This window comes from Corvus cornix, chromosome Z (assembly GCF_000738735.6).
Source record: "Corvus cornix cornix isolate S_Up_H32 chromosome Z, ASM73873v5, whole genome shotgun sequence".
NCBI lineage: Eukaryota > Metazoa > Chordata > Aves > Passeriformes > Corvidae > Corvus > Corvus cornix.
This window is the reverse complement of record NC_046357.1, coordinates 34,724,832-34,796,920: the sequence shown is the minus strand read 5'-3', so window position 1 is coordinate 34,796,920 and position 72,089 is coordinate 34,724,832. Positions and strand designations below refer to the sequence as shown.

The 72,089-nt window shown below is 38.1% G+C and overlaps 1 long non-coding RNA gene across 1 annotated transcript; it reads left to right on the top strand.

Moving 5' to 3' along the window:
* Positions 1-12,712: 12,712 nt before the first annotated feature.
* On the top strand, positions 12,713-65,954 carry LOC109144640. Its single transcript, XR_002045518.3, has 4 exons — positions 12,713-13,114; positions 29,496-29,611; positions 57,558-57,622; positions 65,375-65,954. It is a non-coding gene; the product is annotated as an uncharacterized LOC109144640 (long non-coding RNA).
* Positions 65,955-72,089: the final 6,135 nt, after the last annotated feature.

Sequence of the window (72,089 nt, the reverse complement as noted above, 5' to 3'; positions counted from 1 at the left end):
TACCGATAAAGAAATCATAATGACAAGATAAAACATTAAATCCAGAGAAATTCATAGTAGTTGGGGGACAATCCAGTAGATCACCTGGTCTGTGTTGTTACCAGTCTGTGTAGATTACGATGTTCCCCACCCCCGCTGAGTTCTTAAAATCATAGAAAGATGAGATGCAAATCAGGAACAAAGAAAAGTTCGTGAAGTCAGTCTCTTGGTTGCAGTGGTTGGAGGAGTTCATTAGATGGTCCAGAACTTCCTTTCACTTTCATTCGTGCTCTTATTCCAGCGTTCTCTTTAGTTAAGTTCAGCATTTTCAATATTCTTGCCCAACATGTCAAGTGTTAGAAAATTTTACAATAACCCAAACAAAGATATATGTACTACATAATAGTCTTGTTGCTTCACGGGGATCAAAGATGTAATGAAACTCAATTGTTTCTACCTATTCAGCACATTACTCCAGTTGGGAATTTTATGCCTTACCCTGAGGAGGCAGGAAGAGGTATAAAATACTGATTCCATAATCATATGAAAATTCAAGTTACTTTTTAGGGTGGAATCTTTTCTATCCACAACCAGAGTGAAGACACCAAGCATTCTAAAGCAATACTTGCAGAAAACTAAAAAACATATACAAGTCAAAACAATTAAAAACTATCAATTATTTAGTACCTTAACAATACTAAATCATGATTTTTAATACTGTGTGAACCAACTTGAGTAGAAACAGTTGTCCATCATTCCAAAGACCCTTACAGGAAAAAACAGTTCAGCATTTGTACATATTGTTAGATCGAATTTTGCAAATTTGGAATAGAATCCATAAACCAGCCATTAAATGTCAGAACTACAATAATTACACTGATGAAGTTTCTCATGACCACGTTTAATTTGGAATCCATGGGGTTATGCAATTAAAATATATCTTCCCGTTGATATTTTTTTGTATTTCGTGAAAGATTTCGTGAAAGATTTCTTTCTGATCAGTCTGTATTCACAGAGCCTGATCTATGTATATAAGGCAACTGCTGTTGATAACTGTGCCAAAAGCAAATCCAAAAGCCATTTGTTTTTGTTTAATTACCTTTGAAAGGTTTGGTAATTCTTTTTGCAAGGCACTGATTGTATTACCAAGCTTTGCTGATTTGTGGGAGATTTGGGTTGTCTTTCTTTCCCAAGAGGAACATCGCTCCAGCTGAGGAAGACTACTAGAAAAATATGGTGTTGGGAATTCTCATCATTTGAAGACTTTCATGAAGTGAGTGGAAAAATCCAGCTTGGAAACACAATGCGGGTGTGTTTATCAGTGTCACAACTTGCATTAGCTTTAGGTGTGAATTTCCCTTCCAAGGGTCAGGTAGTATTTGTTCTAGGAGTGTTGTATTAGAGTGGCCCATAGGAAAATTGACATTGTTTTCTTTCTGACTTTTATAATCATTAGTTGTAAGTTTTGTTGGGATGGGCTGACTAATCCAGGCGTGAACAGCCATGCTAGATTACTGAAATCATTAACCTCTAAACAATGAATATAAACAATGTTATAATTATTATTTTGGCTACAGCAGATTCATAGTTACTATGCTGTGTTGCTTCCTCTGTATATGGAGTTGTCTTTTATTTTTTTATAGGAGTCCAGGAGTCTCCATTAGTAGTCTTCACAGCTGTGCAGATAGTGGACAGTCCCTTCCCACTGCTGCTTGGAGTCGCCTCCTTGACTTACATCCAGGTATACTCCTACTCACTCTTCCGTCTAGTGAGCTTCTACTTAAATATACAAAGTTATTAGAGAAACTAAAACAAGAGAATTTATGAATTATGCACTAAATTGATGCCAGTGTTGCGGATCAATTTTTTCTATCCAATTTTGTCAGCTGATAACAGCTTGTTTCAAATAAGTTAGGAAACTTGGTCATTTGCATGAGCTTTGACCCATTCCTATTGTGGATTTGTTGGGACTGAGCTTGAGGACTTTGCGTCAAACATCATACTCGGTGAAGGGTGGTTGTACCTTGGAGGCAAGTAATATCCAGTATTATATCTGAGCTAACCTTGAGATGGAGATACACATCAGTATCAAATCTGAGGAGAGTGGCTTCATCCCAGCTGCTGGTTCAACAGAAAGACAGTCCACTTTTATCTCCCTTGGTTGACAGCTGCTCTGCAGGCTTATCAGATAAAAGTACAACTAAGTTCCCTTCTCTAGAAGGATTTCAACAGGGTGTGGCTGTGGTGTCTCCACTCCGCTCCACTCCACCCTCCATTTAATCCCTCTTTAGCCTGTGTTCCATGTAGGAAGCTGGGCATGCTGACTGCATTTCTATCCAGGAAGTAGCAACCTCATTTTCCCCTTTACCATAAACTGGGGGGAAGGGGTGTAGGGCATCCTGATCAGAATCTCCGGCTGTTAAAAGGTAATTTTACCCCCAGTCCTTTTCCCACAAAGATGCATCACAATAAGAGGCATTCAGAGGTTCCAAGATGCTGGTCCCATATTTTGCTGAGTGGGAATAGTAAACAAGAACCGCACTGTAGAATCCCAGAAGAAAAGGGGTTGATGTGTGAGTCTCAAACACCAGTCGCTGGATGATTGTGGAACCATTGTTGGTAATAACTGACAAGGATTGTTAGCACTAACCAAAGATTGTTGGTAATAACCAAGAATTGTTAGTAATAACATGCTGTGGGAAAGAGCAAGATGTGGTTAGAGAAGGGGCCATGCAGAGGTAGGGCAGCAATTTTCCAGGACAAATGTTTTTCTTCTAGTTCCTGGAGATAAGAACAACATAGTCCAGAACAAGCTCAGAAATGAGGCCAAGAAGTGGGCATGGACTGTAGGAGGGATCAGGACCTCCAAAGCCCTTCAACCCATGTGCAGAAATGTCTAAAAGAAAGAATTGGCCATGATAACTAAATGTCATAGAAATTTCTTCTTTCCTTCCTTTCTTTCTTTCTCGCTCTCTTTCTCTCTCTATCTTTCTTCCTCATTCTCTCTCCTTCTCTCTCTTTTACTCTCTTTCTCTTTTTCCCCTTCTCTCTCGTTCTCCCCTCTCCTCTCTCTCTTCCTGTCTTTCTCTTTAATTAGTCTCTTTCTTTCTCACTTCCTTTTAATCTTCTACCTTTTATTCAAAACACTCTGCCGTGTGCTTACATAATAAATCAGGAACTAACATACCTATTTCCATGCCAAGTGTGTTATTTACTAATAAAACTTCTTTTATTACTCTGGTTTTACAGACCCTCTGGCTTTTGTCCTTTCTTTCAACCACAAGCATTTGCAAATCTTGGGTGCTCTCTTTCCCTTAAGGGTAGTGCGTCACACACACTGCAGGCATCCTGTTACGCTTTGTTTTTTCAGTTACTCTTGTTTGTGAAATGTTTGAGAGTTTCACATGCAAGACATTGCTCAAAGATTGTCCTTGAGGATCACCAGGTTCTTCCATTTCCTGGCCGTCCTTAATGGTCAAAATGGAATACAATCCCTACAGATAGTACAGGAGATAGAAATAGCTTTGCCACCACATTAGCCTGTTTCTCAGGGAGCTAGTATTTCTGATCATTATTACTTCAATACTACTCTCATAAGGAATCTCTTTGTTAAACATAAAGCCTCTTCAGGGCTGCCACAGGAAATCACTAAAACAGTACATTGGTCCTATTCTAGAAAGAGCACTGTAACACCAGAGGAAATATTTAAAGGAAGTTAAAGCTGTTGTAAGAGACTCTGCTTTCTGGAATTTCTCACAAAATTTAGAATCAGCTTACATTTTTAACGGGTGTGCTGCCCAACCCTAACCATGCATGATGCCTCAAATGACTAAAGAACAAAAAGAGATAGAAAAAAACAGAAAAAAACCACTCTAGAGACAGGCACAGTCGCACCCAAAGAGCAAAAGTAAATTAAAATTTAAAAACTGAAAAAGGTGAAGCAGTTTCTCACATTTAGTGTGTAGTAGCCAGCTAGCAATGCTCTATTTGTGCAAAGTAGACCAAATTCAAAGAATTGAAAATGTGTTTGGCAATCCCAGTAGAACATTCATTTGTCTGCAGCATAAACCCACAATTTTGTACAATTTAGTATGTCTAGCAAGCATCTTGGCTCAGGAGCAGCCTAGAAATAAACTAGACAGTTGATATTACAGAACAGGATTGAAGCGCATTAGCAGAGCTGTGTGGGAGTTGTGTATAAAGCATCTGCTTGCATTTTGACTTGCTCAAACCAATGCCATTTACCTTTGCTAAACTGGCCACAAAATTCCTGCATAACAACTGGAGCAAGGGAGGTGAAAGAAGGAAAAGTGCCTTGTATATGAACTTCCAAATGCAGAACAGTATTTTGCAGCCAGCAAAAATTAATGGCTACTTTTTGTCTACTCTGAGCCAAAAATTCATAACATTCACAACCATAAAGATGCCCAAGGAAAAAGAGTTTTACAAACAAGTGGGAACCTTATCAAACATCGGCAAACTCAGAAACTTGCAACGAAAATCTATTCTGTTGTTATTAACTCCTCTTCCCTAGACAGGGTGGTAACAGTACTTCACAAACTGCTTCAGTGCCGGTCCCTTCCACATGGCACAGTCCTTCAAGAGCAGAGTTCTCCAGTTTGGGTCCCTCACCATGCTGGTCTTCAAACTGCCTCACCATGGTCCAGGGGCTGGAGGGGTGTAGCGATTGAGGCACAGACCCACACCAGCAGGGAATTTGAATTGTTTATTCAAAGAAACGAGCTGGTTTTATACACTTTTTCAAGGCACAGTATTTGCTTACATGGCAATTCTCACTATGTGACCTATCCCATGTTGCCACATCAGCAACACACTTCCTCCTATGGGATGATCACTCGCTGTTCATCTGTCCCTCAGCTCCCGGCAGGCTCCTCTGTGTAGGGCTCTGCCATGTGACACCTCCTTCCCCCAGGGTCTGGTGGAGACAAGCCTCTCTGTGCTGCCCTGTGCTTCTTTGTGCCACCTTGTGCCTGTGCAGGCACGTTCCACAGCTTGCAACCCAATTCTATCTTATCTCTCCCCACATAGGAGAACCTCTGCTCCAGAACCTGGAGCACCTCCTCCCACTCCTTCTTCACTGGTGTCTGCAGGACTGTTGCTCATATATATTCCTCTCTTCTGGATACTGTTCCCCAGCAGGGCCTTTTTTTTTCCTCTTCTTAACCACATAGTCCCACAGATGCTACCACCATTGCTGATGACCTGAGCTGTGACTGTTATCAGGTCAGTCTGAGTCAGGAGTTACCTGGCGGTGTCTCTGTTAGACACAGCAGAAACTTCTGGCATCTTCTCACAGAAGCCATCCAAGTAGCCTCTCTGCTTCCAAAACTTTGTCATGTATGCAGAACCAATACAGCACTTCAACAATTAATAGAGTCAGACTGTATGATTTTATAATCAATACCAGATGAAAACAGCACACTAGAAGTAAAACTGAAGTTGCTCTGAGGAGGCAACTTTTTTTACTTACAAATTCAGTGAACACTGATTGACTGTGTTATTTTTAAAAAGATCAATATTGTTATTGGAGAAGAGAGAAAGACAAAATAGTTATCCATTTGAACAAGTCAATAAAAGTAGAAATGCTTAAAATATTCCTCAAGAGGAATAATTACATTGAGAGGATTTCATTGGTGTGGAGATTATCTTGAAGTAAATTTCAGCATCAGAAGTCAATAACTACCCAGACTGTTTTATCCTTATTTTGCCATTTTTCCACTAGAGACATATTTCTGTGGTAAAGACAGGATAAGGTAAATAACTAAAATCTGCCACAGTATTTTGAATAGGAAAACTAATTCTAATTGCTTTTTTTTTATGGTGGTGGTATTTGCTTATGTTATACCCTGCTTTGACAGTCAACAGAAGGGATGAATTGTCATGTCAACAAAAAGCTCTTGTTCTGTCCTGTATTCAGCCATGAAATATGTTGTTCAATATCACCTATTAAATATTGAGTGCATGTTTATAGTGTTCAGACAGTTTCAAAACCTGAGAAGACTCAGTCCTACAACAAAACAGAGTTAAGAGAATTGGTCTCCTACTTGATTTTTCGTTTGATAAAAACCTGTTGGGTTAACTTTCATATCTAACACTTGGCTTTATTTTAAGTGGTTTTTTTGTATTAGGAAGGATTAGAATACTTCATAGCTTTTAGTTTGTGTCTTACAAAAAATATAATAGGAATTGGGATAGACAAAAACAATAAAGGAAATTACGGCTGAAGGAAAGCAAGATTTTTTTTCTTATCAGCAAACTGGATATTGTGGTGGTTTACTGTATATATCTAAATGATATCTTTTGTTCGGTCCTGTTTTTTGGTCTCAAAGTCTTTGGCTACTTGTATCACAACATATATTCATAATAAAGGCAGAAAGAGTATATATTTAAAAAAACAGTGAGATACTCTGAAATGTTAATATTGCGCTGCCTTATGATTAGAAATACATTTAATAAGCATGCATGTTTATAATGCTATAAACTATACTGTATACTACACTACTATACTACATCACTACTATACAACTATTTCTAAACTACTTAAAGAAATCTTTCATCCGTGGATTTGGAAGCTGCCATATGTTCCTGAAACAATGAAAAGTTGTTTCTTTACCCAGGGGTGGAACTGCTTTTAAATGCAAAAACGAGACTAGAAATTTTAAGAACTAGAAGTCGGTACATCCAATACAAACAGATGAGAATTATGTGTTTATTTGTCCATAAAAGATACTTAAGTGAGTTTAAGTGGCTTCATATACTAGGATGAGTTTTTCTATGAGTCAGCAAGACTAACAGTAACAATGTAGCTTCTTTTGTAGATGTTGACCAAAATAATAACTATTTTTGAGACACACTTAAAAATAAATGCATCCCTTCCCACACTAAGAAAATAGTGTTGATACTGGTATTTAACATCATTTCACTAATCTGACTAAACTAAAAGTTGTGTGTCTTTTTGTTAATCTGTGGGAGTTTTCATACTTTTCAAGACCCACAGTCTGATATTTGAAGTACTCCAAAAAGTCCTTGGAATAATGTGAGATTCTGTAGACTGGAGCCTGCCAGTAAGAGGATGTTTACTCCCCCTGCACCCATACATTAGATTTTACTAAAAGCATTTAAGTTTTAGAAAATTATTGTTAAATGTTCAATTATTTCCATGCCAAGTTTATTTCATTCCAAATTCAGGTGTACATGTCTCAGTTCTTATTTTTAAAGACATTAATATCGGCGGAATTCAAATATAACTAGTTTGGGCTAAATGCTCAATAATCATTATCCTGCCCTTACTTTTCTATAGATGGGGATATTCAGTCTCTGAATGATGCACCTCAACTCAGCACTGATGCCTGTAGCTTTAAAACATGCTCCAGCAAATGTCCTCTGAAGATTTTCACACTCTTCTCATTTAGTATCTTTTTTTAGCAGCTCACTAGTGTCAAGATCACTTTTTTTCTTTAAAATCTATTCTTTGCCCACAGTGACAACTTATTTTTATGGAGCTGAAGGGCAAAAAGATAAGTAATCAGACTATCTTTGCAGATACAGTTTTAAAGGAAAGACACTACAAAATTATTTTTTAACAATTGCTGCTGCAAAACCTAGAAACCACGTGATCTATATGTGGTCCTCTTTTATACCAAATCTCTACAGAGAAATTCTTAAAATGATTCAGTTGATATAGGTGTCTTAAAACCTACCATATTTACCTGTGTGAATTCGAGGATGACCCCTAAATAAACAAGGAAGTATCTCATAGAAGCAGATGAGTTGTTTTCTCCCTAAGAAACAGAGCCTTCTGTACCAAAATTTAATTTACCAAGGAAGTATTTGGAGAATTATCACACCAATCCATCTATACATCTTCTCTGATTGATAGAAGGACAGTCAATTAGAAAAGGATAATTCATAGCATCCTTCACCAATTCTTTGTCTAAATTATCCCTTGGAGTATTTACCTTCCCTCTTTTTCTGTAACCTGTAAAGGCAGTTAGAGAGGAGAGGGCAAAAATGTTGTCTACTTTGACTAAATCTATTGCTGCTGGATGGTAGGACAGTAAGTTAAAACTCTTCCTTTTCTCTCCCCATTCCTAATTGCTATCATCTGTTTGCACATACCCTTGCCCAGCTTGTTTTGTATCACTCAAATACAGCTGCATGAAATCTGGTAGCTTATTTTTAGCTAGTACCTTCCAGAATGCAGATGATGTTTTTTTAGAGAGGTGAAGGATCCACTACTGCTTATTTCAGGGTTTAATCGTTTTCACTGTTCAAAATCTATTTCTTGGTTTCATTCCAGTTTCTGCCTCTGGGTTTTTTAATGTCTTTCTCTGCCTGGAAAATTGCAAAGTACTTAAGCAATTGGCTTTTTCTCTCTGTGAAAGTACTTATAAACTGCAGTCAAGTCACTTCTCAGGTTTTTCTCTCAAATGTAGAGTGTGAACTCTTTATGTATCTCTGTGATAAACATTACTTCTGCCTCTTGGAAGTGACTCTTTTTTGCACTTTGCCCAATTCCATATGTCAAATTTTAAAATGTGAGTGTACAAACCCTACATACTTGTTTTGATAATGCTTAATTTGTATGCAACAGAAAAGGTCACTTATCTTTTTTAACTTACTCTGTAGAAGCAGATGATAAGGTCACAAATCAGGGTCAAAGGGAGGTTTAAAATCAGGTATTCAATTTCTGTGATCCCTTAATGTGTATTATTTCTTTACTATACCAGCTTAAGCACTTATGTATGCTAAATTTCACAGAATATCTTGTTTCCAGTATTTTGATGGAGGGAAGTACACCCCAAAACAGATCATCACCAGTTTTCTCTTACAGATCCCCATTTATAAGACCAGTACCTTAAAAACAAATGGTGAATTATTGCTTGGAAAAACTAACAAAGATAAAAAAAATCCACGCTATAAGAAATTTAACCACAAACTGTACTTTATGCAGAATATACAGCTCTTTCTGTCTTATGTGCAAGGGGCTCTATTCTTGTTAAAAACAAAAAAGTCACATTTTATTCCAGCAAAATAAAGCAGAACTAGAGTTAACTTACAGCTAATGTAATTTGGCTAACATTTTTATGATATCAGTTGCTGTCAATTATATATTCTCACAGTGTAGTTGAAACAATTTGGATAGAATAAATTACTAGTTATTCTGAAACTATCTCCTCATAGCATAGTACTCTAAATGTGCTATAATTGCCTCTGATATCTCTCTGACAGGTTTTGGTATTTCATACTCATTGAATGAACAAAGCATGTACTCTATCCAGCAGGGTGCATTAAGAATAAAATGAAATCTGGCACTGACATGCCACTTCCATTGATATTCATGAAGGAAAATGTAGTTTAGCAGCTCAGTCCAAGACTCCTCAAAGTGAATGGGAAGAGTCACACCAACATCTATGACAGCTGAATCACAGAGGCCCAGCAGAGGCAAGCTACCTATGACACATGAAAATGAGACGGCAAGCCCAGCACCCATACTGGATGAAAAATAACAAGACTGTTCTTAATCGTGTTAATCTGTCTTGCAGTAAATATCTAATGGCCTTCTGCTTAAGTTCAAATAAATAACCAAGTCCTCTAATAAATTATTCAGCCATTTCTCTGCTGCCTGTTATGTACCAGACACATTTCTTTGACTGTCAGCACACATACCCCATTAGCATTCTTGTAGCAACTTTTTATTTTTGAATGAGAACAAAGTCCATTTAATTTCTCCTTTTATTTTTTCTTTTTATGAATTTATTTTTTTTTATTGCTGTGGTAACATCCAATGTCACTGAAACCGAAATAGCAACAGAAGCTTATGCTACCAAATGAATGGGATTTTAATGAATGTTTCTGACATATAAAATGATACCAAGTACCAGAAATAATTTCTTTTTACCTTTTGGACTGCATATTTACACTAAATTTTATGGATTTTGGAACAGTTTAAATTTTGGAAGAAATATATTTCAAACCTCAAAGGTGTTTTGAGTGTCTCAGTTGTCTTTATTTCTGTATGTGTCTATATTTCATGGTTTCCAACAAGAGTTTGCACCAAGAATTTTCAATATTTAGACAGGTGTCTATTCTACTTCTTGGGCATGACTCCTATAAACACACTGGGACACACCTTTCAAGCTACTTCCAAGACTGTAACATATTAATTCATAAGAATTTCTCCAGTGCTTTCCCTAAATTATTACTCAAGTTATTACTTTAATGGAATTGACAGAATTAAAGAATGGCCTGTGTTGAAAAGCACCTTAGAGACTATCTAGTTCCAACCCCCCTGCCATGGACAGGGACACCTTCCACTACATCAGGTTACTCAAAGCCCCATCCAACTTGGCCTTGAAGACTGGCAGGATTGGAGCATCCATAACTTCTCTGGGCAACCTTTTCCAGTGCCTCACCACTCTCACAGTAAAGAAATTCTTCCTAATATCTAATCTAAACCTGCCCTCTAAACCTGTCCTATTACTACATGGTCTTTTAAGTAGTGTCTCTCTGTCTTTCTTGTAGGCTCCCTTCAGGTACCAGAAGGCTGCAGTTAGGTACACCCTGATGCTCTTATTCAGGCTGAACAGTCCCAATTCTCTCAGATGTTCCTCACAGGAAAGGTGCTTCATCCCTCTAAATTCATCTTGATGGCCTTCATCTAGACTCTCTCCAACAGGTCCATGTCCTTCCTGTGATGGATCCCAGAGCTGGATTCAGCCGGATTATCTGTAGAGTAAAAGTTGCATGTGCACTTAGGTTATGAATCCAGGTCCAGTTATTTGGTTTAATTTCCCTACATGTAATGAAAATTTTCCATTTAATTTAATTTAACTGAGACTTGATTTAATCTTCCTGAATAGCACTAATTCTCTTCCTCATTTTTATGAGGAATTTGTTGCCTTTGATTTACTTCAAGTTGGCGTGAACTTCCTGACCTGTTACTGTCAAGAAGCACAGCTTACACCTGTCATTTCAGTGAGTGACTCGTCGAAAAGCTTCATACTGGCAACAAAGTAGTTTTAGGCTTGCCAGAAGTGTAGTATTTTCAACTGTGTTTATAAAGTAAACACTTTTGAGATAATCTAGGATGCTTCAATATGTGACCATCTGGTTGTAAAATTAGGGAAAAAAGCTTCAACATTGCTTAGTATAATCCATTTTCCAAAACTGCTAACATTTTTATTGCCATTTAAAGCTAGGGATAATAAAATTGACACAATTATTCTAGTGCAAATTTTTAGAAACTGGGGGAAAATATGCTTTTTCTATAAATACAAATATCTTCTTTAAATCAGGGTTCATTTCTTCATACTGCATGGAACTTACAAACCAGCCAATTAACCTATCTTTGCCTCTACTTACACACCAATTTTTGATAAGTGTAATCACTATACAAGTTATTAAATAGAGTAATCACTATACAAGTTATTAAATAGGTAATTAATCATGAAACAAACTATTCTATTGGCAAGATCAATTCATACTTCATACTCTTTTGAAGATCTGAATACAGGGTTTAATTTCTTTCCTTGCTTTTCCCTGCATATTGCAGAGTACTAGTTTTAGAGATGGTATAATGCTTTCTATTAATACTATATGTGTAATTCCTCTGAGATAAATATCTACTAAAGTAAAAAGTCTTTATGAAATCCTACTGACAGTCAGTTTGAAGGCAAGTTCTTAGGAAATAGTTCAGAAACTTCGTTTTCAAAACCTTTAGCAATACATTTCCTTAGTGTTAGGTTATTGACTGATACTAGAAAATAAATTACTCCAAAGCAATCTTTTTCCTAGACAATGTTGGTTTTGTAAAATCAGAATGGTCTACAGCAAGGCCCATTTAGTTTTGACAAAAGATATAATTCTTTGCCAAGACAAGAAAGGCCATTTAAGTTATTCTAACCTGTAATATTCTCCACTATCCAAGCATTGCAAATCAGTTCAATACATCTAGATTTACATTTTTCATTAAATCTCCCCTCTTCTCAAATGGCAGCGAACTTGCATGATCTCAAAGGAGATACCTTACAGCTCATACATCATAGTATTTGTATTTCCTCCACCAACCATAGTAGACAGAAGTCAAAACTAGTTTCAGAGCCTCAGTAATTCAGCCAAGCAAATTAACAACTTGCAAAAATGCAGTTCACATGCAATCAACTTGAAATCAAGTTATGTTAATCATTTTAAACCAAATTTTAGGTTAGAAACAGGTCTGAGTGAAATTATTATTGAAAGTTTTGTTCTCAGAAGAACCTTTTTATATAAACCAAAAGTAAGTCTACTTATCCTTAAGGAATATACATTCTGAATTTATTTCAGTTCAAACAGATGCCCAAAAATCTTCAGGAAGAATAATATTAGTTATAACTTCATAACCCTTGGCATGTTTTAGATGCTTTGGAAAAGGAAACATGTATTTTGTGTTACAAAATGTGTTGTGTTGGAACTCTGGGTTTAGAGAATTTAGGTTTCTGGGATATTATATATACATGTGTAACAATATGGAGGATTTTGGGTGGGGATTAGCTCTTCTTCTCCTTCTTCTTCACAAATCTGAGTGTTCTTTTATTGGGTTAAAAAACCCACACTGCAGACCATGAATAGATAGTTATTGGATTATAAATAAAAACAAGTTTTATAATTGGGTGATTTGGACCTTAAACAGACTTGAAAGTTAGAACTCGGAGCCATTTTCCACTGTGTTACCTTGGAGGCACATCCCGTGCAGCTGTGCTATAGATAAGAAAATAATAAACGTCTAAGTCTGAAGAACAATCTAGCGTCCTCTGCCCTTCAATCCAAACGGAGTAAAAGAACCCACGATTCAGAGAGACAAAAATGAAAACACAGAGAAAACTAATAATTGGTGACCCGTGTGAGGACTCAGAGTTTGAACCTCCCTGAAGAAAACGAGAAAAGAAGAAAAAGCAGCTTCGAGCTGGGAAAAGGAAGAAGACTATTCCCCGGGGAAAAAAGAAAAAAAAAAAAAAAAAAAAAAAAAGAGAAACAGGATCTCGGACCCTAGAGGCTGGTGGAAGGAACCAGGACCGTACTTCTGAACAGTTACGGAGCAGAGGGAACTGAGGAAAACTTCTGACGTCACTGTCAGGTATGGACTTTATGCTTCAGGATTAATCCTAGAGTCATAATGGGAAATGTTATGTCAAAATCGCAGAGAGATGCTTTTAGTAAGTTAATAAGCAGCCTCCCGTGGAAATGGTCCAGCTGCTAAGCTTCTTCCTAATTGCAGAGTGGTATATGAAGTAATTGCATGCAAAAGTCAGATGGAACAGCGCAGCGAGACGCCTGCAGCTTCTCACAGCGACGCGGCTTGTGCGCAGCCTCTGCTGCCTGCACGGGAGGGAGAGGGGCCCCGCCTGCTTCCCTCTCAGGCGGCGGGAGCTAAAACTCAAACGGAACAGAAGGCTATTTGTAACAGATCACGAGCTGCCCAAAATGCTAAACACCCAGAGCAGCAGATACGGCAAAAGCGAAGCAGATAACGGAGGGGGTGCAGGGAAGCCCGGGTTCGTCCCTGGTCGATTCGCGAACCGTGGCACAGACCGACCCAGGGCTGGGGCAGTTAAAACAACAAAAGCCGTCCCAGACACGCCAGAGAAAACTAATTGTGTTTTACGGGGCATGAGCAAGGAATATGTTCTGTCATGCATTCTGAAATCCAGAAACATGTTTGCCATTCTGTCTCATACATGTAATTTCCTTCAGTTTAAGGTTTTCCTGCACACAAACACAGTGACCTGTCATTTATTTCTCCATGCAGAAGTAAATAACCTACAGAGAACATAACATGCAGAGTAGCCACAGTGTGGAAATTGAGCAGCAAATATAGGGGAAAACCAGGCTCAGTGCCACATATATGCAGAGAAGCCACACACAGAGAGGAAATACGTGACACCAAAGAGCAGAAATATCTCCTTGAAAAATGTGGCTCAGCTGACTAAAACCTGTCCCTTAATAACCTGCTATAACCATGGGAGCTCTAAGGTTGTACTTTAATGTTCTGTGTATCTATTACAGTGTTATTTTACAACTGTGAAGTAGATTTTTAGAGCAAATATATAACATTCTGCTAAGGCTTTTAACCTTAGCCTGTTCCAGCTATACCTTTGCACCCCAGAATTCACCAAATTGTCCAGATTTCATCTACCTCTATGGAAGGATTTTAAAAATAAGCCTTTCAGCTTTATCCCTTGAAAAATGGAAAAATATTTGGAAAAAATATTAAAAAGAATCTCTGGATTTTCTCACCCACTTTAAAAAAAAAAAAAAGGAATGATAACTTTTATTCTTTACTATGTTTTCCAAATTTTTCAGTTCTGACACAGAGTTCTTACAAAAACTGTTGCCTTGTCAAGACCCTGGGACAAAGACAAGAGAAGTGTACACTATATAACACTGTTTCCCATTAATGTGCTGTTTTGTGGGCGATCTGCATTCCCTCTGCTTAAAAAGGCAAAACCATCACACTCAGCCTGTGAGAGTTCTAGAATCTGCAAAAGATAAATAATGAAATCAGGAAAGACAATTGTTGAGGAAACGTTAGCAGATGTATTTTTGTTAGTCTTCAGCAGGCCTAGGCTTTTGCTTTATTCATGTCATAAAACATAGCATAGACCTCCTTTACAGCACAGCACTGATCACTGTGTTGATTGTCAACATATGAGGTATTATTTCATGTCTATCCTACAGTTTTGACAGGGATACCTGAGAAAACCAATGACAAAATACAAGCTGTGCCTGAGAGACTACCATTTGGAATGGGCAATAGTTTGTCTGAAGCAGAGGTTATCAATAACCATTTCCATTTCCCAACGCAACAGATTCCCTACAATACTATGATTCAGGCTGTCATGAGAAGGTTAATTTAAACCAAAAGCAGTTACAAAGGCAAAAATATCAAAAAACCCACAAGTGTTAGTCTTTAGTAGCACATCCCAAGAGAATGAGAAAGAAGAATAACAAACAATATAACTAGTGCAAATTCAGTTGGCTGAACCATATTTGATTTGCATTGAACCTGGCAGCAGCAAAGGCAGGTAAGAAAGCTTTCTTCTTCCCCCTTAAAACCTTTCTTTAAAAGTCTACACCGAGTGTGATACAGCCTGAGGCTAAATACCAGCATGTAGAGAAATGGATGACAGCTCTGTTCATTTCAGTTTTTCAAACTTCATCTCAAAGCTCTCATTCAGTATGTGTTGAAAGCAGAAAAAACCACAGCAACTATAATTCTAAGACTTGCAGGAAAGCATGCATACATAATGTGCAAGCCTTCAGCATTTTCTATGTATTGTTCTGGTTTGATGTGCTCACAGAACTTGAATTGAAGGGGAAAGCATATGTACATTTCAGCCCATAAACAGACAAGAAAAGGAGCGTCATGCACATCATCCAAAGTAATAAGGCAAAACAGTCTTTTCCAATCACTGTTGGCAGATACGTGTATATGCAGGAATGCATGCAGACTCATACTGTCAGTGAAATTAAAACTGACAAATGATAACTTTGCACTGTATGATGTTTTGCAAATTTGATAAACCCACAGCAGGACCTAGAAACTCTTAATCTTTGCATTTAACTTTAAATAAGTAATTGCCTTTTATTAAACTATGAGAAGCAGGGACTTAAATTTCAGCTAAAACCTTGACATTTCATGTTGATCTTTGTTCCAAACTACCAATGTAAAAATCCAATGCGAGTGTCAGTTACAAATAGATGCAATACAGATAGGAACCTGAGAATGTCCTCTAGATACAGGTTATGGTATACTTACTGGACTGGTTCACAGTTCAGAATACATATACCTTAAATAACACAATAAATGTTTACCAAATCCAAATCTAAATTTAAGGTTTGGAAACAGTTTGTAAATGTTTGCAATGACAGTATTCTTCACATTTCTTTTAATTACAGTATTCTTCAAATTTATTTTTTAAAAAATTGACTGTTCACAGAGCTTCCATATATGATTCATGTTCCTGTTCTCAGGTATGTTTGGAAGAAAGGACACATCCTTTTATTGGCTGCCATTTCTGCAGGATTCATGAAAAGGCCTTTTACTAAACTTAGAAGTAAGGGCATCCATTGTCCCTTTGAGACATTCTTTCAAAAATGGAAATCTTTTCGAATGCTTATAATGCACGAGTCCAGTTAAAGAAGAGGTAACTGCTATCTCACAGGTTAGATTGTTAACAATAGCTTCCTTTATTAAGAAGTAAACTACCATCTAGCTCTGGGTTTGGGGTTTTGAGACCAATATTGGGCAATGCTTAGGAGCTGTTAAAGACATCCTGATTATTCTCTTTGAACCATATTGGTAGTACTTTTATATTACCGCAGTCCTACGCCCTAGGGTATATCACCGTGTCCCGCAGCTGTAGGGAGGAGGAGAGAAGATCCAGCAGGCAGGAATTGTGCAGCAGATTGATTTATTTAATTATTTTACAAACTCTTTTATAGACTTTTTTCTTCATAGTCTAATTGGACAAAAGGATCAAGCCAACCCTCTGGGTGATTGGCTAAAATCCTAAAACATCCATTGTCAAAATATTTTTCTACTGTACCATAAACAAGACTTTTCAAGGTTGCAGGTGGTTGTTCAGATGTGTGGTTGTTTACATAACTCTGCTACCTCTTCTGTAAGAGAGAAAAGTCTCTCACAGGCTTAGAAAACAGCAAGAAAATCCTTGCTAGCAGCATTTTTGTATCCACACTTTTATAGTTATTAATACAAAATAGGGACAGCAGTGAAAACTTCTAAGGCCTCTAGGTGAAGCACAAGAGCATAAGAAAACATTTTTAACTCTTGGGCGATATCTGGAGCTTTAGATTATAATGTTTTTGACATTTCCTTCTCAGTTCATCATATTCCAACTTTGTATATGGTATTTCTTTTACCCTCATTTGATCTTTCTTAGTCTTCATAGATATTCTGCATTCTTGTGCTTGCACCTACTTGCTACCACACTGAAAGTAAGTTCTCAATGTGAAGAGGCCAGCACAAAGCACTGCACTCTTGGGGTTCCTCCCCCCTGGCATGGGGTCCTGGGAGAGGGGCACTGGGAGGGAGGCATGGGGTTTCCCTAGCCCCTGGTCAGCCTCCTTCCCCATTGGTTGTTTTGTGTTCCCCTGCCCAGCAAGGACCCTCTGGTCCCATGATTGCCACAGTTCTTCAGAAGTCACCGGCCATGCGGCTGAAAATAAACATCTCTCTGAAATATCTACCAAGAATTGGTCCTTATATTTCTTTTCCACGGGCCTCACTGTATATACGTGTTGTAGGAACCCACACTACAACACTGCATTGGTTTTTTGATCAGTGTTGATTTTTTTCTTAACGATGGGTACTCTCAGCTGTCTTGTTTATTATATTTTGTTTGCAACTGAACCACTCTCTGAGAACGCATATCTGGCCTGGTCATCAAAGGTTTTAAGGGTGCAGCAATTTATGCTTTTTACTTAATAATTCACCTGATGCTTAAGAGGTCAATGTAAATTACCAAAGGCCTGTAATTTAAACATTTGCTGGCTTTCTGCTTCACAAGTTTGATGGACATCTTAATGGTATGACTAAGATTGTTGAGGAACATAACAATCACCCTTTATAAAGAGCTCACAGCTGCAAACACTCTCACAATAAGCTTCAAATTACAGTTGTGTTGTCTGAAACTAGATTTGTATTTTCTGTCAGATATACTTAATACCTGCAGAATGCTTCTGCTGCATGTGTCATTAACTTCACCTGAAATGTAACGATCCATCCCTTGTAAAATTACATCAAATGGGCTGACACTTTTCTGAAATGAACTCCTGATATTGCAAAGGCTGTGCTTTATTGAAGCTTTTCTTTAGGTTTTCTACTGAGAAATCTGTGAGAAACTGTTGACAGTTTCACATGAAATTATTTGCACAGACAATGACAAATTCTTGATTAAACAATCTGGCAACGAATTTTCATTAAATTGAAAAGCTATTAAATTATATAGACTTACTTTACTTTAGCACTCAGGCTGCAATCTACATTTAATAGTTGCTAAGCATTCTTCTGATGTCTAAACTATTTCTAGACAGAAACAAAATGGATTTTGTAATAAAAGTAGAATTAAAGAAAATAAAGTAATAGGAATCTATTAATTTTTATTCACTTTATTTTGTACCATCTGTATGCTAAGGACTTTGTAAATGGTATAGTAAACAAGTGCACATATGGACAGGAATATATGCCAAAAAAATTCTCCAACAAACTGAGAAGTTAAAGTAAAACGATAGGTAGATAGATATCTTTTTTCTATTAACAGATGACTTCTATTACTGGCATGTTTACTGGATTTTTGGGATTTGGGATGTTTGTTTTTAAATTAATATAATCCTTTATTTCATCCACTTAGTAAGGTTTTAATTTTGTCCCAAGACTTCAAAGAGACCAGAAAGCTATACAAAAACCCCTGCCACTTTTGGAAAGGACTTGTAAAGACTGTTAGCTGCATTAGTAATTATATTTTACCATGCTTTGCAAGTTATGAATTATAGGGATAGGCACTTTATCTGTACTCTGCTAGCACTACCTTCTGGAGTGTCTAACTGATCCTAGCATTATTCAGCATACATATGATGGGAAGCTTTTCCTTACTCTCAATGCACAGTGCAGCCAGGTTTAAATAGCACAGAAAATTATTCCCACCTCAAATAAGAACTGAAGACAGCAAGGCATTAGCAATTTCAGGGTGTTGTTGGAGTAACATCCACAGGTCATGCCCAAATGAGGTGACAAAACTGCCTTTCCGTCTAGCGTCATCCTGTGCTGAGGTTTCTGTTAAGGGATGAAGAACCTCAGTGCAAAGGGCTGGACCATGGGGGTGGTCAGAGTGTCTGATCACTACTGCTTGAAAGTCAAAATGCCCATGCCCTAAAGTCTTGCTGGCCTTAGAATCTTGTATCAGTACTATCAAATATGCAAATCAATATTCAAGAAGTATCTACCTCTTGTGAGGTGTATATCAATTTGGCCTCTGATATCTGGGTTGGAAAATAATAAGTCTTGCAGGTAACATTCAAGCTAAACCTACTGGAAGCTGCTTTAACTCAGGCAAAGACATATATAGAGTCCCTGCCTACCTCAGAGCACAAGAGATCTCAGGTAATAGGAGATTTTGCCTCCTTTATTTTGCTGAGAGCTCTATGGAGCATTTTCAGCCAACCCTGAAAGCTTCTTCAAGTTTCACCAGTAGAAACATGCTTTTGCCTTCTTAGATGTGGGGTGCATGCTGGTAGCAATAGAAATAAAAAGTAAAATAAAAATTCCTTCTGTTTTCTATTTTTTTTATATGACTAACTGCTGAAACATGGAGTGGAAAACTGGGACTGCATGGGTGAGAGCCCTGTCCCTGATCCTTCCGACGTCAATACCTCTTGTGCCAGAGCATGAGTTCAGCCTCCAGGCAAATCATTTACATCTGTGAAAGACACTTGTACCTGAAGTCAAAACACTCATGGCAATTCCTGAGGAGATATAAATAAGTTCAAGGGGCATCTACAGAGCAATAACAGTGTGTTTAGGCTCAAAGAAATATTGATAGCTGCAGACTCTTTCCGAGTCCCACGAGGCAGTACTCAGGCCCTCAATCCACTCCACGGAGCTATCACAGTAGCACTAAGCACTGTTGCTGTGAAGGCAGTTAGCCATAAAATCAATATTTTCTACTACCAGAAAAAATCTTGCCCATCTTTCGCATGTGCAGCTGCTCTTTCTCCTGCTGATTTGCAAGCAGGGAACAGGTATGTTGAAGCAAGTACTGGCAAACCTCGACCCAATCTTCAGCTTGTTATACAGAGGCACTAAGGCAGAAGAACTAGGATGTTATTTTTCAGCCAGTGAAGGACAGGCACATGAATTTTCTCTTTCTCTCTCTTACATGTCAGAAAAAAAATGGGAAACCAACAAGTTTGATGCATTTCCTTTGTGATTTAGTAAATCTCCAGGTTGTTCCTGAGGCAATACTGTGATGTACTATTTTTCCTTCAAGGGAAAGGGAAACTCACAGCAGAACCCCCCTGCTTAAATGACATTTCAGAAACACTTTTTTCAGTTAGCATAGCTCCCAGCAGAAAATACCAGCTTCCTATTTCAAGAGAAATACCCGAATGAATTCGGTCTAAGAAATACATTTTAAACTGTGTAAGTCAAGCCCAGGAGAAATAAAGAGGGGAAAACACATAGCATGATCAGTAAGTTTGTGTTCTAGTATAACCACAAACTACAACATTTATTCAGTGCTGGTGGCAACATCAGTGCAGCTGGCATGAGACAGGTTGCTGAATCTCTGCTAGTAAAGCTGCGTCAGTCCTGTTCATATATATGTTACTCAAGAATTTATTGTCCTCAGGAAACTACAGCAAAATACAATCCAGAAATTATGAGGGAAAAGGACAACATTTAAAGAGCAAATGTCGAATATTGAGACACACATATTGTTGTGTATGTTGGAAAGAAAAAAATAACTGATTTTTCTCACAATTATCATCTGGTTGCAAAGAAAACAAGAAGAAACTCATATATTGTTGATTTAGAAGACAAGATAAAGATGACTGCATATTTGGGTTCTCAGTAGAACTCAGGTGAATGGCTGGCAGAGGCAAAAGTTAAAAAGAAAGGAGTTATGAAAATGCTTGACTCTATTACCTTATTAGGTCTCCTTCACCTTGCGTAGTTAAATGTTTTGCCCTTGAGTCTTAATGTGTCATTGGGCAGCATTTTTTTTTTCCTGCTGTTTTCTGTAACCCTCCTCCAATCTGGCTGTCTGGTTACAACTCTATATGTATATTTTTCTAAGCAGAAAATTCCTTCATGCTAACACACCATGTCATAGAGTTGACACAAAGCACAAGGTTCGCAAGGAGAGGTTAGCAAGATGGGTTCTATTTGCTGAAGTTAAATTGTTCATGCTCCAATGTACCAACAAGTCTCAGTAGCAGGCCGTAAAAAGTTCTTTCAGATGACACTCAGTATATTTTGCCAAGAAATTACAGTTGAAACATATTAAACAGCTGCCCCATATCCAATGTTTCTCTCATTCTATTAATTTGAAGTGTTATTTCCTCCATCAGAGCAATTATAAATAACACTTGGCAGCAAAGTGCCCCATATTTCTATTTGCCATGACCTATTGATATACCATGCGATGTTAAGCTTTTACTCACCCAGTTTTTCTGCCTAGAGCTCTTGAGCTGATATCCTAGCAGACAGCTTTCCTTTACAAAAGCAAAAAAAGGGTTTCAGAAACAGCAATATTTCCGTAAGATGGAATAAGAAATCTAAAAAGCTGAAGTATGTTTTATGTTGTGACATACAATTTTTTATCAGTCAACAGGATCATGACACTGAGAAAAATTTGTAAGAAGTTTAGCTTTTGGGCATTTTTAGATACTATTTAATATCTCAGCAACTCTCTGGGCAAATTAGAATACAGCCTTTCTTAAATCACCATGAAAAAACTTCAAATGTTACAAGAGATGGTATGGTCTTGGCCTACCTGTCAACCTGTGTCTTGATTACAGTGAATTTTATCATTCTCAATTTCATTTTAATGCCAAAGCAGAACTTTAATTACCCAAATAAAAAGGTGAATGAGGGAAGAAAGGACAAGAATGTGAGTGGCTAATAAAATAATTGGGATAAAAAAGGTATGGGTTAATTAGGGATTTAACTTCCATGAGTTAAAAAGCACTGCTTAAACACTCATATAGAAAGCCCAATCTGTATCTCACTGAGGTCTACAGACGAAAAATCCTCTTCAGCTTTAAAGGACTTTGGATCAGCCCCATAAATGTTAATTTTGCTTTACATAAGTCTGTGGACTAAGGCTTTCCTTCCTTTCAGGGGAAAGCTGATCCACTAACGGTGTCTGGCAGCTTTGAGATAGTGTGGGTTTTTGCGTGCGCCTGCTTGCCCCAGGCCAGTTCTATATTTATACACCTTCTCCTGAAATGCCTCACTGTCTCATAGGAATTACCAAAAGGAGGCACAGCATGCCTCCACCCTCAATTATGAAAAGCTTCTTTTTCTAAATGGCATTTATCATCCTTTATAACAGTCTTTCATCTGGCCAAGCACACATAGTGCTTTATAGGAGACAAAGTCTAGGCAGTAATGTGGGCACTCAGGAGGTAGCAGAGCATCAGAAATCTAAATATTTCTCTGAGAAGATCTCTGTAGTATCCCCAGTTCAAACCATTTCCTAAAAACCTAGCACAGAAATGATCTGATACAGAAAGAATTTGATCTTTTCATGTCATGCTTGAAAAAAAGCCTGAAAGAATAAAATCTAGTAATCTAATTATCTCTCAATAAACATGGGTTGTCATCACATTGTCTTTCTTCTCCTAAAATCCTTACTTCTCTAGAGGGTGATAGGACTTTTCCAAGAGAGAAAAACCAGAAGAGAACACAAATTTGATTAAAATGTGATTCACAGATATCCAAGCAGACCTGGGATTATTATTTTTCACTTTATTTAAATTTCTCCCCCTTTCCCACAAAAGTATAAACACAAAACATGGAGGACTGTCTCTGTTTGAAGGTACACCTACAGGCACACACACACACACACACACACACAAATCCATCGATCGATCAATCTCAGATGTTTCCTTGTATACCTCTATCTACCCAATCCTATCTATTTCTTCCCATAAGCTTCACTCCAATTTTCTTCTGTCCTTGTGCTCCTCCACAGGATTCACTCCTCAGGTGAAGAGAAAATAAGCAAGTTCTAAGCCTTGGCTCATCCTTCTCTTTGCTAAAATTTACATCATAAAATCCTCATGGAGTGTTTAAACAGGCTCAGACAGTCACAGCTCAATTTTCAACTGAAAGAAATGAATATTTTTCCCAGATCTCATCTTCTACAGAGGTGTTTAATAACCTAACTCTAACCTGTAGTGAAAAGTAAGGAAGCATTGCCTTTTTCTCAAATTCTTTAATTAATCCCCTCTTAATCTAACCAGCTGCTGGTTCCTCTTTGTCTGTTCTTCAAAAAAACAAACTTTCTCTAGAATCAACTTTCTTCTTAACAAAAGCATAATGTCTTTCCCTTCAATTTTCCTTTTGACTACTCCAGTAAAGATCTAAAATCCTGAGTAGGCTGACAACTGCAGGGGAGTCACTTTTGCAAATGCCTGTACACCTGATGCAAAGAGTGGTTTGTATGTGCAGTTTAACTTAACTTGTTTTCCACTCTTCAGAACAACCTTTTTCATACCTGTAGGTAGTCTTCAGGCAATAGTCATTCAAATAAACCATGTCAGCAAGCAAGTTTTGCTTTTGATTTTGTATTTTACTGTAATTATATGATACTCATCTATTCTCATAGTGCAGTACTTGATGAGGGCTGCTTAAAGCTCTGCATTTCCATTTCCACAATTTTTTTTTACTTTCGCTGTCAACTAGAATACAGAGATTAAAAAGTTCAAACCACATATCATCAAGCTTCTAAAAATGAAAATCTTCAGTACATTTATTTTAGCTACATATACTGATCTTTTTAATGTTGCATCTTACTAAGCAAGATCTCATCTTTGACCTTACTGTATTTTTCTTTCCTAAAGTACCAATAACAACACAAATAGGTAGTGGTCATCACAATGAATATTCTGACTAGCTGCCACATGTAGAGTCAAGGAAAACAAAAACTTTCCCTCAACATCATAGTTCCTTGACCCTAACTAATACCTTTAAATTTTAAAAGAAATCAATCATGGTAAGTTTAGAATCTCATTCTGTGCACTTCAGCACAGCTGTCGGGGTATGCTTCCTGTACCAGTCTGCCTCCCCCAGTGTGGTGAGCTATTGACCAGAGCAGACTCTCTCTCAGCTGATCAGATTTCCTTCCTTGTATGCCAAAAATACTCTGAGCCTCCTGAATCCCTTTCTAGCATAACTGATGGAACCCAGGCAGAATTAGAGTTACTTCAAAATGAAATGTATCTTATACCTTTTTAAACTACATGAAAACATGACACAGAGAGACTTGTAATCAGATTCAGGGAAAAGTGGAGAAGTCAAACTCATGATTCACCCATTTGAATTTCTCAACATGGGTAATAAATGAGGCATTTCTGGAGCAACTGAATAATTTGTACATTTTCACAGTAGATCAGACTCATATAGCAGAAGCTGGTTTTGTAATTTTGACACATTGAGGGAAATTCAGTGACTTAGTGTTCAGTGATTTTCATTTCCACCTTGATGGCATCCTGTTGGAATACAGGCTGGCAAATCTTATAAAATAAGCCATCTAGAAACACTTGCTACCTAAAGAATTTTACTGTCTCACACTATCAGTGATTCTTTAGTTATATTTCTTGTGCAAACCTGAGTCTCACAGTAAGCTACAAAGGAATTTTTATACAGTTTTAAAAGCTCACATTAACTTTGTACCTAAAGTCACTTTAATCACTGATACATCCTTATGCCAGTAAAGGAGAGAATGAAAGAAGTTAACACTTTCATTTTCTAAGTAGAAGAACACCATAACCTTTAAATTAGAATAATAAATATCAGTATTAATTTATACAGACTGTTACCCAAGGAAGGATAATGCAAATACATTGATAATATAATAAAAGAGGTTAATTGCTTTGCTTCCTTCTGCACACAAAAACCAAGAGGATGTGACTGAACAAATTACTTATACCTTAAGCTGGAAAAGAAGTTCCTTTATATGTTTCAAGACAAAAAAATAAGAAAGTGTGACTTAAAAATAAACAAACGAACAGAACACAAACATTTTCTTCCCTGGTGGATGTTTAAAAGGAGATTGTTGAGTAACAAAGTCACTGGAAGGATTTGCATTGATATGAGCTGCAGAGAAGATCCTGAATATTAAAGAGGAACCGGAACAGCAAGAGTTCCTAACATGGCTGACTGACAGAATTTCTTTATGTCTGTACAGAGGTAAGTTCAAACATAATGCCTTTAGGAAGAGAACTCTCCACTGTGTGACCTGTTTCACAGAATGGCATCAGAAAGCAGTTAATTCATTCGGAAGGGTAGGTATTAATCTACTTTAGGAAATAAAAATGAGCAGTTGAAAGCATAGTATAGTCAGGTTGATTTTCTTCTCTTACCTGTTTTTCATTTTTTTTGAGATCTTATGTTTTACCACAGCAATCATTCTCCACCAGTTTCAAATCTGAAGTGTAGATAATTAGTCATTGCATATACTTTTCTCTTCCTAACTTGCCTTAGACAAAACTAGCTGTTGTGAGGGTTCTTCTCAGGCCCTCCTCCAGAAAACTAGGCTGCATAACAACATGAGGTCAACTTGGAACCTACACATACCAGTGTTTATTAATGATGCACCTGAAACCATTTGAGAGGGTATTTGCCCAAAGCATGGCAACTGAAGTGGCCAAAAAATCAGCATATTAAGTGGTCGTGGAAAAACTACAAAGAGCCTTTTGCAGTAAAAGAGTGAGCCTAAAGAGAGGTCTAGGAGAAGCACGAGGGCAGCAGTGGCAGCAGGGATGGTGCTGCAGGAGCAGATGCCATCAGAGCTCAGTTTGACACCACACAAGTCACCCAGGGGTGTCCTGGCCTCTGCCCTCCCAGGGGTGCCACGAGCAGCCTCTCCTCCTGTCTGCCTGGTCCAGGTGCTGGGGCAGGAAGAAGGACCCGTGCTGGGGTGCTGGCTGGGAGCTCTCAGGGCAGCTCCACCCCAGGGGGGTCTGCAGCCGGGGATCTCAGGAGGGACGAGCCTCCATCACCTGGGGGCTTCTCCAGAGGGGCTGCAGGGTATTGCACTTCCTGGGATTAGTGACAGAGGGGTGCTCAGAGACTGGGGATGTTTATCAGCATTTTCTGAAGGGGTCACAATGTATGGTTTATGATTTGCATCACTGACACTGATATCTCTATAGCTCATCGATTGCCAGTTAATTACATGTCATTAATAAATCAATAAACCACTTCAATCCCGATTCAGTTTAACAACATCAAATTAAAATCTTTCCACTGTGAAAGCTCATCATTTAGGGACAAGAAATTGATTCCCTAATGTTTTATAATGTTACATTTTCAGATGTATTGTAGAGATTTATTCCAGAAGAACAGAGTCTTTATAGCCAACAAAGTTTTGTCAGTTTATACCACTGCAATTCAGAACATGGTGCCAGATGCCTGTGGCTTTGAAACTTCTAATGAATGTTACCTTCAATACTTTGGAAAGGGGCTCAACTAACTCTATAATGAGAGTATCAGAGTTAAAGCAACAGGTATGACAGTAGAGAGATTTCTCTTGCTGGCTTTTTTTATTCACTTTTGGCCAGATCCTTTGCCAATTTTTTCCCCTTTTTTTTCTTTTACTGTGTCTATCTAATTTTAGAAACAGAAAGTGAAGTACGCGTTTAAGCAGATTGTGTTTGCCCTTTTCAGAATTTTTTATTCCTTAATTTCCATGAACTCTCCAGATTACATAGCTCTTGATCTTTTGCAGTCACTTGAACAGCAGGTGGGAAAACCAGCTAATCTTAGAGACGTATTTTAGAAACTGCACACAGATAAATATGTTCTTTAGACATGATTATTTTATATAATTAAAGCAGTGCTACATAAGAGGTCTTAATAAAAAATAATGTCATAAAAATCCCCACTTGCATATACATACAGAGGGAGGGGGTTTAGCTAAAAAATGCGAGAGGAAAAATATTTTATTGAAAGGACAAAAGTTTATTAATTAAATCCTACATATTCTCAGGATTTCTACAACAAAGTTACTGTCTCACTTTATACATAGCAAACTATATGATGAAATCTCAATTAGCAGACGTGCCCAAGTGTCTCTGTTCTGTCACATAAGAATATTTTAATGTTTTTTGTATTAAAACATTTGAATCATACTTGAAGTTAAGCCTAGGGGTCTATTATGAAATCATTTTTCAGGGAGAATAAGTGGGTCTGATTCCAGATATTTAATTTTTTTTAAAATCCATTTTATAAATCATTTGTTTTCAGTCCTATGGTTTTTTCTTTCATGAAGGAATGCAGTGAATAGTTTATATATTGTGAGCCTGGATAGTTTCTGAATCACAGAAAATGCAGACATCATAAAAACTGACAGAAAGCAATTTGAAAAAATAATTGGCTCGAACCAGACTGAAATATCCCTCAGGAACAGTCATGTCCCTTGCCTTAGGGCTCATGTAAATATGAGGGGGGCATTCATTAAGTGTCTCTCAAGAACAGGATTGAAAGTTTTCTTCATATGTTTGTGTTTCATGTAGGTACAGGTACACAGGTACAGGCAAACACCAGCATGGTAACACCCAGAGCTGAAAGCCACATGGCTGTTTTGTTCCAGATAAATGCACACTAGCTCCTTTAATGAAGCCACATGTCTTCCACAAAAAAAGCCAACTGGTAAATAATTTGTCATGCACAAATGGTACCAACTTGCAGGATGTTCTCTTGGTATGTCATATTCAACATGCACCCATCCAAGCACAGGTAGATATGCCCCTTTATTTAAAACAAGTAAACAAATTAACAACTAAATTTAAAAGTTAGTCTGATACATCATTGTGCTGAGTTGTGGTTTTGGGTCTTGGTTTGGATTTTGTTATTTTTTATTTTAATGCTTTCTCGATTAAAGAAAAAAAAAATTTAAAAGTTGATTCTCAGTCCTCAGCCTCTCAAAGCATAGTGAAAGAAATCCTTACAGCTTGCATGTTAAGTCTGATGCAAGGTTCACCTATGTGTATACAAATAGGGATGTTCGTCAGCAATTCCAGAAACATCCCTTTCTCACTAGTACTGTAGAAGTATGATATAAGGAAAATACAGATTCCCTGCAATTAAACTAAATTTAAATGTACTGAATGCATAACTAGCAGCCATCAATAAGCTACACTGATGAATCTAAACAGAACCAAAATTTCAGGCTGCAGCTCTGCCTGGGAAATCAGATACAAAATGTAATAGCCAGAGTTTCTTAAGAAATCTTATGTCAATATTAGTGTACAAACACGGGGAATCTGAAGTATTCTGTTAAATTCTGAGGATTGACCAGGAATGTGAATGTGACAGTTGACACTGATGTTCAAAGTATATTGCAATAAGCTGAATTTGCCCAAGCGTTCCATTTTAGCCCCATGCCAATGCACCACTTCTGTTACAGTCTGAAAGAAGAGTTATAGAGCAAGCAAAGAATCATCTGCTGACAAAAATGACAAAAAGAAATAAGACATTTCACAAATTATCTACATATTTTCAAATTCTTACAGACATTAAATCTTAAATTCAATCTCATTTTAGTGTATTTTCATGCAATTATGCTATAAAATACTCTCTCCACTAGTGCTACATCATATTGTGGTTTTAAAAGATGAAGCCCTGGTTTGATAGTGTTTCAAGAACTGAATATGCAGAAAAATGCTTGGCTAAAGAAAGACAATATGTTGTTATATGTCAAACATTAAAGTATTTTTTGCTTTCTTCCCTGCTGTATCACTGGTATCAGAGATACCATTTCTTATGTCCCATCCACTTGAAACTCTACAGAACCTTGTTAGCCTACACTCTTTCTTTTGAAGTAGGAGACTTTTTATTTGTGGATACCATTAAAACACTGAAGTGTAAATAAGTGACTTCTGTCTCAGAAAGCATTTTGAAAATTTTTTCTGAGATATTTTCATGGAAATGATGAATCCCTTTCGTCCCCAGACTGTGAGAATATGTACCTTCAGAACCAGAACATGTCAAACACCTCTGAAGGGCTGGGACTCACTTCAGAAATCTGGTGAGGGATTCTGGCATTTCAAACTGCTTTCTCCAGTTGAACAGTTTTTCTAATCATAAAATTAAACAAAACTTTGCAAAGTCTGCAAAATTGCTGGTTTTGATAAAAACACATTTTTGAGAGATTTTTTGAGACATACAATAAATAATGATCATAATTTATTTTAAACACTGCCATTTTATTAGTATATCAGTAAGTATGGGAAATTTATGAGTTCTGAGAAGGCCAGTTATTTAATGGCATTTCTAGCTAGCTAAATACTGTATAAAAAGTTGTCTCTTCTCTATTATAAAAATGTGCAGCTAGGTTCTAGAAAATCAAACAGTGGACAAAATTTTAAAGTTGCAAAAAAAAAATTGAGACATTACGTAGACACTAACCTCCATGAGTACTTGGAATTTCTTTGTTTGTTTGTTTGTTTGTTTCTTGTTAATAAGAAGATTGACTGGAAAAGGAAGACAACTGTAAGGAACAATTTGGTGACAGCTTTGAGGCCACCTGGTGCAGGTATGCCTGGCACATACTACCAGATGATACACCAGGAGCTAAAAGATGTTGTGTATACCCATAGTCCAAATACATTGCTGAAAGTGTTAAGTATCTGTAGGCTCAGCAAAACTATAATAACCATCTGGTCTCCCTTTTTCTTTTCTTTTCTTTTTTTTTTTTTATATCAAGCAGCCTGCAATTTCTCCTACAAGAGCTCTTTTCTGTTGTTATGGAGAGATGCTTCTTGTCTCACACTCCAGTGTGGCTGTAATTGCATTCCAGCAGTATTGAGAGCTATGGGCACAAGGGTATGTACATTTCTCTATTTATTTGTTTAGCTGTTTCTACCAAAGTCACATTTCTACCACTTTGTTAAAGGTCAGGTTTCAATACAAGGGCTCTACTATCCTACGGTCCATCACAGTAAATAATAAAGCAGATAAACAAGTCAAAATGCCTGCAATATAAATGTACAAACATTGATTTCCATTTTCTTGTCCTAAACACACACCTTCTTGTGATCCTTTGCTGCATTCTTTCATTATACATGTTCTGTTATGTCAACCTTCTGGCCAGCAACACAGTAAAAAATCCAAAGTTTTCAGTTAGTCAGTTACTCTACATAATTTTAATGTCTCTATTTTAAAATACATTTTTTCAAGTAAGCTGTACACTAATGTTTTCAACAATTTAGGCTGAAGCTCTCCTTTAAAAGAAATTATTTTAGACTGAGTGATTTTTCTCTACTAAATATGTTTACCATCATAAACTTTCCTCGGCCTAGAATGAAAGAATAATCAGATTGCCGACATTTCATTTCCTAGGTTATTTTACCATGTTCCCTGTTGTAGTTGTCTAAATACTGCTATAAAGATTATGCACAGCAGTGTAAGTAAGCAAGCCCTTCTGGCCTTGCTTACTTACAGAGTCAAACAAGAAAACATACTTATACTAGCTACACTGATGTGGTGACTATGTCAGCAGACGAGAAAAGGGCTACAGATATCATTTATCTGGACTTCTGTAAAGCCTTTGTCACAATTCCCCACAACAGCCTTCTCTCTAAACTGGGGAGAGGTGAATTTGATGGGTATACTGATGGAAAAGGAATTGGTTGTACAGTTGTGTCCAGAGAGTAGTGTCAATGGCTAAGAGTCCCAATGGACATCAATGACAAGTGGTGTCCCTCAGGGGCCTGTACTGGAACCAGTGTTACTCAATATCTCCAGAAATGACACAGACATCAGGATCAAGTGCACCCTCAACAGCTCTTCAGAAAACACAAGCTGAGTGATGCAGTTGACACACCTGAAGGATGGGATGCCATCCAGAGGGACGTGGAAAGCTTGACAAACAGGTCTATGGGAATCTCATGGGGTTTAATAAGACCAAGTTCAAGGTGCTGCACCTGGGTCAGAACAACCTCCAGTACCAACACAGGCTGGGGATGAACAGATGGAGAGCAGCCCTGGGGAGAAGGACTTGGGGGTGCTGGTGGGTGAGAGGCTGGACATGACCCAGCCATGGGCACTCACAGCCCAGAGAGCCAAACGTGTCCTGGGGTGCATCCAAAGCAGTGTGGGCAGCAGGGGAGGGAGGGGATTCTGCCCCTCTGCTCTGCTCTGGTGAGACCCCACCTGGAACACTGCATCCAGCTCTGGGGTCCCAGCACAGGAAGGACGGGGACCTGTAGGAGTGAGTCCAGAGGAGGGCAACCAAGTTGATTAGAGGGATGGAGCACCTCTCCTATGAGGAAAGTCTGAGACAATTGGGATTGGTCATCCTTTAAGAGAAGATTTTGGGGTGACCTAATTGTGGCCTTCCAGTACCTGAAGGGAGCCTACAAGAAAGATGCAGAGAAAGATGCAGGCTCACAAGAGCCTGTAGTGACAGGACAAGACGGAATGGATTCAAACAGAAAAATAATAGGTTTAGGTTAGAAATCAGAAAGCAATTCTTTACTGTGAGAGTGGCGAGGCAATGGAAGTGGTTGCCTGGAAAAGCTGTGGATGCCCTGTCCCTGGAAATGTTCCAGGTCAGGCTTGGGGGCACCTGCTCTAGTAAAAGATGTCTGTGTCCATGGCACTGAGATTGGAACTAGATGATCTTTAAAGTCCCTTGAAACCCAAACCATGCCATGATTCTATGATTCTCCCTATCCCAATCCCTGGGAAAAGTTCTCTTTGCCTAAAGACATAGTAAGCATTCCTGTCTTCTGAAAGGTCAGAATTCAACTTCTGACCACACAGAAACAAATGTGCAATCTTGGATTTTTGTTTTTGCAAATACACAGAAGTTTTTCTGAGTCATACAGTATTACATACTGAAGAATTTGCTTCTGAGTTTTGAAAACCTATACTTTGTCAACTTGTACAAAAGGTAATATAAGAAAAGGCACATAAATCAGCTCCTTTTCTTGTTGAAACTCCATTCTAAGAAATACAAAGTCTCTACATGTTTCAAAAAAAATGCTTAGATAGAGACTCTTGTGCCATCTCAACTTTTAGAGAAGCATATACCTACCGTGTTAGATCATGCTCAAGGAAAGAGGAAATTCTTGTTGTGCAAAACCAAGGCATATCTCTCATTTTAGACAGCAAAACTAACTGTTTGTCAGAGGGACTGACATTCAGATGTGATAAGTAGTTTTTGTACAGCATAGACATCCAGTGTCTACCAGCCACTGAGGAGACAAAATGTTATATGAGTATCATACAAACATCTACTGAATTTCAAAATCAGAGAGGATTAATTAAGAAAAACAACAAATAAACAAATAAAGAAACAAACAAATACCCCCCTCCAAAAAACCCCACATGCCTAACATTTTCAATGTGTTTGAAAAAATATTCGAAGACAGTCTTTTCTATAATGTTTCAACATCTCCCTTTTAATCAGAAAAAGTATCTTTACAAATCTTTTTTGAAATGGAAAGGAACTGAGCTACTAATTCTGGAGGCCCATAAATATTCTAATTGAATTTTAGAATTGCCCAACCCAAAACAAAGACCAGTATGATGGGGGTTTAGGAAAAAGGCAATTGTTTCTTTAAATATATTTTATCTTCCACACTGGTATATTAATTCTGTCCCTTGCTTAGTAACGACCCACAGATTTTTTTAATAATAAACTCATATGTGGACTATTCCAAACAATGGAGAAAAGAAGCACAAACATTTTTAAACATTCCGAAAACAAGCCCAAGACTTCTTGCTGTTCATTTTCTCTACTTCTGCTAATCCAGGTTTTGCAGAGAACTAAATATTACCTGTAGATTTACTTGACCTTTGGAACAATAGGTCTCTTAAGTTCTTCAGTTGTAGCAGGCATCTCAGTGTGAGGGAAAAAAGGTCATACTTGCAACATTACTGAGAACTAAATGGATATAATTATGTAATTTACAGACCTGGTATGCAGATTTTACTTCATGCCAGCCAAACCTAGATCCAGTTGAACTCCTAACAGTGTTCAGAAAACATGATTAAATATCTGATTTTCCTTTCTCAAGTACCTCAGAAATGTTGGTTTCTATGAAAACTATAAATTTCGTAAGACTGCATAAAACAGAACAACGCTGATTCTGTTGGCCACGACGAAAAAAAATAATTCTTTAATGTAGGCTCTTCCTTTAAGATACAGTTTATTATCCATGGGAAAAAGATGACAGGATAATAGTCCGCATAGTAGGAATGCCTATTTGCACTCCAAACATACACTAGAAGACCACTAGACAGCTTGTCTCCAATAATAACCAAGGCTTTTGTTAAGTATCTGCTATTCACTTCCAAAGTAGTTCTGATCCATGAATTAAGCCTATGGGTCTTAAAAAGACAAGTCATTATGTGACAAGTAGGAAAAACTTTAGAAGATAGTGTTGCTATTTCAGGGTGAAAGTACTCACTGTAATCAGTTCGTGACTCTTTCAGTTTGTCAGAATAAAAGGTTTTTCAGCTAGCACTTGGATTTATTCATACAACTGAAGAAAAAAAATTAATGTAAGCTTAGTCTCTTCTCTCTTATAGATTGTTTCAAGCACTTCCAGGAAAACTGAAGTAGTCCTAGCTTTCCCTCTCGCCTTTGCCATTCCATGTTTAGCTTCTCTTTGGGAAAAAAAATAAATAAGCCATTGGTTTAAGAATATTACTTCAAAATATGAAAAAAAAGCAGTAAATTTTTTGTCAGCAGAGATAGCAACTTTTGCGTGGATGCATTAACCCACTGAGTCTTAACAACTTGGGAACATCCTAACCTCCCCCTGTGGATGTTGGCAACTTACGTTCTGACTGACTTTGCACAGCTCTAGGATAGCAACAAAATTATGTTTCTATGTATCTATATATTTCAGAAATTGTTTTGCTCATATGGCAGTCCATACACTGTAATTAACAAATGAAACTGAAAAAGAGGAAACCCAGACTCCTTGATGGTATATGATTTTGTGGTTTCATGAATTAGTGTGTTTTATTTATTTGTCTTGATTAATTTTCATCAAAACATTGTTAACTCAGATAGTCTGAACAGGATGTGACTCAGTGTACCTGAGAAAAAATGTTAATTGTGTTTTGGTTTAATTACTTAGAACTTCTATATTTTTAGTGGTATTTTGAGATACCCTTGAGCTCCCTAAGACCTTGTTATAAACAAAACATTGCATTTTAAGTATATATTAAAAGCCAAAAAATTAAAGAAGGGAAATTTAAAATTTCCTTTTTTAGAAGAGAGTAACTGCTGTTGAAGTCAGCAACTTACTGATCTTTGAATGAAACAGAAGATTGCTGGAATATTACTAACTCTGCAGCTGTACTGCTTCAAAGGTCATTCCATTTGCTTTCAGCTGCACCTAGCGCTTAAGCAAAAGAGCATGAGAAAACAATAATGAAGGTCTAAATGACCCAAAAGCAAGTTAATTTTGAAGTTTGCTACAGCTGAGCCCATTGTCAGAGATCACAGAATCACAGAATGAGTTAAGCTGGAAAAGACCTCTGAGATCATAGGGTCTAACCTTTGACCAAACACCACCTTGTCAGCTAGACAATGGTACTAAGTGCCCCATCCAGTCTTTCCTTAAACACCTTCAGAGATTGTGATTCCACCACATCCCTGGGCAGCCTGTTCCAATGCCCACTCACCCTTTCTGAGAAAAAATATTCCCAAAGTCCAACCTGAACCTCCCCTGGTGCAGGTTTAGACTGTATCCTTTTGTCCTGTCATTGGTTGCCTGTGAGAAGAGACTGACCCTCACCTGGCTACACTGTTCTTTCAGGTGGTTATACAGTGATGAGGTCTCCCCTGAGCCTCCTTTTCTCTGGGCTAAACAACCCCAACTTCCTCAGCTGCTCCTCATAAGACTTACCCCCTAGACTCTTCCCCAGTTCTCTCTCCCTTCTCTGGACACGCTCCAGCACCTCAATGTCTTTCTTGTAGTGAGGGGCCTAGAACTGGATGCAGCACTCAAGGAGTGGCCTCACCACTGCTGAGTACAGAGAGACAATCACTGCCCTGGTCTTGCTGGCCACACTATTGATGATACAGGATGACATTGGCCTTCCAGACCACCTGGGCACACCTGGCTCTTGTTCAGCTGCTGTTGACCAGAATCGCCTGATCCTTTTCCACAAAAAAACTTTCCTGCCACTCTGCTCCCAGCCTGTAAAGCTGCTTGGGGTTGTTGCGACCCAGGAGCAGGACCTGGCACTTGGCTTTGTTGAACCTCATCTAATTGGTCTCAGCCCATCAATCCAGCCTGTCCAGATCCCTCTGCAGAGCCTTCCTACCCTCCAGAAGATCAACACTCCTGACCAACATGATGTCATCTGCAAACTGACTGAGGGGGCACTTCAACCTTTCTGAATAAAATTCAAACTGAACAAATAAAATACCCATCCAGTTTATACCACTGCTCAGGCTGGTTAGTGATACTTTATGTATAACAACATTCTTGTGATTCCAATTTTTATTATTGCATATAGTGCAAAAGGGATTAATATTATAAAGGATACCACACTAACTGATGCCACAATAAATGCAAATGTACTTGGGCAGCTGCCAGTACCAGCAAGCATCATTCAGGGCAAAAGACTATCAAATGAACACAAGGTGAAGGGTTTATGTTTTCAATATATTTCAAAATCAATTACAGGGAGCTAATTATTATATGGTGCTTTGAGGTTTGCTCTTGAAAAATGCAAATTCCTCTTAGGACCTAATAAGTAGCAAATAGTACAATACCTACTTTAGGTACACAGTGTAGGAGCATTAGCAAGGCAGACTGCAATAAAATCAGGATCTTGACTTTTATTAGCTATTTTAATGCAAGGAAAATATAGAGAGTATTTAAGGTTCTGCTAATGCAGTAACACTTTATTGTTTTTATTATTGATGATGACAGTGATGACATTAACATGATGACCTCTTTACCCAGTGAGGCTGTATTTTTGCTACTGTCACTACAATAAATAAATCATTGTTTAAAGCCAAAAATGGATCTTGAGCACAAATTTTTCTGCCAGTTCTAACCTCTTGATAAGTACATACACATGTGAAGTACAAGTTTTAAAAAATATATTTTAATCATAGATATATTTGTGTTCATGTTCTATGTTTTTTTGTTATTCATAATCTAGAGGATAATATCCATCAGGTAGCTGAGAACTTAAAAGAACAATTTTGGCAGCAATTAAGTATCTAGAAGCAAGATAATCCTCAAAGTTTTTTTCAGCTAAGTTGAACAGTCTCCTTCTTTTCAACATTGAAATCTCCGCAGCACATTTATCCAATCTGTAAGTCTGCATGTCTCACAGGTGAGGACAGTTCTGAATTTATTTCACACTCAAGAATCATCCTTATTCATAAATCTGCCTTTGCTGAACCCTTGACATGTCAGGGACAAACCCCTTACCAGCTATGTCTTCCTTTAGAAACAGATCAGTGAAAGGGTGGCAATGGAAAGTGTTGATGATGCTCAATTTCTAATAGTGAGGAGCACTGCATTTAAAGGTAATATAAAATGACTTGCAAAACAGTGTCAGCGTACAAACACATAATTTTCGTCTTTTGCTGAAAGCCAGGTCCCTCTTTCACAGAAAGTCCCCCTTTTGCACTTTGAGCACAGTTCCTTATCTTCAGCAAGTGATGCGGACAGCATCTGGGGCTATTGCACTCTCTCTCTAGAGAGGCTTTAAATCCCATATCTGGAAAATAACTAATTTCCTGAGCTCTGTAATGCAAGCCTATCATATAATAGAAAAGAACATATCCCCTCTTTTCAGACCATTGGGTTTTTGAATGCAAGTTTGAACATGAAAAGGATTTCAGGTTCTTGATGTGGAATAGATAAAGATCTATAACACTCCGTTGCTCCACACTTTTCCTGTTGGCTGTCTTCAGTCAGAAAAATGCCAACAGCTCTGAATTTGCTTAGCAGGTTATTTCAAAATCCATTGGAGTATGCCTAATACACTTGGCATTTTTCTACAGAGAGCTTTAGTGCTTCACTGCAGACCTTCATGATAGGAACTTCAAAGTTCACCTCTTCTACATCTGCTGTTTCTGCAACTTACTGTGCAAATTGCTTAAGATTACATGGGAAATATGAAGCTCAAGTGGATATTTAAACACTGATTCTCAAACCAGTCCTTTAACCATAAGCCAGTTCTACCCATGTAAAGATACAGATTGAAAAATACAAAGATGGAACTAGTCTACATCAGTCAGTTTTTGCTTTGAGCACAGGTAGAAAACAATTATATTTTCCATGTAGCTATCACTCACATACCTAGAAATAATAGCATACAAAACAAAAGTCTTAAAACACTGCAATGATTCTTTTTAATGATAAGTAAATAAAAATATCTCTAGTTTCATAAACTGATACTAGGGACCAGGATTTAGCATGTAGAGTCCCCACATGTCAGCTGGAGTTGAACAGGCACAAGAGAAAAAAGAGTAATTAAAGGCTACTGACTGATGAGATATAACAATGCTTCCTGCACTGTAGTCCAGGGAGCACAATCAGCAATCTGTGGAGCCAGTTCTGCCATACCAAGGAGGCATCTGTCAATCTCCAAACAGAGATGTTACGCAGCAATAGTCAGGTCACAGTTCTGTCCTACATCCCAGAGCATTTCTTCAATTAGCTAAACAACATAAGTCAGGCACAAGCACTGTACTAAAAGCTTCATGGTTGCATCCTTACTTGCTTCAGTTGAGCTTGCTTCAGTGCTTGTTCTGACAGATGCAGAGCTCAACAGTTAAAATGAGAATCAGACAGGAGGTTCAGGACGAAAAAGATATTTTCAGTTGCCCAGCGTTTACTATCAGACAAGCTGGAAGAACACACCTTGCACCTCTACTCCACAAAACATGCTAGTTGGAGCCCAAGTCACTGCTCCTTCCTCTTCATAGCCAAGTCTAAGAGCCAAATACGTGGTATCACCTCAGAAGGGTCCATCAGTTCTGTACAGGGAGTGGGCAAGGAAGCAGGCAGTACACAAAGAAACACCTCTTACAAGCCTGGAAGGCTACACGGAGGCCCCTTGCACTCCAGGACTGCACAGTTCATCAGTGAGTGAGAGGACTGCCATCAAGTTTCCAGGGAAGCAGGAATGGAAGTGAGTAAAAATTTACCTGCCCCAAGTCCTCCCACAAATTTTCTGACTCACAGGTCAGCCCAACACCCATACAGACACACCAGCGTGTTTTGCAGCTCCCTACCTCAACAATATCTCTTTATGGCAAGAAGAATGGAAAACACCTCTTCCTCTGACTATGGCAGCAAAATTTTAATTTCACCACTCACTTTTCTGATGCAAGATGTGATCAAGTGTTTGCAAAGCATTCTACTCGTATACTTCACCATTTAAATTGCACAGAAACTGAAAGCAAATTTGCCGAATGAGATGGCAACCTGAAAGCAGTTGGAGATTCACTGCTATTTTGAGGATACAAAACAAGATCCCATTTCTCAATACATCAGAAATTTTCCAATATTTGGACTTAGAGTTGTCAGCGATTGAGGCACGGACCCAGACCGGCAGGGAATCTGAATCATTTATTCAAAGGAGTGAGTTGGTTTTATACACTTTTCCAAGGCACAGTATTTCCTTATAGGGTGTTGCCACATCAGCAACACACTTTCTCAGTGTCCTCCTATGGATGATCACTCGCTGTTCACCCATCCATCAGCTCCCGGCAGGCTCCTCTCCGCAGGGCTCTGCCCTGTGACACCTCCTCCCCCAGGGTCCGGAGGAGACAAGCCTCTCTGTGCCACCATGTGCTCCTTTGTGCTGACATCTGCCTCTGCAGGCAGGTTTTACAGCTCACAACCCAATTCTACCTTGTAATTCCCCATAATTCCCCCTTTTCTCTTTTATACAAATAAGAATAAGACAGTGATTAAACAGATAGAACTTTGAGAAACAACTTAAAGTTGTCTTAAACTTTTACCATCACTCAGACTCTGCAGTGGCTGGGAGGTCCTGTTTCACAGTGAGGACTTAGAAAGTCTTTCTTAGGCAAGACTTTCAAGTTTATTTTGAAAGAGGGTCCAGCTTTTCTAAGATCAAATTAGCAAGTCCAAGTGACTTGATTACACTTTTAGAGCAGAAACACCTGAGTCTGATGGTATAATTCCCTAGTCAGCCAGGGTTAGGGCTTGGCCAGAGCCTTAAGCTTTGACTGGGAGGGTTTCTCTAAAATACTTACAAAATTGCCTAAAAATTCTATTAATATCTTGTGACCATTCTGAATGCAATTAAAACATTAAGAACATATAAACTTCTTTGCAGTCTTTCACAGGGGGCACAACCCACCCTGCACCCCCCATTTTCTGTTCTAACAATATGTAACATGAACATCTTTCAACTTAATAAATTCAGGAAAATGTGGAACATAACATGCAGTTTTCTTACTATACACAGTAAAATAATACATCTAATACAACAACAAGTGCACCCTGAGTAAAAATAAGCAAGGTAATATCATCAAATGCTTAAATACTTCACCGTTTTACAGAATATACATAAAACCAGGCCTTGGAAAATTACAATTATAATAACATTAACTCTCTAAGTGGTTTCAAAAGGTTTCAAAAAGTAACAAGCCTAATTCTTGCTTAAAAAAATAGCTTACAAATTATAATTATTATCCATCACAAAAAGAAAACAGAACAATGCAGGGGGGTCACAAGGTGGTGTGGTAAAAAAGCAATCTTTGAGATAGGGTCTAGAATTGTGGCAACATTTTGAATAATAAAAACAGAAGAGTTCTATGGACCAGCTGCAGGAACAACATACTTAGTCCGCAGCCACTTCTGCACAAGCTGGTGCAAATGCTGCAGCCCTCCCTCCCCCACGGAAGGGGCCATCGGTCCACTCAGTCCTTTTCTTCAGCACAGGATCAGCTTCCGAGGGTCCGCAGGGAACAGGAGCCTGGCTGTAGAGGGTCCAGGGGCCGGCAGAGGTCTGCCAGCCCGTCTCATTACTTCTCACATGCAGAGAGCCACTCACGGCCCCTGCCATGTGCTGAGCAGAGCCATGGCCCCGCCAGCTCCCAGCGCCGCTGATCTCGCCCGCCCATGGCATGGGGGCGGCCGCCAGGTGCGGCCACAGCTCTGCCATGTGCTCACCACCGCTTTCTGGCTCCACCATGGGCTCACCAGGGCGGTGCTCTCGCTAGCGCCACACCACCGTAGCCCCGCATGCTCGCCCACTGCTGCTGCACTCTCGCAGCGGGCAAACAGAGAGGAAACATGCTACCAGGACAGAACCGCCGGCTCCAGCCACTCGCCAAGACCTGGCTCCAGCTCATGCCGCATGGCGCAGGGCAGCGCGAGCTCTTCTACGATACCATCTGGTTCCCCTCCAGGGTCAAATGGGTCAAGGGACGAGGGGCCATTTTCTGGTTCTCTTCTTACAAACCCAACAGACTTACGGTCGCTCGCTGCCGGTGCAGAAGGGCTCGGCACAGCTGCTGCAGTGACACAAGCAGCTTTCTTTGTCTGGTCTCTGGGTGCCACATGTGCCATGAGCTCCTTACACACAGCCCTCCACGGACACAAAAGCTCTGTCAGCACTGTGTCACCACATGTAACTCGGTCCCACAATGCATCTAAAGCGTCCCATGTCTGAGGATCAAAAATACTGGTACTCTCTAAAGTTGAGTCACAGTTCTTTGTCCAGAACAAGAGTCTATTCAAATCTGTAGACTGAACTTTCCTGCTGTGTTTCTTTAAAATCCATTTTAACATCTCTGTGGTGTTCTGTTCTGGGGATACACCATCCCCCATCATTCCCTGTAGCTCACCTACAACTTGCAGGGATTAATCGCTGGCCAGCTTTCCTGCTACTTTCAGCATCACTTCAAATCCCATGGGCTCACTGATGGACGCACAGTTAGGTGTGTAATAAATTCCTCACACAGGGACACCGTTTGTCAGCGATTGAATCATGGACCCAGACCAGCAGGGAATCTGAATCGTTTATTCAAAGGAATTATCTGGTTTTATACACTTTTCTAAGGCACAGTATTTCCTTATAGGGTGTGACCTATCCCGTGTTACCGCATCAGCAACACACTTCTTTCTATGGGGTGGTCACTCACTGTCCACCCGTCCATCAGCTCCCGGCAGGCTCCTCTCCGTAGGGCTCTGCCCTGTGACACCTCCTCCCCCAGGATCTGGAGGAGACAAGTCTCTCTGTGCCACCATGTGCTCCTTTGTGCTGCTATCTGCCTCTGCAGGCAGGTTTTACAGCTCACAACCCAATTCTACCTTATTTCTCCCCATAACAGTTACTTAACAGCAAGAAGATGGTGTCTGTTTTTAATGGGAGTTCATCTTTGAAATATTACAAAAAAGGAAAGTGAATCTAATAGCCCAGTTGACCCTAACTTTAGGTCTGAACTTTGAAACCTACATTTAAAGATTTGCTTTTAGGCCCATTTACCTGAGTGTTGTTTTTCCCTTAAAACAAGTGATAAACACGTGTACATGTATGTCTTGGTCCAGAATGTATATATCTCTATAAATACCTACCTAGAGTGAGAGTCACTGAATGTTTTAGGGCACGGAGGGTTGCACATGGGTGTTTGTGCCTGCATGAAAGGCCCATGTTTGAGGCCCAGTGTTGGGAACAAGTGATGGGCTGCAAAAGAATCCATGTCTGACTATTCCTCCAGAGAACATCAGAGATCTGATTTGTGTTGATTATTTCTTCCATTTTTCTCCTTGCCATACAGTAAAACTTTCACCTGTTCTCACCACTATCTCTGATCTTTGGATTTCACCGGTTATCTTGTTGGTTGATAGAAAGATGTGACAGCCCAACCTTCACAGGTTTCTTGGTCACTCTTGAAGTTCCATCCTGCAGATAGGATCTCTGGAAGAGTGTTCTTTGAAAAGATATCCAAAGAAGGTCAGCCTACTAGAGAACATTATTTAAGATTAAAATAGTTGTGAATACATTTCTCTGTGCTGCAGTACTCTTCACTAGATAAGTGGCCAAAGCAAAGAACCATCTTTTCTTTGCTGATGTTTGAAATTCACAGAGGAAGCAAGTAGATAGATAAAGGTAATCTTCACCTTTCAGGGAAAAGAAAAAGTACTTTAAGAAGCATTTTTTTGAGAAAAAGAGTTTAAAAGTTTTTCATTATTCTATGTGCACAGGTGTTCTTTGGTTAAATCTGTTTTTAAATTCATAGTTTATGTTGGTTCCACCTGGATCAAAGGTTAATAACTATCAGGATCTTGCTCTTACATCACTTAGGACTCCGCATACATATACAAAGATAGAAAGGTCACTTCTTAAGTTGATGCTTTCTTCTTAGCATTAGGATATCAGAGTCTCTCATCTGTATGGGCACAGCATTCGCCCTATTAATTAACACGGTTAAGGATGACTTGTCAAGGTGGTTACAAGCTCCCTATCTCATTACTTAGCAGCCCCATTCTCTAAAGAATAATAATTATCTCCTATTTACTATACGTTTTACAACTATTGAACATGGCTTTCAAAAAGACATTTAAAAAGAGCATTATTTTCAGCTTATATCTTGTAAACAAGTGATGAAAAAAAATTCTGAAACTGCTTACCATGTTGAAGTCCAAAAAACCAATTATTGTCAGATCTGATCTGACATGTAGTAACTTACCATGTCAGCAGCAAATCATGTGGAATTGGTTTATATCCATGTATAATTACGTACCTGCCAAGTTCAGGATAAATTTCATATATTCATTTTCTACAAGGCAACCACCCTTCTTATTAGCTCCTGATAGTTTATTCCCTGCAGTCTGCCCTTAAGGGTACTATGTAAACAGTCCTTTTTTTGTTGTTGTTAGGTTTTGGGGTTTTTTGTTCCCACTAATTCAAATCCAAACACACTGTCTTTTGTGGACATACAGTAGGAAAATATGGAAATGGTATAAATGATATCCAACATTTGATTTATACATCTAGCCCCACAGACTTTCTTATGGGTGCAAATGGCAGTGAAGCAAAAAGGAGAGTAGTGGTTAATGGCTGAAAGCCCAGATGGAGTTTCTTAGGGGTTCATATGGGGACCCATAGTGTTTAATACCTTGATTGATGAGCTAGAGAGACAGCAGGATTTAGTGCACACTCAGGAAGTTTGCAGAAGATACCAAGCTGAGTGGTGTGATTGACATGTCTCAGGGGTGGAATGCCATCCAGAGGGACATGGAAAAGCTTGAGACTTAGGTCTATGGGAACCTCATGAGGTTTTGCAAGATCAAGTGCAAGGTGCTGCACCTGGCCTATGGCAACCGTTGGTACCAGCACAGGCTGGGGGATAAACAGATGGAGAGCAGCCCTGGGGAGAAGGCCTTGGGGGTGCTGGTGGGTGAGAGGCTGGATGTGACCCAGCCATGGGCACTCACAGCCCAGAACCCTGGGCTGCATCCAAAGGAGTGTCACGGGGGAGATGATTCTCCTCCTCTGCTCCACTCTGGTGAGATCTCTACAGGAGTGTTGCATCCAGCCCTGGTGCCCTCAACATAAGGAAGGACATGAACTTCTTGGAGTGAGTCCAGAGGAGGCCATGAAGAGAATTCAAGGGGGAGCTTGGAGAAGAGAATTCTCTGGGGAGATCTTACAGGAGCCTTCCAGTACCTAAAGGAGGCCTGTAAGAAAAATGGGGACAGACATTTCAGTAGTGTCTGTAGCAATGCAACAAAGGGTATTGAGTGGATTGAGCCTAGATATAATGAAGAAATGTTTTATTTTGTGTATGGTAAAACAGTGGAACAGCCTACCCAGAGAGGTGGTAGATTTCTGTCCTTGGAAACATTCAAGGTCATATTGGACAGGGCTCTGAGCAACTTGGTCTGGTTGAACACTTCCCTGCTCATTGTAGGGGAGCTTGGACTACATGACCCTTAAAGGTCCCTTCCAACCCAAGCTATTCTATGATTCTAGCATTCTATCATTCTGTGACAGTGCCTGAAAAATTAATTTTCTGATATTAACTGTATTCTCCTGTACTTTCTTTACACCCAGACATGACCACCATGTTCTATTCAAAAAATATTTAAGCATTCACCTTGGGCAGAACTCATACAAGTGTTCCTCACATCACACCATCTCTCTGAAACTGGCTAATTTCTACACATAAAGGTATGGTACACAGTACTCTGGCTGACATGACACGATAATTTCTTCTGTGACAAGACCAAGGAAGTTCTTGGCAAAGATTCCAATTACAAATGTCACCTTTACCCTATTTTATTCTCCAAATAAGAATTGAAGCAAAAAGCATTTCCCTTAATCTTTCTGGAAACATTTTGCTTCTAAAAATGAAAATTTAACAGGGTCCTTGTTGTCTGAAAAAAAACACAACATTGGAATAAAAGCAATTATGTAATTCTATATCTATCTAATTATGAGCTCCATTTTGCTCAAAAACTGCACATCTGTATAACATTAGTCAAAGAAAGCAGAAGAAATTAACTTATGAAAAATTATTTTTACATGTTTTGACCAGAAAAAGGTATCAGGTAAAATTGACAAGGTCTCATTTCAATTATTTTCTACTCTCACCCCTGATTAGGACTCTGGAATGAACTTTCTAACTCTAAAATAACTCTTGGCACTGTAACTAGGAGGTTCTTCCCATGCCCTTCTTTGCAGCAGTCTGCTTGCATTATCCACTTCTTCTCACAAACTGAATGTCAAGCCTCCAAAAGACCTTCATCCATCAATGTCCTTGCTTTCTAGGTTTCACAAGCTCCTGAAGTTAAGGAAAATATTCTCTGCAGGTACTGGGAGTAGTTCACCAGCACTGCAACAACAAGAATGTAAGCAGCAATGAGTTTCTCTGCTGGGAAGAAGTCTGCAAGAGTGATGTTTTATTCCTTTAAACAGGAAAATACACTTTCCTCATGTATTATATGTGTAGATTTCTACACTTTTTTTTCAGTAAAATCTTTCCGAGAGGTCACTTCACACACAAAGATGCAAGAGTAGAAAAAACCTGAATGCAGAATAGGTTCTGAGTTGTAGCATAGTAATTTGAAGTTAGTGATCCTTTGCCTGTAACAACTTTGAATTGGAAATCTCTGGCTACAGACATCTCTTTAACATCATAGAGGCTGTTTTCAGAGCCAATATGCAGGTCTGCAGAAGTCATTGAGTCGTTCAGCACTGTTCATATCATTGCTGAGTATGTTTCAGGTCTTCCACAAAATATTGGTTACTCATTTGGCCATAAATATGTATACACACACACGCGCACGCACACACACACACATTTTAATACATGTCCAACTTAAATTGCCAGATCTTTGAGATATATTTTCATTGTTGACAGTGATTTCCTTAGTAATGCTTCATCACTGAATGATACAAAGGGAGATTTATAACATCTTTGGGTGTTTTTTATTTTATTGTTTTATTGTAATAAGATGAATTGAACAAAATCTTCCCAAGTGTCCTGAAACAGCTTCTCTGTGGGTCCTAGTTTTTCTGGGGAAATTTTTACAACCCTGGACCTGGATTCATAAACATGACATGAGTACTGACAGAAGCCTTGGCTGCATTGACCAAGAGGTATAAAGAGGACATGCAGAAAAATTGTGACATTGGATTTATGGAGAGCAACTTGTTCAGGTTAGATGAGATGCTGGCAGTGCCTGCCCTACAGTTAATTTGTGAAGGGAGTGATGACAGATGGTTTATTTTAAAGACCAGCTCTTCAAAACAAAAGAAGCACAGTAGCGTTCCTTTTTGATGACCTGTATTTCTTACATTTCTTACAGTTCACCTTTATTTTAAGGAAGTAGTGGTTTCATGTCTCTAACCTCAAATGAAAGTTTTATTACATGAGCTACACATTATCACTCTCTAACAGTTTTAAAGTACTATTTAGTATGATTACATTGTCAGAATTAAAAGGTAATGCTAGTACAGATTTTGTTGTTGCATAAAGATTCTGTTATTCTTTATTGGAACTCAAACTTACTTTTATCTTTTTCCAAGTTTGATATGTGTCAGTTCCAGAAATTGAAGAGTTGGGATTCTTGCCAAATTCAAAACAGCCCAAACATGCACCACAGACTGTTTATGTAGTCCGCCTCGGTTCTGAGGAGTCAATAGGCACCCCCCATTTATCTCTGCAAAAATATTAATTGTCTAAGAATCAGCTAAACTGAAATGGAGAATTTTCTTATTTTGAGAGACACCAACACCAATTATAAACAAACACTTCAACCTGTGAAAAACTGTATCGGAGACATAATGCTAGACAAGGACCAAAGAGAGCAACTCAAATGAACTTATATCTGCAGAATATTGAAAAGGAGACAAAAATTCTTTATGGCGTAAGAAATATTCACCCTACAATTTCCTTAGTCTGTATACTAAAGATACTTAATTGGATTTATAATCCCACTTTTGTGCAAAATGGTGGGCATAAAGCCTAGGAATAGGGGCCTGTTTATTTTAAAAAAACCCAAACCAAACCAAAAGAATAACACCAAAACCCAAAAAAACCCAGAAACATTTCCTCAAATAATTACTTTTAGAAAAATCTGGCCATAACAGTTCTACTTTCAATGTTTGTGCCATCTATCTGCCTCTTGTTTTCCCTTTCAGAGACTTGCTATTATTGATGATTTGGTGTATTACTCTTTATTGCCTAAAACCCAAAATAGTTCAAGAACTGAAATCTAAAGCTGCATGAAATATGACTGCTTCAAACCCCTAAGGTTATAATATCATGAGAGATTCATCTGAAAACAAAGACTAGCAAATACTAGAACTTGCCCCAGGATAAAGTAACATTTGCTACCAATTAGTAGACTTTGTTTGAAACATTTGCATAATTTTGCTTACAAGCCAAACTGTGGGTTCCTATAAGATGATGCAAGAGGACTCTTTTTCCCTCTAGGGCAATTCAGTATCCTGTATAAAGGCTTAGAGCTATCTTCAGCAAAACAGCTAAGTCTCCAGTTGCCTCCCAAAAATATGTGGAAGGACAGCAACTCCACTGGTTTGTCTTCTGTTTGGGTGCTTCCCCATGCCTACATAGAGAGACTGTGCCATTTCCAGTGCTGTACAGTCTTACTTTCTGTTGCCATGTGGCCACTTAAGAGTTCTGTGATTTTATTAAGTCAGATAGATGCAAAAGTGCAGAAAAAAAAAAAAAAAGAGTAAGTTAGAATCCTCCTGACATAGTAAATACAATCCCTACAAAGAATGAAAGGGCAAAAGCACTAGGTCATATTTCCAGACCCAGAAGTCCATCATGTTGGCATAGATCTACCAACAGGATCTTAGGTGATGTTTTGACTGAGTCAAAGAAGAAAAATCTTTATACAGAATCAAGTCTCTGCCAAAAAAAGTAACACAGACTTCAGACAATAAGGAGCTGGAAGAATCAGGATCAGAATCACAGATTTGTTTAGGTTGGAAAAGACCTTTAAGCTCATTAAGTCCAACCATTAACCCAGCACTACCAAGTGCCCCACTAAACTATGTCCCTAGATGCTGCATCTACACATCTTTTAAATTCCTCTTGGGGTGGTGACAGAAGCACTTCCCTGGGCAGCCTGTTCCAGTGCTTAGATACATTCAGATGTTTTACATAAAAATTGTAACCTTATCCATCCCTTTTTTGCCTTGTTTATGGCACAACGTAACAAATGCAAATGAGAGAAAATATGTGGAAACTGCATATAAAGATAGAAAAAGTATTGTAAGCATTATATCACATAGATTTTTTTTTAAAGCAAACCCTTTAGCATCTCATGCAAAACAATTTGTATAGATTCTCAGTTCCTAAGTGCTGTAGAACCAATAACAACTACTCTTTCCTAATTAGCTCTGCTCTTCCCACCATTGGAGCTATTTTTTAATTCTTATTAAGTATTAAATATAGAAAAAAAAAGGCACACTGCTTGTTAAACTCTGGCAACCACTAGGCATCTTCTTCATATTTCCTGCCATAATACTCTGAATTTTGTCAGGCTGAGCCAGGATTGGCTGCTCACAGATACACTTCAAGCGATTTTTTTATATGAGACATTACAGCAATTTCTTCAAACTGTTAAAATGGATTTTGCTAGCCCTTTGTATTATGCCATTGCATTTAGCCATGTCATTATTCTATTCATAATATTATGATAAGTTACCACAAATGGAATTCCAAACAAAAATATAGTGGGATTGTTTTTTCCCTTAGCTTTCTGTCCATCCCATACATTTATACACCAAAATAGCAGCTTTACAGAAGACAGCAGGTTTGACTTTATCCAGACCCCATTTCACCTGAAATGCTGCTATGACTAATGCAGTTTTTATTCTCATCCTACCCTGCCGAAATGCCAGTGACAAGATTTGCTGCTGCCTGAGGTCTGTGCCTGAACTAAAGCTCTTGATCCGTGGAAATTAAACTTGCAGTAAGGAGAACATATTCAAACCAATCTGGTAAACACAGAGGTTAGCAGGAGTTGTGATGAATTCCCAGACAGTGGCCTGAAGAGGGGGGTTGAAGGAGTCAAGGTATTCCTAACACAAGTGTTCTAGAAGGCTGCACCCTGCCCAGCTGTACAGTCAAGCCAGGACCGCTGGGTGGGAGGTGGCACTTGACCATAATCATAGGTCAGGTTTTAAGAAAACAGTGATTCAGATCATGGTACACTGTGACTCCCCCTAAAGTTGTCTACAGTCTTGCAGGCACAACTAATTCTACCACAGCTGGGTGGTGAAAGAGATTACCAAGAGAGAGGTCAGAGGAGAGAGAGATAGTTGTTTTCAGCACTACCATACTTCTTCAAGTGCTAGTCATATTTACCACTTCCAAGCTACTGAAATCCACATTTAAAAGAATGTATAGCCTAAATGTTATTGTGTTGGCAAACAGCAAATAAATACAGTATTTAAATCTTTTTTCAAGCAGCCTACAATGCATGTCGCCTCAAGAAAAAAAGGGATTAACCTCAGCATTTAAATATAGTGACTAGCAGTTGCCACAACCAGATATGTATCTAATTTTGTCACTGCAGGCTGTACACACACTGGTATTTTTGCATCCTAACAATCTAATTTTATACAATGGCAGCTGAGAATAGATTTTCAGAATGGTAAATATTCCTGCATGTCTAATTCGCATGCAAAATTTTCACGGAACCATGTACAAGTATAGTAAATAGGCATACAAATTTGAGTATAACTATACATTTATGTAATTCCGGCAAGCAGAGTGTCGTAATTATATAAACCTTTTTGTAACAATCACTATTGTTGCAAGAAGCACAACATGAAATATATAAAAAACTGTCTTCTTTTTTTTTTCTCCATGATCAAATTGCTTTTTTTGTACTCCCATCTAGCAGGATGAAAACATGCTCTTTGTTCAAAACAGGTTGCTTTTTCAATGTATCCTGTTTTCTACCTATGTTGTATGCCTATGCAATTCAGAAGTTTCTTTGTCTAAAAAGAGGATTATACATTCTAAACTTATTAGGACCAGTCAGGAAATAATTTGCACGACCCATGATGATTCTTACAGGTTTCAAAACCCAGAGAAGTGGTTAAGGACAGCACTGTTTTATTTGAATCAAAATATTTTGCCAATAGTGAAGTTCATATACATGTTAGTATAGACTGTCGAATTTAGAAGCTGATTTTCTCTGGTGTTTTTCTTTTCAGAACTTTGTTGTCTTATTAATGAATTCAAAAGTTTCTATGATTTTAATTTCTATTTTTATAAAATAAACTCAACTGAACCAATAAAAATGCTTACATCTAGTTTCCGCTCTCCATCTTTTACATTTTAATGCAATTTAATGTGTTTTAATGACTAGGTTAGGATAGATACAGATGCTAAAAATAGGAGACAACCAAATATAAAGAGCTTTCAGTCCCACTTTTATGCAGCATTATGTGAATAATGTTCCCTTAGCTTCTAATCTTTAGACATTATTTCAAATCAGTCCATTCTCATCATTCTTTTTTCAAATCTGAATGAAGCAGTCAATTTGGCTTAAAAAATAACCAAAACACCTGAATAGAAAGCGCTTGAAAAATGGTACTTTTAAATCTTTAATCTTACAAAAGAAATGGGGGCCTGTTATTTTTTCGGTTGGTTTTTTTCACTTGCGGATGATGGAAAGAATGAAAATGCAAATTTTACCAAATATCTTTCAAAAAAATCCCCCGTTCTCCTTTCATCTGAAGCCCAACAAAATATACTTTGTAAAATTAAAGAGCCAAAAACTAAAATGAAGAGTATAGCTTCCACATATTATGTATTTCTATGCACCATTTTAGGGCTTTTTTCCTGGTTAAAAATTAATGTCCTGGAATTTGTTTTTTACCCTCCATTGTCAATTCAGTGCATATTTCATATGCAAGCAAGGATAGTATCTTCCAGTATACACACAAAGCAGGAGACACAGATTCAATTCCTTTCTCTGCTGCTTAATAAAGGTCATATATCCTCATAAAAGTGTCAGGCTGTAGGGTATTGTGCACAGGACAGAGAAAGATCTTGGCTGTCTAAACAATTGGACCAAAGCAGAGAGCATCTTTAAGGAATTGCCCTACACCATTCCAATTGCACTGGGTAATTAGAGCATGAATTTGAAGATGCCCTATTTTATTTCATGCTTTTAAAACATTAGATTCTTCCTCATGACTAAGCCTGATGTGTTAAATGCTGCACCTCATCACCGTTATTAGCCATGCCTAAAACATTGTAAGATGAAGCAGAACTTTGTCTGTGGACTGAGTTACTGTGGGTTGTGGTTTCAAACCTCTGTACTGGGTCTGGCTGGAATAAAGTAATGACATTAATTTTATTCAGAGCAGTCCATATAATGCTGTGTTTTGTATTTGTGGCTTAAACAATGCTGGTAACAGAGCAGTGTTTTCCTGTCCCTGTAAAGAGCTCTCAAATTGCCAGATCTATCTCTCCTCGCTTGCCCACTGAACTCAAGAAGCTGGGGGTGGGCAAGAGTCTGCGAGGGAACACAGCCAACCCCAAGTGACTAAGAATATATTCCACACCATTTGACATTGTGCTCACCAGTAAAATCTGAGGAAAAGGAGGAGAAAGGCACAACATTCAGAAGTACAGCATCTATCTCCCAAGTAATAGTTGCATATGTTGAGGCCCTTCTTTCCAAGGAATGTCTGGACATCTGGCCAATGATGGGAAGTGGTGGATGAATTTCTCTTTTTGCTTTGGTTGCACTTGCAGCATTTACTTTTCCTATTTATCTGTCATTCTCTTGGTCCATGAGATTTTTTCACCTTTGTTGTATTTTTCCCTCCATCTTCTAGGAAAAGGGAGTGAGGAAGAGGCTAAGTGGGTGTCTGGACACTGTCTGGAGCCAATCCACCAGAGTACCAGGACCAAGCTGGGCTCATGTGTAGCTATTCCAGACATGTTAAGATGCAGAAATGTACTCCAGTTAACTTTAAGCATGGATTTAATGACCTTAGAATTCAGCAGCTGGACAAAGACTTTGACATTCTTTGTTTTGGATTTAAGATACAATTTAAACACCACATTGCAACTCTCAGAACTCACATTTCTTTTTGGAGCTAGTTTTAGCAGTGTGATTCTTCCATATTTGTCCTACAATGTACAGACCTCAGGACATTTAACAGTGAAAGAGAGGACAGCACCACAGTGAGGGTGGTGAAACACCAGAACACGTGGCCTAGAGAGGTGGTAGATGCTCCATCGCTGTAAACATTCGAGCTTAGGTTGGACCAGGCTCTGAGCAGCCAGATCTAGTTGAAGTTGTCCCTAATCATTGCGGGGGTGTTGACCTTTAAAGGTTTCTTCTAACCCAAACCACTCTGATTCTGCAAGGTCAGCCTTATGTTTTGAATGACTAAGCAGGGCCTGTGAAGAAGCATGAAATATTCGAGCTTTGTGCTTCGCTCAGCTTTCCTTCATCAGAGGTGGAAGGATTCTGTCCTGATTAATATTTGAACAAAATATAATAGCTACTGATTTGAAACATTGATGGACAGGTGGAAACTTGATAGAGTCAGTTATTCAAGCTGATAAAAAAGAAAAAACATTATGATAAAAAGAAAGAAGTTAAAGGTGACATAGAAAGAGAAGCCTTGTAAAAAGAAAAGTACCTATTTTATACTGTTTTTTCTCCCATTTGCCTCTTTTCTCCTGTAAGTTCTCTGTTTTCATTCTTAGCTTTGAGCTAATTTTCCCAAAAACTCATATATGTTTAGTTTTTTGTCTTCCTTTTTTTTTTTTAAACTGGGAGATTCCACTTGCTTGGCACTGGTTTTTGGTTGTACCCCATCATCAGAATCTGTACAAGTTACCTCTCTGTGTGCTTTCTTATGGTCTTCATTTTTTGACTTTCAAAGATCTATTCCTTTTCTTTTATATGATGCTGTTATGTCTTGCAAAGCATTTCATAGCCCCTGGGTGGTCAAGATTAACTACAGTAAAAGGGCTCTGTGTCTCTTTCATGTATGATTTTTATTTGTTTTTTTTCTTGGTGAGGAAATCTACCACCATTCCATGCTGAGAACTGCAAGAACATAATCTGTGTTCCTGGAGCCCAACAAATTTTTTAACAATTATTGGTATAAAGGGGCTGTATCATATTACCATTTATAGATATGCAACTTACAGCTCTCAGAAGTAATTAAGTAATGACAAATCATACATATCTACCCTAGTACTTGCCCAAAGGTTAAGTAGCTTTCATGATGCCATTGTGCCATCATTTTCCTTTATTTCGATTGTCAGTTCTGAACATCTTGGTAACATACAACCTTGCATGCAGGAGAACTTTACTGATCATTACAAGTATGTGTGTAAGGACCAGAATTTCTTTAATTATTTAATTAAAAATTAAAAGCTTCTTTTTAATAATCTCTGTCTATTACAAAAAATTAGTCTTGTTCATGCCTCTCTACGAGTAACTAATTTAGTATCATAATAGATTTTAATCTGCTGCTTTTTCAGTTTTCAATCAAGGGCGATAGAAAAGCAAATCTTGAGATATATATTTGAATAAGCTCTCTTTATGTTAACATACATATATGTTTAAGTTTTTCTTTCATGTTTGCTATATCATGTCCTATAATGAAGGAATGCAGACCCTGGAAAGATCCAAGTGCAGTATTGTATAAGTCATTGAAAGGTCAAGTGGAACTATTTCCTCCTCTTCAGAAAACAGCAGTCTGGGAAGTTTATATCAGAAAGCTTCTAAGATTTTCCATTTTACATGGTTATTATCACGGGTCATTATGCTGTGAAAGTGGGGCCTGTGTACCATGTGAAGTGACAGCTGCTGTGTAAACTGTAACCATTGTTTTTCAGTAACTAGGGGGGTTTTTTAACTCCAGCACTCCTTAAAACTCTCACATATCAAACCAAATTTAATTTCAAATACTTAGGAAATGTAAATCTTGGAAGCTTTTTGAAACAATAAATAGTGATTTCCTCTCCCCACCCCCCCCCCCACCACTCCATATGTAGAAAACTAAAATTTTTAACTACCAGAAAGGAAAATAGTGATTTTTTTTGTTCTTCATGGTAAATTTTCCCTCTAAATACTCTGCATGAATTTTTTCCTCACAAAATATACTTCTACAAAATTTATGGAGAAAGATAAAGTTTCACATAATCTTAGTTCAAATCCATTTTGACTTTATCTGTATTTTTCCAAGTTTCATTCCTTTTATTGCTTTGTGTATGGCAACATTTTTTCCTATTTGTAGGTGGGAAGTTATATGCTTTAATTTTTTTTACTTTACTTTTTCAGAGATTTATAACTATTATTTGAAATAAGTACCTCCTTTTGTGCCTAATGTCTACTTGCTGTCAGAAAAAGAACAGAGGACGTGCATCTTATCCCAATTCTGATCTGGGAATTGACTCCAAATGGAAGGTGGCTGTGAAGAGTTGTCTAATGGCAGGGAAAACTTCTCAGCTGTATCTAAAAACTGGTGTGTTGTTTTTTTCTGTTGGAAAATTATTCCTAGATAAGGGTTAACTAGCTTTACAGACATGTCTTGGTCATCTAAGTGGAAAAATGAACTCGTATAGATCCTTTGGATCCTCCTGTTAATACCCAAATTCTTATTGGTCTACTGCTCACCCAGTGCTTATTCTTATATCTCAGTAACAAAATGGTCTGCCTACATGTTAATAAATGGATTCATGTCTGTACTCTACTCAGTAACATTCAGTGAAAACTAAATAAATCAAATCAGAATATTAAATTAAATTAAAAATAGGTTTTATAAATACCAAGCACGACGATACGGTTTACATTAAAAATATTGTGTAATATATTTATATACTTTTGTAATATATGCATACAAATCTAAGGCAAAACTCTGGCTTGTTCTGCATGTCATACTTTCCTATCACAGTATTACCCGTCAACATCCATATGTTGAAGCAGAATACATCTATGATCATATAATGTTGTATCAGCACATCTCAGCTTTAGACAAGCTCTAAGAATATACCACAATCATGCTGGAGTTAGGAAAATGCCCTTTTATTTGATTCCTTAGCTAGTTGTCAAGACACCACAGTATTGAGATCCTAAGTGTAGTGGTTTGGTTCAAAATATTCATTACTATTTACCTTTTGTGAGATAAGAATTAGGTGAAATGCAAAGCAGGCACCAAACTTGAAAGAATATAAAGGAGTTTATTAACAGACCTAAAAGAAGAAGAAAAATCATACCACACCATCAGAACACTTCTCCCCCTCCCCCCCACCCCTTTTCCCTTCTCCCACTGACAGTGTAAAAAGACAACCCTTGAGATGTTCAGTCTGTTTATCACTTCCATAATAACCTTGTTCAGTCCATTTAGGAAGAGGAGTCTCTCTTGCCCATGCTATGAAAACATTATCACAATGAGACAGCCGCCCGGGTTGGTTCTCTGCTCGCATGTGAGTCCCTTCCCCAACTTGCAGCTTTTCCCACAACTGCTTTCGAGGGTCCACTCTTGAATTACTGGGGTATAATTTTAAGGTTGAGCCGTTCAGAAACAAAAGTTGTCTTCACCTATCTCTGGGAGCATTTCATCTCTAAGAACAGAGGTCCTTCTCCTTCCCTGGGAGCAAAGGGTCTTCCTCATCTTCATCTTTAGGACTATCTCTGGGAGCATTTCTAGGAACTGAGGTTTTCTCAGTTTGGAGAAAAAGTTTGGTTTTCCATTTGGAGCAAGACTCCTCATCGCTTCCGTCTCTCCCTGTTCAAACTTCTCATTAAATTACAGCTGCTTCAGCATCTGCTTATCTCAGTGCAGGTGCTTTTGCTCACAAGTACAAGTTGAATGCTCCACCCCTCATTCCTTCATGAAATTACAACGGGATACTCTGATATATCATAGCTTTACAACAGAATTTCAGCTTTAAGCATCTCCTCTTTCTCTTCCCTCAGGTTTTCAGCTCTTCACAGCACTAAAAGGGTTAATCTCACCCGGGCCTTGCAGCTGGAATGTCGCTTATCGCTGTTGGTCCCATGATCTTTTGCTGGACAGCAGGGCAGCTTCAGCTGAATCTTGGCCGCACTGGAGAGGGGGAGAGCCGAGCCACTCCAGCTGCCCACAGCAGGGCTGTGGGGGTGCGTTCCGTGGCTGGAACAGGGCCCATCGGCTCCAGGATGGCTGTGGCCCGGCCCGGCCTGGCCCGAGCAGGGCCTGGGCCGGGCCCGCCGGCCCCCGCACGGGGCCCGCAGCCACCTGTCCCAGCACGGGAAACGAGAGAGGGCTCTGCCTGGGGTGTGTCTATTCTTAAGGGTGGATCACAGAGGCGGTCACGATTTTAAGTGGCTTAAAGAATTGTCCATATTCAAACTGGCCAGCTGATAGGTTCTGTTAGGTCACAGAGGAAACTGTAAGCACCCCTTGGCAAGAACATCACTTCCGAGACTATGCTTGCTAACCCATGACACTAATACAGTAAATTCTTTTTATCTGTCTTATGTTATATAATTCTTTTGCTTTCACAATCCTAATACTAAATTTCTTCCCTGCCTTTCTACCCAGCCACAGTTGCTACTACACGGCCCTCGTTGTCCAATTTATCAGCATAAACTGAAGAACATGTAAATATGCAGGGAATTATAGCAAAATTTAAGCCAGCTTTACATTTCCAGGGAATAAAAATTTTGCACATGTGTCATTTTGAATAGAAGCACAGTTACCACCATCTTGGATAACACACTGAGAATTTACTGAAAAGTTGTAAAGCTAAAATGACAAGCTGTTACAGCTGATAATCTTCACTACTCAAGATGTCTCATACTATCCATCAACAGGACAAAGATAAAATGGAGTGTGCAATCAAAAAGATAGGAAATACTGAGTTTCATCATGTTACAGGAGAAATTGCAGCAAATTCTCCACAGCACAATCCAAACCTTTTAGTCTTGTAATGGGTTAAACAATTTTTAGTACTTAGACACCATAAAAATTTCAGCAACAGTCTGGCAACATATTCTTTGTGGTATACTTGTCCAAGTAACATTTAAAAAACATTTTCAGCACTGTGGTGCCAAATCTGTGTTATGTACTGTTCCCTTTTATTCCCTATGTCCATTGAGAATGTAAACTTTTTAGCTGTTTCCAGAAAACGCCTGAACAATGAACAATATTTGGAATGTAATTATGTTTGTGACTTGGTCTCAGTGGAAAATCAGTTGTAATGGCTTTTAAACAAAAAAAAACCTCTAAAACTGGGAAGGGGTATGCGTGTGGGAGCAAATGATCTACCAAGTTCTTATTGGAAATGAAAACAGCAAGTTAGTTTATTTCTGTATTTGAGTTTTCTGGGACTGTACTGATATGCACAGCCAAGAGGAGAGCTAAAGCTATTTGCAACTGGTTTATGCTTGCAGCCGGAAAATGAGTATGTGTGGTAAAGCGGAAGAAAAAGGAAGACAGGATGTTCCTTCTCACAGTCTGTCTCTTGCTAAACAGAAACATACCCCTATCAACCCCTAACCAAAGGACCATAGGAAAAGTTCACTCTTCTGAGAGGTAAAGTTGAACAGCAGATAAGAAGAAGGCAGAAGCACACGCCTTCAGTTTCCATACTCTCAATTTCCACACTGACTAAGATAAATTACTAGGAACAAAAGATAAAGCAGGCTACCCTGGAGGGCACTGATACAGAAGTAACAAATACTGCACTGGGAACTCAAGAGTAGATGAACTGATTACTGCTTCTAGGATAAAATTATCCTAGATTAGAAAGGGATAAATTCTCATTTGAGGACAGTTATCTTAGTTTAAAGAGTGGTACCAGTATTTGCTTATCAATTACTTTCTGGACCTAGAAGATGATATATTCAAATATGATATATTTGAATACATCATGTATTCAAGATCTGATGCAGCCTGAAGTTTTAGGTTTCTCTTGGCCAAACCATCATGTTTTAGAGCATGTCTCCAGTGTAATTCCTTCAGTTCATGCAGATGTACCTCGTCTAGCTGTGATGCACACTGTTCAGCACACAACAAAAAAAATCTGCCTCAAAATACGGGTAACAATCCTGGAGATGAGGTCACCTAGAGCTACAGGGAAATGCTGTATTTAGCAATAACCAAACTAGTTCAGAGTTCTCTGGGGTAAACCTGCAGTCACTGCAACAATATCTGAGGCTCCTCATCCACAAATGGACCAACAATATTGACAGAGAAGTGGTATATTCTTGAGGAATTGCAAGGTTAGCCTGCACTTTGAACATGCTTGCAAATGCTAAACATTGTTATAATTCTCCCACAGGCATAATGAAGTCTGAGGAATGATCATCTTTCTCTGACGAAATGAAGTCTTCCACTGCCCTCACTGTAAGTCAGTATGTAAGTTACAAAGAGATTTTGGGGGCTGATGTTCAAAGATACAGAAAAATTCCTTTGAAATTACCCCTCTTTCATCCAAACAGCACTTTTTAATCTATTTTTGTTTTGTAACATAGCCTCACCTTTCAAGAAATTTTCTTTGTTCATTCTGCTCTAACTCAATAGTTAAAAAACATCTCTGAAAGCACTTCCACCTGAAGGTTTGCTCCTCTAATGTAACTTGCACCAACTGTCACCATAGTGATTCCTCTAGGACTGTAACACATTAAAAAAAGAAAGAAAAAGAATCTGCTGTCAAACACAGCTAGCTCTCACATCTTGAACATCTGATGACGTCTCCATGAGATAATGCAACTTCTTTCTGGGAAATCAAAAGCACAGCTGTACATTTCACACATACACACAGGCACCAGGATCCAGAGACAGTGCCACTTTACTATCCTGAACATCGCAGCAAGGCTGGTGCTCTCCAGAATAGTTTTTCTATAAGATGTTCTATAAGATTAATTTTTAAGTCCACTATCTTTAACCTCGTCCCTCATTTGTACTGAATAACCTGAGGGACTCTAAATGAATGTGGCAACATTGTATGCACTAAAGTAGCAGTCTGAGGAATAAATTTTGCTGTTTGTACAAGAATCAAACCAAACAAATGGAACTGTTTATGCTGCACTTTTCTTTAAGCTGGAACAGGTGCATAACATGAGTCCTAAGAGCGCATCCATAATTAACAAGACTAGAGTTGTCTTTTAATCGTGACCTTTTGACATAACAACATTTTAATTGGAAACCAGCAAAGAGAAGACCAGACCAGAATCACCTAGTTAGTGAAGCTGTACAAGGGACAAATTGACTAAGTCCTAATTTTCTGTCTAACAGGCCTAATTAACATCCAGCTTAGATTTGGGGTTTAATGCATATTTATGACTCTGCTATGTCGTACTAGAAACACTTTTTGTAAACCATGGAAGATGCACACTTTTCCTTAAATGGATGATAATGATAAGCAGTGCATTCTCTTCCAATTTATCAATAACTTTTAAACATACCTTGTGGTTAAATGCAGAACAAAAAAGGGTTTGAACTACTACAAAGAACAACAGAGAAAAGACACTTTGCAATTTCTTTTTCAATCTGAGAAAGTTAAGGAGGTGCAGATTTATATCACTAAATGTAAAAATTAGGCCAGAATTGAAACATGACTTTTAGAATCAATTGTTCTGTGAAGATATAAGTATGGTTTTACTGTCTCCAAAAGCCTTTAATATACCCTCCACCAACAGTTTTCAAAGTCTACAACCAGGGTAAAAGATCAAAACCAGATCTATACAGAAAAGCTCCCAGGTATAAAAAATTATGCTTCTTCTCTTGAAATGCTGCACCATGGCAATTATATTCAAGGTAATCTTTATGGAAATTTGGTTAGAGTTAGCCTAGAGATGTTTTGAGATTGAAAACAACATAATTCCCTGATACACGGGGACTTTGTGAAGATCCATATTTCTCTGAAAATTTAAATGTCTGGTACTTTAAACTGAGACTGCTCAGGTTGTTCATGACTGAAAAACAAAAACATAAGACCTGATTCCTTGTACAGAATTAGATGGCTTTCTAAATATAAAGTTGCCAATGGGGGGGGGGAAAGGTTATTTTTAAAAATTATCCCATGCATAAATGGCATATATTATCATTTGATTTAAAATATATATATATTTATCCTAGCAGATCCCAGGCCTGCAGCTTAAAATCACACAGACAACTGTGAAGTAAGCATTTATTTAAGATTCTGGAAATGCTACTAATCCACAAATTAAAATTGCAGTTTGACTCAAAATAAATCCAACACTAAGTACCTCCTACATATGACCATGTCCCTATGCTACCTCTCAGATGTTTTACATTCCTAATCTTTCTTCCAGTTGTCTATCAAATTCTCTGTGCCCTGTTGCAAATTAACTTTTTAAAAGACAGTTACCTTTTAAATTAGAAGTGCCACAATTTTACAGGAAAACAATTTTCTTTTCTTGCAAGAGACTTTATACATACATGGCATGGACATGTGCTGTTCAAGATACTCTCAAATTTCAATGATATAGAAGTTAAGAGATATGGGTAACATACTGGTGAAGAATGGTTTAGCTATGACAGGATTAGCTGGTTTAGCTATGACAATGTGGTATGAATTTGCCAAGGAAACAAACATTTACTTTTGCCTTTTCTGTGTTTATCATCTTCACTGCTACGTACAAAAATAAGCTATATACAAAAATTATTACTATAATGTTATTGTAGTTACCTGAATGAAAAGAAGTGTCACACTAACATGGTGACTCCAGCATCATTCAAGGCTTACTTAGTAGTCAAAGAAAGTCTTGCGTTAATACAATGTTTAATGTGAGATGATGAGTTCAAGTGACTTACGACACCTCTTTTTTCTGACTTGAAAAGCAGTAATAATGGCACTTGATTTGTAATTCTTTTGTGTAAGGCACCCAGAAAAGTGATGCTAAATAGTGAATAAATCAAAATTAAATACTGCCAAATTCGGTATCTGGAATAGGTGAAGTTCTCGAACCAAAATTCATTTATCTGAATGAAGATAGCGGGCAGAGACAACACCTCTGGGCATCACCCCACTAGGAATGTCACACCAGGCATTGCTGCCTCTTAAACTTCTTTCCGTTCATGACATGCTTACCAAAATGTAGAAGTGTCCTGACAGTTTTTCATTAAGCTGTACACCATGCTCAATGTAGCTCAATGCTATATTCATTACTAACGCACATCTACTGCTCATGGAGTGTCACAGAATCCCACACCACCAAGAGGAAGTGAAAACATGTATTAGGCAAACTCTGTCCATGCAAAAAAACAAATTGGAGGTCACAACTTCAAAACCATCCCATCAGTCCACAAAGGGATTTAACAAGCTCAGTCTCTCCTGAAATTTTCAGAAGTAACAGAAAGTATTTTGGACTATATATGTAATTCTAAAACTAATGTAAAACAGAGTGATGAATGAGGAGATATACTCACCGCTTTTTACTGGCTAGGCTCGTAGTTCAATGCCTTAGAAAGCCTCGGGCGGCCTAGAGAGGTAGCACGGGCAATCCAGCATTTCAGTAGCTCTGAAAGCAGCAAATATTAGCTGCAAAACTGGTATCAGATCCAGCAGAAGCAAAGAGGGAGAAATATAGCTTTCAGCTTGCCTAATTCCTGCAATTGGAAGCTTTCAAACAGAAACAGAGACAAGATGTTCACAGAAAGGGTGCAAAGCCAGAGGGCAGGCCCCCCCTTGGTCCTCTCTTTTATTCGGAGAAGGGGAAAGGGGAGGACTGGGGGTGACCCGGGGTGAGCGGCCAATCAGACACTGCTAAAGAGTTTGAGTTACATTTGGTTTTGCCCACGCTTGGAACAAAGGAGTTCAGAACACATGGCAGAGGCAAGTGTCTTGGGGAGGGGGAAGGGAAGCTCGGAACAGGCAGCAACATATGAATACTTTCTATTCAAAGTTACAAGTAAGACTTTATATTCAAACTGAGTCCAAAACCAAGGTGTGATTCCATAACAATTTAAGCACCTTACAAGGAACATTTGAGCACCAAAGCAGGAGGAATTGCCACTGTCTTAGTTTACAAAAGCAGTTCTTTGTTTTTATATTTGCCTTTTTCCACTATTATGCTTTGCTCAGATGGCTGAAAACTCCCCCTGCTCCTCTGGCTTCTACAAATATTGCCTTCAGCTTCCATCCCCTTCTTTAAGTTGAAGCAGTTTTCAGGCTATTCTGGAAATTCTCTCTTGAATAGTTCTGATAAGATTCTCTATTTCTCTAATATAGTCTACCCCAGATCAAATATATTCATTTATACAGTTGAAAGTCCTGCTTTCTAGTTCTTCTCATGCTCTCTGTCTAGAATCAAGGTTAGTCCAGCATGGTATATGAAGTTATAAACTGAGTTTGTGCCTCACTGCTTTCAATGTCAGTATCTGAAGCTAGGGTTTTTGAAGGAAGGCTTCAAGAAGGAGGATTTAAAAACAATAAATAAATAAATTACTCTTGCAGTGGAATAAATTCACTAGATAATAATCATATAGTTTTAGAATAGGCAACCTGTCACAGCTTTAAGAGAAAAAAATAACAAAATCTAGGTTATTACAAGGGTAAGTAAGTTATGATTTATTTTGTGAAAGCATATACAAAATGGCAAATATTGCATTTATCTGCCTGTATATTTTGTTTGCTCACCTCTAATCAGTATCCATAAATAATGTATTTACAATAACAAATGCCTCTTAAAATCTTTATTTTCAATATTTCTTAATGATTGTCACATTCTGCAGTTCAGTCAGATGTGTCATGATCACAAGCTACAATGTGCCTCCTTAGTGTGCCCTGCATCATTTTATGAATTATTACTATTCTCCATCTACTCCAAAACCTCTCCTTTCCAAATTATTTTCTCTCTAATTTTACGAATCCATTACACTTCTATTTGCTCTATTTACCCTGTCTTCAATTATAAACGATTTTACAACCAAAGTCTCTGTGAAATGCTGTTATAGTTTCATAACATAATAACTTACTGTATATTTTTGCATGTATTAGTCAGAATTCTAACTAAAAATGATTAGTGATTTTGATCTCTTCACAAGACAGGTCTGACCCAGACAATGAAAAAATATTTCCTAGAATTAATACATGGAATTTGAATGTTTAATGCTGTTGTACATGTGACACTCTGGTATTTATGCGCAGGAAACTGGTGGGAGAAAAATTCTGCAACATGGTGTGATTATCTCTACTTACCAAACCTGAAAGATTAATCTGAAAAGCTACACAGCAGGAAAAGACAGATGTGAAACTGTAATCAGCATTTTCTAAAAGACTACATAAATTTTCAAAAAACACCTTACTCTTTTTTAGGCTGAGATTAATTTTTTTAGACTGACAACCTCAACGAGTAAAAGAGACTGAATAAAATGTTATATTTTAAACATAATGTGTATAATTTAAAGATAACTATACCTGAAACAGGTGTGCAAGACTAACGGTTACATGACTGCAATCTGGTCAATAGTACTTTTATTAATTCTTTCAAGAAACACTGTAAACATAATGTCAGAGTTTAAATTTTTGCATACATCCTTTGTGTAACTGTGAAATCTAACGCATACATGCACAGCTCTATCACTTGCACAACTGGCATGGCTCAAAGCTGTATGTCCTGGTTTTGGCTGGAACAAAGTTAATTTTCTTCCTAGTAGCTGGTACAGTGCTGTTTGGATTCAGTATGAGAATAATGTTGATAACACACTGATGTTTTGGTTGTTGCAAAGTAGTGCTTACCGTAATCCAAAGGCTTTGCAGGTGCACAAGAAGCTGAGAGGGAGCATAGCCAGGACAGCTGGCCCAAACTGGCCAAAGGGGTGTTTCATACCATGGAATATTATGCCCAGTTTATAAACTGGGGGCAGTTGGCTGGGAGGTGCCGATTGCTGCTGGTCTGGCCCCTCGGTCAGTAGGTGGTTAACAATCGTATTGTGCATCACTTGTCTTTCCTAGGTTTTATTCTCTTTGTCTGTTGACTTTCTTTGCACCCTGATATTATTATTAATGTTGTCACTATTATTAAATTTTATTTTAATTTCATTTCATCTTATCTCAGCCCATAGGTTTGGGGTTTTTTTTCCTGTTTCTCCGTCCCAACCCACTGTGTGGTTGGGGGCAGTTAAGTGAGCATCTATGTGGTTCTTAGTTATTGGCTGTGGTTATACCATAATAGTGTGTTTTAAGCTGGCAGGGAAAAAATCAACAGCTTCTTCCTAACCATGCAGTGCCTTGCTTTGGATACTAAATACTTTGTCACTCTCTGGTTGCATGGGTGCTACGTCGTATTTGTAGGGCCCCGTTCTTAGACTCTGATTCCAGCATAATCAAGTAAAAACCCACTGCCTTTTTAAAATACTCAAGTATGTATAAGCCTCTATTTTCTAGCCTTTCTGTCATAGAATCAATATTTCACCCATTTTAATATGCCTTTATCCAGGCAGAAACAAAATAAGTGGCTTTAAATGAAGGACATCTCATACTATAGTACATCCTAACTCCTGGTGACAGCTCAGGGTCAGTATTCAGTACTAGGTTATAGAGAAATGCTGATTAATAAGCCTTTGCAAGACTGCTTTTAGGTACCTTAGTACAATGACAAATGCCCAGGTTCTAGAACAAATGGTTTAAGACAACTTTGGTTGTCTTAAATGGTTTACAGCAACTCCAGACTGCATTTTCAAAAGCTGAATAAAATTTCCAAATAAGTGAAAGCCTGTTATTGTCTTTAGGACTTCAGACTTCCATACAGCATGCCAGGGTTTTCAACTCACTAGATTTATTCTGCTAAAGGAACTGGAAAGAGTTCGTTTCACACTGCCACAAAAAACAGTGTTTACACAGGACACTGCTGTTAACACACAGAAGTCTACATGGAATATGTAAAACAAAAAATCTTCATAAGCTATATGCAGGGAAATTAATGTAATTCACTAGGCTTCGAAATACAAGTCTATATAACTTACATTAAACTGACTAAAAACTAAAAATATATTAAATATATGAAATCAAATATACTAATTTCTATAAAAAGAGAACTTTTCTTAAGCTTACAGGAAACCTTTTAAAAAATCTTTACACATGAATTCTAAAGTCCTTCCCAATCCTTTTGTTTCTGCTGGCAAAGGCAAGTCCAATGAGATGTGAGCATGTAAAGGAAGTCAGGTGCCTTTTGTCATTATGAAAGTACAACAGCACTATTCCGAAATGCAGCACCCTTAAACAGGGAAAGGCCTTGTTTAAAAGCAGTCACCTTGAAGAGGGTCAGTATTCCTGGAAACAAAGAGATCATCTCAAGAAACATGAAGAAATCCTCCTTTAAGGCTAGGTGCTTAAATTATGTTTATTTATCTGTCATCTTAGTAAGACATAGCATAAATCTCAGTTCAAGTACCACACGCTTACAGGTTTCTTCTTACACAGTGATAATATATGAGCACGTATTAATTAATCAACACACCTAGTGAATTCCAGATTTAACCAACTACACTGCTCCTTTCATGTTTCTCCGGTACAAATGTTCTTAGCATTTATTTCGGTAGAAAGGAACAGAGTGGACTTACTCCATACAAAGTGCTTACCTACTGTCTTAAAATAGATGCTTCAAAAAAACCCCACAATTTTTAAAAAATAAAATATATATTGGTATGCAATAGCAAAATTATGTATGCTTTCATTGCAGATGAAATAATTGTCTTAAAACTGAAGGAAAGATATTCAAGTCAAATCACAATGTTTCATTTCATCTTAATGGCCAAGAGTGTATTTATTATTTTAAAATAAAATTGATGTACATTTCACAAGGATAACTTCTTTTTAGTAAGAAAAATGCCAATATTTAAGTTGAAAATTTTCTACATAAAAAAATTTTAAGAGGTCAGAATTTGGGGAAAAAGGGTGAGCATTCAGATGAGACTGTCTGATGAATAGGAAATGCAGTTGCAAAATATTCTAGCTAACCAGAATCTACATTTTTCACCCTTTCCAAGAAAATTCAATTTTCTACTGCAGCATAACAAAACTAAGATACCAGCCTTTAACTTCTGCCAGTAATAATCTATTCCTGTTATTTCCTGCTCACCCATTGCACAGCTGAGTTTTCAATTTCCACATCTCCATCTGTGACCTTCTAGGCATTCCCACAAAGACGACATCAAGCTTGGAGACCTGCATTGTGAGAAATAAATGGGATGTATCAAGCTGTTGCTGCGGTCTGCTGAGAGAATCTCAATCTCCTTCTCTTATAATACCCAACCAGGTTCTTGAGCTGGGAAAAGGATGTTGTTGAGATCCTTTGATTGCCCAAAGAAATCCAGAAAAACAAAGAAACTTCTCAAAAAATTTTGTGCTGATGCATCAGATGTCAACCACTCTTGACAGGAGATGGGATCTCAGTTTTCTTTCCTCCATTGCAGAACACAATGCAAATGTTAAATAGTTCCTTGCACATTCCTGAAAGAATGGCCATGTTAGAATGCTCTTTTGGCTTTTTGCTCTCACTGTTTTTTGTTCTGGGTTTTACCTAGATGTCTCAATCAAGCCAATGAACCAGAAAAGATTTTTCTGTGCATTCCACTACATTTCAAAGTTTGTTTATTCCTTCATATTATTTTGTCTTTGAAGACACAGAAATCCACTGGGACTAAACAGCAGATGTAATAGATGTCCTGCAATTACAAGAAATCAACAGTTTCTTCTTATTTCTTTCTCACCTGAAAGTAATAAAAATAGAGTTTTACTGACTGAATGTCTGTTTTTTTCTGTGGTGGTCTGAGGAACAGAGCATTTATTTCCTAACAGCACTGAGAATTTTTAATAGTATTTTTCATGTGATTTTCTCCTGTTGGCAGATGCTACCATTTGCTTTATGATATGCCTGCAAGTCTACAGAGCTGGCCCATTATTTTCCAAATAATCAGTCCACCCATCTTTACATTTTTACACTTTGGGAGTTCCAAGATCAAAAAATATACATAGCTTTCACAGTTTCATTCTGAGCCTGCATACTCTCTACAAAATGCTAGAAAGACTGAATGTAACACACTTGAATTAGCTCATGGGTTAGAAAACTGTCTTTTTTCAGACCTTTCACATTCTGCCCAATGTTTAAGAAAATTCTGAAGGAAAAAGATGAAGCCTGAAACTATTCAAGAGCCTTTTTTCAGCATACTGCAAACATACTTTGTCCCTACAGATATTCAGGGTTTGTCCATACACTCAACACCATCAATCTAGAAACAGAATTAAATAGGCAGGTATGTTCAGAAATGCCATACATTCTAGATTTGAAGGAATTATTTCAAGAGTTATCCAAACAAGGAAAGGACTCTTTTATTTTCTAATGAACTGTCTTGCACAACATTGGTTTTCTTATAAACAAAGGCATTGGTACCCGGTGCTGCAGGGGGACCTATGCAGTGGCGCTTGCTAGAAGAGTTTGTACAGAGGTAAGCAAGCAATAGCTTTGCAAAGTTCTTCAAAACCATTTAAGGTAGGGATTCTCTATAACTACATTCTCTTCCATACAATTGTTGTCAGTAGCTCAAATTAGGCTAAAATGGAGCAGTTTGCCACCTTAACTAGTGATCTGCTCAGCCAGCTTCATCTGGAAATTGAGTTTGTAAAAAGTAGTTCACAGAGTATGACTCAAGAGAGAGCTGCTGACACTTAATTTTTAGACCTGTTCTCATTCACTTTCTTGAGATGTACTTTTGAAAACATTGTCAAGTATTTCTCATTTGCCCGTGCACCTCTGTAATTTAAAAGAACAAAGTTGTTATACTCATCTACAGTAATTTTTTTTACACTTTTTTGTGAGGAAAATCAATTCTGTTGACTTGTAGAAGTTGTGTGCAAAGAAAAATCTATTATACGCAATGAAGAAAAATTATTGGATTAAATTAATTTTCTTTAAGTGTCAAACTGATTTTCATCTTGCACACAACACATGCACTGCAAAGCCAATTTTATTGTTAAAAACTGCAAAACCAAATTAATTGCTAAAATTCTAGAATAGCAATCTGTAGTCTGTTACTCAAGTCATTTGAAACATTTTCTCATGACCCTCTCCTTATAATGGACCATCCATCCAAGTCAGTGTGGTGAATTTGGTTTAACAGACTAACAGTAACTTTCACAATATGCTGCAGATCTCAGTAACCTAAGGCATATAACACTTCTTCTTTGACAGCATCCATATAAACAAATTATTAGTAATTATGCTGATGTTTTGCATTTTCCATTTCAATGACAGATATTTTGTCATAGAATCATGATATAATTGGTGTATTCCAGGAGAGAAGACAAAAGGAAAATATTCGCTTGCATTGCTTGTCAGCTACAAAACCAACTGGGATTTAAACATTTTAAGCTTATTAAAATAAATCTGTCATCTAAACCAGCCAAATACATGAAAACCATATAATTTTACTTTCCACAGTGGACTTGATCTTAACCTAAATTATTTGGGTTGCATGGACCTTTTTGGGAATCTGCTACTCAAATTACATGTGAGTCTTGAGCACCACATAAGGAGTGCCTCACTGACACATTATTTTATTGATCATGAAGTCAAACAACTGAGTCCATCTGTGCAGCACATACTGTTTTTACTTCTTCAGGGTTCCTAAGATTCATAAGCTAATCTGTTTCATCTTTGCAAGTGACTTTAAAAAGTTAAAGACTGTCTCATATATCAGACAAGTAAATAAATAGTGAAGGAATGAGAAGAAGCACTTCAGATTTCTAGACTAAACCCATTAACGTTCTACAGGATGAAAAATGGGAAAGTCACAAACTAACACTTCAGAAATATGTAATGATAGGCAAGCCCCAAAATACATCTTTTTTTGTAGGTAAGCATCTATGTATGGTCCAAAATATAAAGACTTTAAAAGAAAATGCCCTTAGCTTCAAGAAAGATGCTAGTCTTTCTTATGCTTGTGTCTTGCTTTCAATGCAACTTTCTTTTATAAAATATAAATGGCCTTTACAATCTTTTCTTCGTTTAAGTGAAGGAAAAACCAATAAAGCAAGCCTTGCTGGCCAGCTAATGTTATAGTATCTTAATTTTCCTTCAACAAGGAAACTGAAAAAAACTGCTGTCATGGTTTAAGCCCAGCCAGCAGCCAAGCCCCATACAGCCGCTCACTCACTCCCTGACCAGCAGGATCAGGGAGAGAACTGGAATGGTAAAAGCCAGAAAGCTCATGGGCTCAGATAAAGATGATTTTCTAGGGAAAGCAAAAGCCATGCAAACATGCAAAGCAAAACATGGAAATAATTCACTGCTTCCCATGGGCAGGCAGGTATTCAGCCATCTCCAGGAAAGCAGGGCCCCATCACACGTAACAGTGACTTGGGAAGACAAATGCTACCACTCCAAATGTCCCCCCCTTCCTCCTTCTTCCCCCCACTTTATGTAGTGAACATGATAGTCTGAAATATTCCCTTGCTCAGTCTATGTCACCTGTCCTGGCTGTGTCTCCTCCCATCCTCCCATGCACCCCTGACCTCCTTGCCATAGTGACAGTGCAAAAAGCAGAAAAGGCCCTGGCTCTGCGTAAGTCCTGATCAGAAAAAACAAAACCATCTCTATATTAATCAACCCTGTGTTCAGCACAAATCCAAAACAAAGCCCATACCAGCCACTGTGAAGAAAATTAACTGCACCCAACTGAAACCAGTAAAATGTCCCATGTTCTATATAAGAGGTTTAAACAAAACTTAAGGTATATTAGAAGAAACAGATATATTTGGGAGGTGTCATTGCAATCATACTTCATTGTTTTTAAATTACAATATGATACAGATGCTGGTACTGTTTGGAGATTAAGCAAGAACTTTTTTTTAAGATGGTGGTGATATTCATAAAAAAGAATGAGCGCTAATGACATTAAATTTGTTATTTAAAATGGAAGACAAAAAGCTACAATGATCTGTGCTGTCAGCCTTTCTATCAGGACATTATGTTCCTGTGAATATGTGATTCCCAGGCTGCTTAATGAAAAATATCAGGTGAGTATTTGCTGAAAATTCTAATTAGGTTTATACAATGACCAAAGAACAATACAGGAACCTAGTAACAACATGACAATTACAGTTTCTCCTGGAAAGTGTCTGCAACCACCTAAAGAGCAAGCTGTATAAAGCAGATGAAAGGAAAATATGGGCTAAATTTAAAAATAAGTGCGCAGTGTATTGACAGTAAATTGATTCTGGTAATCATACCTGATAAGCCAAATAAAAACCTGTTGTTGACTTTCTTTGAGTCCTTAGACAATGTACTTTGGTAAAACTGATATCTGAACTAATATAATGATCTTTGCTTTAATATGCCTTCTGTTCAAGAGGCCTCTTATTTCTCTTCCAAAGACCTCAGAGGTCATACAATGAAAATGTTACGGGGGTGTGGGTGGGGGAAACAAACAAAGCAAAAACAAACAAACAAAAAAACCTACAAAACCCCACAAAAATACTCCCAGTGGTTCAGGGAGTTTAATAAGCTTTTATACTATTTATAAGCTTAAACCTCATTTATAAAAGAGCTGTAGGAACAATGAAAGAGCTGAAGAACAAAGAGACCATTATGCTGTTTCCTAAATATGTGCAGTTGTATTTTTATTAAAATGTTCTTTAGGTGTTTTTAGACTTCAAACCTGCATCGCCAAGTCAAATATGTTAGATTTCACAGAGCTTCTGGATAAAGACATTTTTTCTTTGCCACCTCCTAAAAATATTTATTCTTTTCATAAAATCAAGCATACAAATAAGCTTCTTCCTGTGATTCTGCACCTCAGTATATACAGTAGCACTCCAGATTTATGTGCAGAAAACTGAGCATGTCACAAGTATTGAGTCTTCTTTGTGTCATATGTACTACAGCCTGTGGCTGAAGCCCGATGGACTCTGATCAAAACAGATTTTGTTTCATGCTGTAGGAAGGACTCTCCAACATCATATAACATCCCCTCCACACACAAAATCCCAATCACTGCAGAAAAGTTCGAAATCAGGGTCTTTTATGCAGTCCCCAAATAACATTGCTATTGACCGCAATAAATTAACACTTGTGACCTGAAACAAGCAATATAGTAGCTAATTGAGTTAGCAGGGAGTACTTTGACATTTCTTTGCTTATTGGCAGAATTTGTAAAAAAGTGAAATACGATCTTTTTGCCCTGTTAATGTGTAATGAATAAGGAAGAAGAAAATTAAGGGAAGATCTCCAAGGAAGCTTTTGGTGGCACACAACAGGGATCAGAGCAGACATTGCTGGAGTACCAGACAGGGTGTGAATGCACATGCCAATGCACGAAAATTCAAAATTCAGTGTTATCATGATACAAGCTGAAGATCATTAGCAGATGGTATATCTAATTAACACAACAGAACAAGAGAGAAGTGTTGAAATGGGGCTTTTTGGCACTGTAAAAAAATTTCTAACAGTAATTATTCTCCCTTGTTCCACAGAAGAGACTGAGATTCAATTCTTAAAAGTATAGTGAAAACTATAGAAAATACAAAAATCTACATCACAAAGTATCTATGACATTAGAAGATCACTACTCTAAATTACCAATTAAAAAAAAAGACATCTCAAAACTGAAGGCCACAAAAAAGCTTGTTCCTTTCTCCAGCTTAAAAAATTCCACATGCAGAAACTTGGAGAGGTATTTTTAAGAAGGTACATTCTATTCACCATGCACAATGTAAATGTCAAGCCAGTACCTTGAATTTCATCCAGAAACTCACAAATAGGTTTTGAAGGTCACAAAAGTCTAGTATTATGCCCTTCATATTGGATTTTTGGCTTAAAACTAGGACAGAGCAGTCACTGACTTTGAGGGCCTCCATTGCAACCCAAATGCAGAAGATTAATCAAGTAATATGAGTATGAACTCGGAATGAACTATAGCAGGAAAAAGGAAGGCAGTACTGATGGGCTGGTCAATCCAGTCTGAATAACAGATGTATTCAGATCTGTGTTTTTAAAAATTGTTGCTGTCTGTAAACAGATGGAGTGCTTTAACAGCACCACAGGCTCTTTCTGGGAATTGAGGTGACATGAATACATAGTCAGAGGATCCTGTCTTCCCCCTAATATTTTTTATATAGGCACATGACATAAATGGGAAGAATTCCATGTAATGGAATTTATTTCACATTCTCATGAGAAAATACTGAGCTGAGCTTTCTGATGCAGAGCCTGCAAAGTAGTCTGTGTCTTTATCATCATAAAACAATTTATCTTGTATCTGCTTCACATGAGACTGAGCTACAAAATCACTCAGGATAAGCAGGGAAGGCTGTGGTAAATGGTCAGGTTTTCACAGTATTGCTTTAAGGTGGTGAATTGATGAAGTTGGTTGAGGAAATCAAGAGCTGAGTCTCTTGCTTACCTTGCACCTTGCTTAAGCAAAGCCTAACAACTGAACATTGAAGCAGAGGTCTCATGGCCTGATGTTATTTCAGTGAGGCACAGAAAAACACCTCACCCCTGTACCAGCCAATTTCCACACTCTTTTTAACACAAGAAAACAACCCTTGTTATAAATCTGGTTCATTAACGAGATATGGTCGGGCACAAAGACCCTCTGAAGAAGGTCAGGCAACCTTTACTGCAATCTCAGTATGTGGAGGAGGACCAAAGTGTTTATTGCACCACTTCTGCCAATTATAAATCCTGACTAAAAGTAAGTGAGACCCTCATTAAGCCCCCTTAATAGATTAACTTATCTTCCTTTGGGATGCAAACGAAGCAGAACATGTGTTGTGCAATGCATGTATGACCAAAGCCGCCAAACACCACCTATAATATGTGATCTATATATTATATAAAACTATAAA